We start from the raw sequence: 71,137 nt of genomic DNA on the forward strand, positions 1-71,137 counted from the left end.
TTAACAATTGCAAATAGGCACCCTTTCAACATTTGCTTAGATGTTATATCTAGAATCGCATCTGTGATCAAAGGTATTAGTTGTCCAGTGATGTCACTTTCCTCTGCTTTTTTCTCATCTCCAAACTTCTTGCTTGGTTATTACTCTGGAAAATGCAATAATTTTGCCACAGATGGGAAAGCAAGTCAAAGGATATTACCATTCTGCTGCACAAAGTCCACATGTTATCACTGTCAACTATTTCCGGAAAGGTGTATATCAAGGTTATAGAATATGTTACTTTGAGAGTTACAGATGTCAATAAACCATTAGTAGTATTTTAATATAAGATCAATCTCTCAATCTAACCCTAACCTTGTTCTTAAATATTAAATATACTCATCCCCTCAAAAAAGTGAACACTCTTGCGATTTCTTAAAATCTCAGGCATCTACGGTGTATCTGAAATTCTGAAAATCACAAACAATTGTGATGCAAGTATTTTTTCAGAAAAACATGCAATGCAACTAGATTCCTGGCATCTTAGCTTACACAGGTAGCATGTTACACCTAAAACCCTGACAACAGCAATGACTATCTTGGCAGAAGTTGATGCAGCAGTAACTGATGACCGATTGAGATTTGAGAGTTGCATATGTTAGTTTAGAAATGAATGCATAGGCCGTGCCACCAAGTAGCTTTACCAGTTCAAAGACACAATTAAACAGGTAGATTCTCACATTAATAAGCCTTTTTGGTTCTGCCAAAAAGATTAAAAGGCATTCTTGTTTTTCTTTTCTCTGGATTATTAATGCATCACATTCTAAATTTGCTTTGTGGGTTAAGCTCAGTTCTGAATTCTTGCGGGCTTGTTCAGAATGAATACCAGCTATACTCGAAGGCCATAAATGCAATAATCAGCTCCAGTCATTGTCTCATTATCCAAACACCAGTGGCTGGAAAGCCTGGAGTAGCAATTCCATGTGAAAAATCCTGAATGATGGTCCAGTGCCTTAATTGTACTTCAGGCTCCATTGTAGGATTTGAGCATGTGAATGAACATGGCAGGAGTTTAAGCATATCCAAGCCGCTTGGTACAGCAGACAGGTAGGACACTAGGACTCAGATGCTCCCCTTAATTCCAAGTCTTGAAGCCATCTTTCCCCAGCATAACTGTGGCGTATGCAACGTTAGTTTGTGGACCATGTTTCCTTCAAGTGGAGTACTCGCTTTTCCTCTTCAACTGTTCTTAAGAGCATCATACCGTTAACAATCCTATCCAAATAAATTCAAAATGGTGCTAAGGTGGACTTAAGTCTCTAATTAACAATTAACTCCCACAACTGTCCCCTACGCAGACATACACGCACGCGCTCACACACACATATATATTGAAATGATTATTTCAGTGCCAAGATATAAATAGGGATACTTACATCTATTGGTCCATAATATATAAAGAAAAAGATAGAGAGAGAGAGAGAGAGAGAGAGAGAGAGATCATAGATATAGGCAAATACAGAAAATTTGTGAACTAGTATCCATTTTTATTAGATAACTTCATTATATTTAAAACCTTCATTTATATCATGATGAGTAAAGAGCCTAACTGAACATGACTAATATTTTTCCCTTTTTTCTTTATTTAAAAAATCGATTTATGTTCTAGAATAGGCCTTAAAATTTCTACTATGTCAAAATCCACAGAGAATTACTTATTTTATCGTTTAGAGGAGGAAAATAAGAATTATCTTTTCCTGCACCTTTGGTACAACATATCCTTGAAGAAATTTCTATACGGAAAATGGCACAAAGGAAAGAAAAAAAAAAAACAGAAAAAGGAGAGAAAACGAAAAGAGTTGAAACAAAGCCCTGAAAGTTGGGCCATCAGCTGACATTATCTGCCCATAATAGACCATATATATTCACTGCCGGCCCGCAACTTTTAAAACACCGCTGTGGGAAATTTCAGAGACGAGAGTTGTTTATTTAGGCTTGGAACGCTCCAATTGAAAAAGAAAAAAAAAAAGTCCTCAATAGGGCAATTTCAAAATCCCTATTCAGAAATGGGCTTAGCTATATTACTCTCATAAACTCCATAGTCATCCCATGAATTTTCGACCATTAGTTTTGGTTAAGCCGTAAAGTTTACGAATTTTAATCTTGTTTAGACTTCTCAATTTTTGCACCAAATTTCAAGTTTTTACATAATCATATTTTGTACAGATTTAATTTTTCAAGACATTTATACAGAATCAAAATAAATTTAGATGAAATGTTTATTGCAGAAAGGATCTACGCGATCAAGACAAAACCCAAATAACAAACTGCGGCCGCGCAACAGAAGTAAAACTTGTTACGTTCAATCTTTTCGGGGCTCAGGTGTTCAATGTTTTAGAAGCCCCATTTGTGTCAAGGAAGGTTGATCCGATTGACCCATTTGAGAAAAGGAATTAGGTGGGAATATTTTTTGAAACTAACAGAAAAATTACAAAATATATACTTAAAATTTTTTGAATGAAATTAAAGGTTGTGATTGTAGAATTAAAAAAAAAATGATTGTGATTCTAGAAGTCATAGTTCCGTTTGATAAAACTAAATCTAAATTTTGAAATCTGAATTCTGAAACAGTTAATTTGCTGAATCTTAAATATTAAAAAAATATATTACTATCTGAATCGAGCATGCCAGTGGGTATGTAGTAAAATTCTAGAGAGAGATATGATGAATAAAAGCAAATGTGGCAATTTGTTCCAAGTTCTAAGGGGCTTTGGGCGGAATGGGTATTGTAATTTTGGTATTGGAGTTGAAATGGGATAAATCCCAATTATACCTATTAATTGATGGGTCATTTTGGGAAATACAGATACTTCGATACCCATTAGGTCCAAATATCTTACCAAAAAATTTAATTTATCCAAAAATTTAGGGAGAAGATATGTTCATTCTTACCAAAATGTTATGTCTTTTTAAGCATCTGTTGATCATTCTAGAGTATAAATCAATGCTATTCAGGCTCAGTGGACTAATCTGATTACCCAATGCTACTACTTGCTGAGTCAAAAATCATTTTTTATGGTGGTTTATTTTATTCACCATGCAGATCTAGAGATGAACAGAAACTATTCACACTAATTTGATTATCAGCCACTGGTGTGTTCTATTCAGCTCTGTTCATTGTTATCTGTTTGATTGGTTGCATATGTGGAGTCATCAAAACATTTTGTTGAATTCTAATAGAGATTTTTTTTTTTCAAAAAATACCAGGATTTAATGTGGAAACCCTGGAGTACAAGAACATGAGGTTTACTATCTCGGAATTTGGTGGTCAAAACATTGCAGGTGATATGGTTTTGCCGGAAATTGAATTATATTCCGCAAAAATGAATTCAGGAAAATATAAATTCACAATAAGATCAAAAGAAATTTAATAAATCAAATATATTAAAGTTATATATATATATATATATATATATAAAAGAATTAAAGGAAAAAATATAAAAAAAATAGATTTGGGTATTGGGCAGGATCAGTATAAATTCATTTCAAAGTGATCCCATCCAACTTAATCCCAAAATACATATGGATAAGAATAGACTCAAATCCATTGATTCGATTTCATCTCAAATCCAAGTAAATCTCACACATTCTGTCCATTTTGCCACCTCTAAATAAAAGGGACTGCCTATGACAAAAAGAGGTCTCCTATTGCTAAGTCGTTTGTAGCAAGTAGTAACAACCACTATCATGTCTTCTTTTTGAAAGGAAACGCACCATCATTTCTTGTGGTGCAAAAGTTTCACGGGAAGTGTTATTATCTGGTCTCTAGATAAATCAAATTTTTGCAAGCAAAAGGGACATGCAAAACCCAATTTAAATTGAGAACCATCACTTGAGAAAACAGAATTACAAGTTTAGAGAGGTGGTGCGCATCTCAACCAATTTGAATTTACTAAGCACAATCATTGGATGTTGGAGAGAGTGACAGACAGATTCGTCGTAGCTAAATGTTTGTGGAAAGGAGGAGAGGATCGTTGTTAGCTAGGAAAATGCGGTTCACAGCCCATAGCATAAAAAAAAATATTTACATAATGAATGTTTTGAAAGAAAATATATATCTAACTTATACTTGATTGAAACTTGCCGTCTAAAGGTAGTATGTATCATCACCATATTCATCCAACAGTCAGACTTGCAGGGTACTGCGATACACACTTTTCTGCTAAACTACCAAATCCTATGAGGCTATGATTTAAGTTAAAATTCATAGATAATTGCATAAGCTAAAACTTGAATCTATAATGACTTCTCAAACTACGAATTGAAACTATATAATCATGCTGAAGTTTTAAGAAGTTATTTGCATAGAAATTAGTAATCTATAGAGTATATATTCATCATCTTGATATTTATCCATCTTAGGCAAGTGATGACAACCACTATATGGCTTTTATTTTGATTCAACATATTAAACGGCCTTCCAGAGAGAGAGAGAGAGAGAGAGAGAGAGAGAGGATGGAGCTCAAAAGAGAAGCCGTACAGAAGTTCTTCGTCTAAAGTTATAAAGGCTATCCGACACAAGTACCACTAGAAGATCTCACACCCTAAGCTAAGTGTGCGAGTGAGACCTCAAGTACTCAGTCTCCTTCTAGCCAAGACCACCAGTTTGGAAAAACATTTAGATAGACTCAGTTTAAAGGTCTACTTGTAAATCGTGTGGTATAGTCAAGAATCACATGATCATGGCGATGATGTACGAGAATGTGGAAAAAGTATGTATGGAGAGTCTCTTGAATATACCACATGAATCGCAAGTAAGGCCGTAAACCCAATCTATCTAGGTGTTTACCAATAGTTTCTGTGAGTATACTGTGTACATCATCTCCTTTGCTAGTGTCTGTGCATTTTACAAGCTAGATTGCACTGAGGGATCAAGGTTTCAGAGAGAAAGAGAAAGCCTTGTGTTGACATCCGATTCACCCTTATTTTGCGCCATGTCCTTGTAGCTCCCAAGACTTCGGCTTAAACTGAGTTGTAAATCAGGCGACCACTCTTTGCCATCCAGGATCTTATGCTCATTCATCATCTGAACAGAAGGAAGGAAAAATTCAGTAAGATTAAAGAATGCATATTCAAATAATTGAACCAATGGTGAAAGAATGTTTATAGCAGAAAATGGGGCATTACCTGATGCCTGTACGGGGACTCAATTTTCAAGATGTTGGCAGGATTATTTCCGTTCGTTTCAACCCTTTCAGCTGTCAAGCTATCCCTACGATTCCAGTTAGCTCGCTGCATGAAGTAGGTTGCCCCGGCTGAATTTTCCGGTTGATGAAATTGATTATAGAGTGGTTGAAAAGGAGCATTGGCCCATTTGCTAGCTGTAGGGTCGACCCTTTTCTCTTTCAAGTGATGTGAACTGAATTCACGTGGTGGCCATCTTTTTTCTTCAAGAAAACTGCTAGGTCTAATGGGACCATTTCTTGTGGCTCCATGCATGGCATGAAATATGCTTGAATTGCAAGACTTGCCTTGACTTTTCATCATACTATCTTGATAGTAAGACCACTGCTGGAATCTGGAAACAGGAGAATGAAGAAAGAGAAGTTAATTAGTAACTTGGACCAAGTTTCATTGCCTTTGATCACCACTATTTAGGTTTATCAACTGATTACCTCGAAGAGAGAGATTTAGTCTCATAAGGAGATTGGAGTGATGCATTACTAAGAATATTAACAATGTTGTTTCCCCCATTGGGGTTGGAGGCTACAACAATTGCACCATTCTGGTATCTGAACTGCTCAACAGGGCTACACATTTGGTCCATTCGCCCTGAAAAGGGACCTTTTCCTTGCATCCCTCTTTTAGCTAGACCTATTACTGTCAATACAAAACAAACTAGTCAATCTAACTATCAAGACTTTTATGCGGCTAGTGGTTGAAAGCATGAACAGTGAAGAAAGTTAGAGTTACCTTGTCCAGATTCATCGAGTTTCTTGCTACGATACATCTGAAATCAAGGGGAAGTGATCAGGGAAATGAAGGATGCAGAAGTAGCAAAAGACACTAGTAGAACTAGTTGTAGCAAAAAGGAGCACTTTCTATACCTGCAAGTGACTTTTTACATGAGCAATGCTTAGTCCTCGAACGTTCATTAATTGAAGCACCAGTTTTGGAGTTGCTCCTGGCCAAGAAAAGTTAATTTAATTCCATGAGTGGCCATTGCTATATGTTTAGGAATCTTAACTAGGACAAAACTTCATGACAAATAATGGACTTGGAAAAAGCAAAACAGTAGCGAAGTTCTTTTTCTTACTTTCTTGACCACCTAATCTTTCAATTGCATGCACAAAAGAGAGATGGAGATCAGGTGTCCATCTGAGCCTCGGCAGTTTAGATCGATTATATTGACGAACCTTTTTCTCATTTCGTTCGACAGATGTACAATAATTTTCTGAGTTTCCTTCGCTTGATTTCTCGCAATCCACAAGACTCAAGTCAGGAACCTCACTACTGGTTTCCTCATCTACATTGCTGCTTGCTTCTTCATTCAAATCAATGGATGAGATATTCAGTGAAGAGTCTGGTGATGTCTGTGCTGTATCATCCTCATTTCTATCGCTCTTTAATTTTGCATTGACATCAGAATCTTCAACCATCGCTTCACAATTGAACTCTTCAGCTAAAGTAGTTGCACTTTTAGTTGACATTTATGGCTACACATGTTCAAGAAGTGAAAAGTAATTAATTATCCAGATCTAAAATTGGAAGAAGCAATTGGGAAATTAATAAATTAAAAGATTAATGGATACACATTGGGTACGCGTTAATTAAACATCTAAATCATATTTAACCTAGCATGTTAATACACATCATCCATCATAATTAATGGACTCCCCACATACGAAATTTTTTTTCAAATTAACTATACTTTTCCAAAAAAAAAATAATAGATTAATCTTATATACACTGACAGTGTATATACTTTCATCATTAGATGTTTGTCACATAATCTAAATTTGAATTTGAAACTCACATTTTGCATATGTGTCATACATTCAACCATGATAATATATATAATGTCAGCATATATAGGATTAACTCAAAACTAATACACGAAACGCCTTGTAACGAGTACCCAATGAGCACTCATTAATCGTAAATTTAGTTTTTCTTCTACATAAAGGAAGATACACCAAGGTGAGGTTATTAGCTGAATTTTGTGTTTTTTTGGATGTACATCCTTTCATTGTATGGTCATCAGTCTTTTCCCTATTCAATACTAATAACTTTCAACGCAGAGCACCCAACAAGATAATAACGGCATTGTTGCCGGTGTTACCCAGAGAAATTAAGTGCCATCTATGCAATAAGTTAGTTTTGGGGGAAAATGAAGTGTTGATCATGTAAGAAAATATTAAGTCTCTCTGAGTATGTTGTTCCAATGTGAAGCATGCATGGATCATTAGGGTTAAGATTTTCAACTACTCTATTTACACTTTTACAAAATAACACCTGTCTGTGACGTCATCGAACACCTATCCAAAATAATCTTTGTGACTACACCGATACCTAATCTTTTAATCTCATAGTAAGATTAAGAAGGATGAATATGTATATAGGTGTTAATGGTCCGATTACTAGTTCGTAGTGCAGGAGGGCAATCATTCGAATTTCTAATCATCCTATCTCCTCCCATGGGAACAAGAAGAAGGTCAAGAAAAAACAAAACAATTTTTTGTCAAGTAGCAAGCAACTAAAATATCCTTCATTCATGGGCTCATCTACCTACTACCTTGCCGAGAATTCACAGGCCACGAATAGATTATTGCACTATGGTGCAAGTTCATTCGTAAACTTTAATAACAAGAAAAAAAAACATTGAAATTTCAACTGAACAGAAAGTAGAATACGGATGACCACGTAAGCTTCAATTACTATATAAGCAAAGGGTATTAACCTAGAAATAGTACTTTTACCTGATTAGATGAGTGCAAAAGAAGGCATGAAACCTTAAAAATGAGAAGGAACTTCTTTATTCTTGAGAGAAACTCAAACAAGAAGAGAAAAATGGAGAAGAGAAGGGAGATAGCCTTTCAGTTTTGGGTCAGCATAATGTGATGTAGAAGAAAAGTTCAGAAGGTTATAAATGAGTACATACGTTGATATGGAACCTCTTTCATGAAGCAATCAATTTCCAACACCTACTGTGATATATTTCCTCAAGTTTCCTAGTCATGATTAATTTTCAATCACGCAAAAGCTCATACTTGTCTAACAGCTTGACCGTGTAAGAATATTACCAATCTCTCATCTTTTATTTGCCTTTCATGTTTTTTTTCTGATGTATGAATTCTAAATCATGATCAAGTAGTGAACTAGTTACAAATATTTGACCTGTACCTAAGATTAAAAGTCATACAAGAAAGGAAGAAACACAGAAAGGAACAAGCAAGCAGGAGGAAATGAAACCCTTCACTTGCAAGGTGAAACCCTCTAGAGGTGGGCTTTTAGACCGCAAAACTGAGATATAGAAGCAGTAAATATCTTCAAATTTTATGTGTTCATTTTCCTTGTAATTTGTGGGATGTCTGGATCATCCCCCCCCCCCCCCCCCCCCCACAACACACAAAAATAATAAAATAAATAAAAGACCAACCTAATCAGAAGGTAACTATTATGGCTCAAACGAAAAGTAATTAGCAGAAACCCGTGATTCATGCAACCCCTAAATCAATCAAAATTTCTATAGAAGAGGGAAAACAGTTTAAAGAAGGCAAGTATAACCAAAAGAATTCATCGGATCCGTAGATACAAACCATTCAGCGAATTAATTTCTTGATTCCTGAGCTTCCAACACCAGCACTTGCTTGAGATGATTATCAACTATGCCACAGCTTCCAAAACTTTTCTCAGATGATTAATAGAATTGATGTCGATGACGAGTTATATACTCTATCAATCGGGCTTCACTCGAACTTCCAAAATTCTGAGCTTAAGCAAGATTTAAGTTCTATTGTCAAAGTGAAGAAAAGATGTAGGAAAGAGAAGAGGGAGGGATATAGTTGGCTGATGGGAGGACAAGCAAGGAGAACTAAAACTTGTATTATTTTCTGGTCGTTTGTGATCGAAGTTCAACTCAAAGAAAAGGGGATCAAGTTTTCAGATGTTTCAAAAGAGTTAAATAGGTAATCCAAAGATTGAAATTCAACGTTGGACGGACAGTCCACTTGTGCTCATAATAAAGCAATAATTCTTCCATTATGAAATATGGATACAGACGAGACTGGTCCCTTTGGCTGGTTGAGAGAGTATCATGTGACTTTCTAAAGGGGTTATATTTTTTCTTGTGTTAGTCCTCTCTTTGACAGTTGTTCAAGGTAGGAATTAGGAATTAGGATCTTTCTATCTCTCTCTCTTGGTGGTGGCCTCTGATTAAATTAGTTTGTTTGACCTTTGTTGCAGACTCCTTCAATTAATTTATATGTGTATGGTGTTTGTTGAAATTTGAAAAATGTTGTATATTTAAATGTTGCTTATAATTAAATTGTGATTCTAATGTAGGGACAGAAATGGTTGCATTTTTCTTCTTTGACAGATCAAAAATGGTGTTGGAGATCAATCCACATAACTACAGAAGAATTTGCAGTCTTATCATGTAAAATGATTCAATTAATACACTTTTTCATCAAAAGTTTTGTTTGACAATCGTGTTGCATGCACAATCATATGAAAAAAATAAATGTATAATTAGATTGGGTCATCAAATGAAATGACTTAATTGATTAAAAAGCTTTTCACTCGCATATTTAAATATTTTTGGCACTCATATTTCATGACTAATCCAAGTAAACTTCAAAGATTTTCAGGACAAAGTTGATATAATTTTGAAATTATCTCTTCCAGTCCCATCAACTGGATGTGAATCTAAAGCATATCTCGTCATGGTTTTCTCTCTTTTTCATTTTTATATTTTTTCATGGACATGATGAAAATGAACTTAATTAAAGGTGAGAGGGAATCTGAAATCTAAATTATTAAGTACTAAAATTTTAACATTTGAGAGTATTCTATATTGATAAATAAATAACTTATCACTTATTGTTTTGAATACGTTTTGCCTAAACACTTTAGAATTACTAAATTAATTAAGACATTCTTTTTTTTTTTTGTTATCAAATACGTTTAAATATATTAAGGTATGAACCTATTAAATTTAAGTTCTAAATTGGATTATCAAATATGGCCATAGTCTCAAACTGGCTGAGGGTAGCTAGTATTGATTCTGGTTTAAGGAAACCTTAAACTCAATCCCAAGTTAATGGGGACGATAATGAGACACTAAACTGTGATTCTAAGGGGTGAATGCCATACTAGTGCATTCAATAGTCACTTGAGCCTCATCACTTATCTCACAGCAGTTTTCAATCCTAATACTGGAAACCACCGCTTTAATTGAGCCTCATTAGATACTAATGCAGCAATACTATAGAATTTCAGTATCTAAAGGTAACATCCTTTTCCGTTTGGGTCAAAAAAACAAAAAAGAATACTACTAGTTTAATATGGGACTGAATGTTAACAAGTTTGCTCAAACTAGTTGATTAGATTCAAAGAATTGAATTCTGAGTATGTATTTCTCGAAATTTTTGGGGTAACAAATGGAAGCTAAAAGTCCAAAATTAAGTCAATTTTGGTAGGACTTCCATATTCAAACTGGTAGAATTGACCCATTTGTCATAAGCAACTATTCAACAGTAAATGAAGCATGTTACCCTTCTACCTGCACTTTTGACAAACATCCGCACTGCCATAGAAGCAAGCGTAATTTGGACGTATGATCCAATAAAAAAAATCATATATAGAATTTTCCTCGTCATAGGAGTAATGGAAGATTGAAATCCCTTTCCTTCCCTGCTTTCAGGAAAAACGAGAAATTGAAATTTCAGTCTTAGGACTTTTGCTCCAATGAATGTAAAGAAAATAATGACTCCGGCAATGAAAAGTCATAAGCTTAATATACCAGTCTCGAAGCCATGAAGAGTCTTCTTTTGGTGCCATATTGACTTGGCTTGGACGGTGATTCACCTATTATAAACAGGCTAGATTTACGAAATACATTATTGACAACTTGATTTCAACAAATATATATATATATATTTATATATATATAATGGGAACCATGATTGCATTTCACCAAACAATTCTCATGAATTTGCCATTTTCTTCTAATTTTGATACTTTAAAGTGGAAAATTTGATTACATCGTATGCTGAAAGTAATTATTGTTACCTCTAACCCTATCTTTAAACTTAGAAGTGTCCCTTCTCAAACATGTTTCATTTGTTCAATGTGCACGGTCTGCATTCTTTGTGTAAATAGACCAGATTTTCTTTTTGGAAAGATAAATACAGTCCAGCTGATAATGATATGATTATAAACAAAAAATAAAAAAAAAAAAGATGAAGATAGATGGGTTGACGGAGAAAAAATGCATGCAGTACCAAATTTCTTCTCTACAGGGTCACCGAATTGCTTGAATTATAGAGCCAAATTTCCGTGCAAATAGGGAAATCCTGATATGAGTTGCCGAAGTTTTAATGCATTGTTAGTCAAGGAATTCTTTCCATAGTTGCATTTCAATGATTGACTCTATTTAACATATTTCATACATCCCTTGAGCCTTTACCGTGCTAATATGGTCTTCTAAACCAAATTGTAACCACAATTAATCTTTGAAAGGTCCGATTTGTTTCTTCTAACAAAAGTAGCTAGGTCAAACACCAACAAGCAAAAATGTCATAATGTGTATGTTGTCCACTTTCAAGCATGTGTACGCATGGAAATTGTCTACAAATTATATCCACAGAAATTCCAAGTTTTTGTCATAGGAACTGTTCTAGAATTGGACTAGGCGTCATGGGGGTTTTAAAAAATTAAGCATTAGAGGTACCTACATGCCTTAGAAAATTCTTGATTTCTTGTCTTCTCGTGCGCATGGGGATTGGAGAGAGTTGACCTCAAGTATTTTAAGACAATGGAATCTTTCAAAGAATCGTTTCATCATTTTTCCCATTAGTTATTTGTCATGGAAACAGACGTCCAACCTAAAAAAAAAAAAGAAGCATATGCATGCATATAATGATACGTCATGGTCCATAAAAATGGACCAAAATTTGCATGGGAGCATAAAGTAAATGAGAGCACCAGAATGATTGCTTTCAAATGAGGAATATATTATTCATAAGGGGAATTTTTGGTTTATTCTCGCTACTTTTCAGCATTCTATCTTCTGCATGGCTGCATCCAATAGTCCACCTCGATTTGGAATTTTGAGCATTTTGTATAGGGGTCAAATTGCAGTCTTTAATTAATCTTGGGCTGTTTTCTTAAATGTAAAATTCTAAAAAGGTGACCATGCACTTTGTCAAAACCTTTCAGAGAGGACACTGCTTTCCCTAGATTAATTCTTCTTGAGGGCCCCTCTCTTTCTTTGCATTTTAATTTGACCAAAAGCACTCATGGAGCAGCCAGCTCTTACCGGCCTAAATCAATAGGTCATGCTGATCACAAATCTAGATTGTGCATATAATTTTTGAACTTTGTCCCATTCAACACAACTTGTACCATGTGTATGAGCTGGATCATATAGTTTCTAATCAAACAATTACGTCAAGGTTTTTGCTTAATTTCAATATACAGATGAACCCAAATCCAGTTAAACTCTGTTTTTGCTTCTAGTTTTTGTTTCTTGCAATATATCCTTTATTTCTGCATTGCCCGCAACAACTTTAATTTATAGGTCAATCCTTTCTCCTATGCATGTCAATGTACGTAGGTCCAATTTCACTAGATAAAATTTGTCACGCAAGAGAATGAAAGATACAGAAAAAGGAAAAAAAAAAATGGAGACCTTAGAACATTGCAATTTGTCATGCGAGGAGCCGCAAATGCAGCAAGTTGAGCTCTTTGTTGCGTCATAGAGTTTAATAAATTAAATCTTGGGGAAAGTACCTTAACCCCCTTATATATGAACATCACCACTAACAATTCTTCAAAAGAAAGAAAAAAAAAAAAAGAAGATCACCACTAACAACTGTTTCAAGGGAACAACGTTCATAGCTTTCGGTTCAATTCAGGTTCAGCCGCAAAATGTCAAAGATGTTGGGGATTTTTCTGCCGACAGGGGGGAAAAAGGATGCTGTGATTAAGTAATTAATGTGCTCATGACTTTCGAATGTTTGCTTGCCATAAAATCAATTATGCATCTCATCTATATTACTATTAACAAATGCCCTTTTGTCCTGGGATTGGACTTTTTCTTGAACCATCAAATTCGAGATTTTGATTTAATCAACAAGATAAACGATACCAATGGTCATTGAACTTTTGGCCGTCTTTCTATCTAGTCTTCCAACTTTTAAAAGTGCCGATCACGACTCTTGACTTATGAATTTGGTTCTAAATATTCTTTCCAGTCCAGACCGTATAACAATTTTCACCTTGCCTCTAAGATTTGATTGAATGTCAATTCTCCTTTTCTAAGTTACGTAAATAGTAAGGCATAACTAGTTCTTTATACTAGCTTTTGTTAACTATTAATGGTTGACAAATTTGAGATAAAAGAAAATGACAACGCTATCTTTCTAACAATTGACATCCATAAATTTGTCAAATTTGGGCGGATCGATTTCATGGCTTCCGCTATCCTCTTCTAGCTTCCTCCTAGTATAAAATAAATTGTAAAAAAATAAAATTTATGATAGTCCTTTTTTCTAATTGATGTTAGTCTATTGCACTAAAACCTTCTTCTTCTTCTTTTTTTTTTTTTTTGGATTTAACTCTCCTATCCCTCCCCAAACCCTTCTTACTCCCAAGAGTTTCAACCAGGATTCTAACCCTGAATCTTTAAAAAAAAAAAAAAGGATTTTAAGACCCTCTTTTGACTACTGAGCCGATCCTAGTGGTTGTCCTAAAACTTCTTTGACAATGCGTTGACAGCTAATGTAAAACAATTTATAAAAATATACATCCATCACAAAACCTATTTGGTAAATTCAAGGATATTGGTGGTGATGTTTAGTTCTTTCTAAATATGGGGCTCAAAGAAACCACAAACGAAATAGTGTGTTGGATATTTTAATAAAAGATATCACATATTTATTTTGAATTCAAATAAAATAAATTACAAATTCTTTAAATAAATTTTCAGTTACAAATTGAAACATTTAAATGTGTAACTTATGAGATTTATGTCTTGCTTTTGTAACTTATGTAATGATTAGGTTTTATGAAATCATTTAGTAATTTTCTTTTTTTTTTACCGCTATACAATGAGTCTAGACTTTTCAATTTGTAACTGAAATATGAGGTGTTAATTCCTATTAATGTTGGTATTTTAATATACCTAATTTCTTAGCCTATATATATAAGGCATCTATCAATCAAACCAAATACATACTTTGCTATCTCTATACTACGTTCTATTTTTCCTCCACTACTATAAGAGTTTATAAGGCAAAGAGCAGTGTTAGTGTGAGGTTTCTGTCTTGCTCCAATAGTGTAGATTGGAGTAGACTATGGGTTCGTTTGGATTCCTTGTTTTTGCCTCTGTTTTTGAAAAACTGTTTTTCACATTCCAAATGCTACAGTAAATGTGTATTTTCAAAATAACTCTAAAAACACCATATCCAAACATTATATCAAAAACAACTCCATATGCATATTTCAATTTGTATATTTCAATTATGTATATTATATATATTATATTAATATAAATTGAAAATTATATGTTTATATATTATATATTATATAAATATTTATATACATTAATATTATACATAATATAATATAATATACATAACATAATATACATAATATGTAATATTGTATACATAAATGTATAAATATTTATACATAATATATTATGTACATTATATTATAATAAATACATTATTAATGTATAATATTATTATGTACATTATTGTGTATAATAATGTATAATAATGTTATGTATATAATATATAATATACATAATATGTATAAATGTATATTATGTATAATATATTATATTATATATATACAATATTATGTATACTATACAAATTGAAAATTATATATTATATAAATATTTATATAATGAAATATACAATAAATATTACAAATTGAAATATTATATAAACACCATATTTATAATATTATAATATTTATAATTAATATTAATGTATATTATGTATATTATGTATATTAAATATTTATATATTATATATTTATTTATACATATTCTAAATATGTTATTTTATTTAAAAAATATTTTTATATATTTATGATATTTGTATATAAATATTATATATTATTATATTATACATTTATATAAATGTACATTTATACATAATATATATATATATTTATGTATATTTATAATATACATTTATATTATGTATTATATATAATATAATAGATTTATACATTTATATTAATATACATAATATTAATTTTACATTTATACATAATATTAATACATTAATACATTTATATTAACATATTAATACATTTATACATAATATTAATATATATTTATAATATATTAATTTATACATTTATATAACATTCATTTATAATTTATACATTTATAATAATATACACTTATATTGTGTATTATATATAATATAATACATTTATAATGCATTTATATATTTTTATATAAATATATAAATATATTTATTTATAAATATTTATAAATGTATTATAAATGCATAAATGTATATTTATATAAAAATATAAAATTATAAATTATAAATTATATTTTATAATTTATACATTTATATAATATTCATTTATAATAATATACATTTATGAATATATTTATATTATGTATTATATATAATATAATACATTTATATATTTTTATATAAATATATTTATTTATGAATATTTATAAATATATTATAAATGTATATTTATATAAAAGTATAAAAATTATAATCCATAATTTATACATTTATACATTAATATAATATTCATTTATAATTTATTCATTTATAATAATATAAGTTTATAAATATATTTATATTATGTATTATATATAATATAATACATGTATATATTTTTATATAAATATATAAATATATTTATTTATAAATATTTATAAATGTATTATAAATGCATAAATGTATATAAATATAAAAATTATAAATTATAAAAATACTCAAAAACATGTTTTAAAAATACCTCTAAAAATAATCCAAAAAACATCTACACTAAGTTTTTCATATAGTTTTTGAAAAACAACCTCACAAACAACTAATCAAAACGGACTTGTATTTCAAAAACGAAATGCTACAGTGCTGTTTTTGAAAAACAATCCCAAAAACAGCTAATCCAAACGCAAGTTTACAGTATGCAAAAGGCTAGGCTGTTGTATCCTGGAGGCGACGTGCTGAGACCTACTACACTGGCGCGTGAATCGTCTTAAAGAGAGCGACCTAGTCCGCACCTCAATCCATGCCAAATCAACATTTTTATGGTACAAATTATTTGCATTTTTAATGCAAGATTAAGGTATGAATTTTTGTTAAATTTTATTAGAGAAATTATTGTGACTTATATGATTTATTTTGGTCTAGAACCAACAATTTTAAGACGAGTTAGCCTCTTCACATAAGATAAGGTTATCATTGCATGTTTTGCTTCTAAATAATCTAATCATAAAACTAACATAATCCCGACGATAAGAATCTTACATGGTGTATAACATAATCCGGACAAACTTTAATAAACAAGATGTTTCATGTGAATGGTCACAATTATAGACTGAGACTAGAAAGGGTAATATCCATTGGTTTTATGTGCTTTAGAGTCTGGTATCAATATTATGTAAGAGCATATAAATAATTCACAATATATACCTTTGAATCCAAGTTGCCTATTATTAACAGAATATCATGTATTTGTTTGTTCAAGGGAAACATGGTACTTGCATGATGTCTTTGTATATTAGTAGACTAAATATAATAATTTTTTGCCGTTTTTGAGTTTTTAATATATGTTGGATGAAGCAACTATTTTCACATGAGTTTGTCATGTTACATAGTGAACTTTCAATGTTTCTTATATTAACGGATTTATTCCGATTGAAAATTTTGGCATTGACATATAAATGATTAATTTGGTGATAAAGATATATACTCCATGAAATGCATGTATAACGTGACCAATTATTGTCTTAAGAATAGTGGTATCAAGGTACATCAAAAAAAAAATTGCAATTATGAGGGTTCAAGTTATATTTAAATAGCGGTGGTTTAAAATTCTCTAGTTTTATCTTCAATTCATATAATCTTAGTCCGGCTTGAGGTTTGCATTTTCACAAGCAATAAACGGTATTGATAATACATGAAGAAAATATTACACTGTCACCAAGGAAAAATTATATACATGGATAATAGCTTTAGTGGCTTGAAGTTGTGAAATATAAAGTTATTAGCCATATAATTCTCAACAATTCTATTCTCTTGACTTGTATTTTGTTAAAATTGTGAATGTGAACTTTTGAGTTGAAAATGTGATATTGTACATTGAAAAATATGTATTCGAGTCAAAGGCCATCAATTTGCAGGCAACCAACAACTTTTGGATTTGTATTAAATTATTTCATATTGTTTGCTATGTGGCTGTCTTTGCATTTAATGAAAACTGGAATACTTAATTTCCTTGCCAAGCATGACTATAGTAAGACTATGCTTTGATGGAATCGCGAACAACGGATGCTAACTAAGCTGGTAGCTATGAATTTTGAAACTCTTTGAGATTTTTCATTATAAGGCTTGCATTACTTGCAAGTTGAATTTTGAAAGTAGAAGCGCGGAATATGAATATTGGGTGCTGAAACTTATAACTTGCCTTTAAAGTCATACTTGTTTGTGGAGGAAATTATACACTTTCAAAGTGATGCGAATTTGTTTTTTGCAAATACAAAATGCAGCATTTTGGTCCTAAGAAGATATCAGGTCACTTTTTGGCCTTAAAAAGTAACGTGTCTACCATGGGATGATAGTTTCAATGGCAATTAGGTTTTCTTTTCCTTTTTGTTTTCCCTATTCAAACTACGTAAGATATTCCTTTTTGGTTTCGCCGCCGCTGCTCATGACTTGTATTCTAGTCAGCTTGGAATGCTTGTATCAAGGCTTGCAAGACTAATTCCTTGCTTTCCATCCAATCGAGCTTACTTTGATGCAGCGGTGTCAATCATAATCCAATTGTATTAACTTGCTCAAACTCATTAACTAATAAGTGGAATTAGATATGTAATGAATTTTGAATGAGTCTAAATGGATATGCAATTAAATTCATTTAATTGATGGATAGTGCGTTGATTGGACTTACTCTTTTATATTCATTTAAAAATAATTATACATCTAAACTCAATTTTTAGTGGGTATTAAGCTGACAAATTTGAATTTCTTACCAATCTAATAATAATAATAATAATAATATCAATATTTCTTGTCAAACAGCATGCAAAAAAATTAAAAAAATAAGTAAATTTCAAATGAGTTATAAATAAGTAATTGAGTATGGCCATATCCATTTATTAAATATCTATAAATAAGTTGACTCATTTGACCAATTTATTAAATAAATATAAATTAATTAATTCAATTATACCCATTATTTAATTATAATCCACTCAAATCCGTTTGAATCAATCATTTTGACACTTTTACTTCAATGGCAGACCAGTAGCTTTTGTCTATTTACAGCCAAAACAAACGGTCCATTTGATGATGGGCGAATGATGAGGATTGGCTCATTTATCAAAAAGCCTGTATACCCCTTTTTTCGTCGTAACGATAAAATTTTTATAACCTAATATAATCTAATATAGGAAAAGAAAAAGAGGAACTCAACCAATTAAGGTCGGCACATATTGTGATAAATTTTGGTCTCACCAAGTTGGCGGTTACCACCAAGCCAAAGGCCTAGTGGCTACTTCTTCACCTACTACTCAAGATTGGGGGTAGAGTTAGAATTAATTAACTGTTTATCTATTTTTGTCCATGTGTCGAGATTCTGTGAAGCTGAGCTAACCCCAAAAGCCGTACTTACTTTGAATTACAGGCTGCAACTCTGGTCTATTTGTTTGCCATCTAGTTAGTATTTATTATGTTTACACGTACTTCTTATTATTTTCCCTGTACTTTCAATCATCATTTTCCCCTTCTCATAATATATTCTTGCATTTTTCTGAAATCTTTTTTGTATGACATTTTAGATTGGATTAATTTTTTATATACTGACAGTGTATATACTATCACCAATAGATGCATGATAACTCATCTGAATTTAAATATAAAATTCAAATTTTACTCATGTGTCATGCATCCAACCGTGATAATGTGTACATTGTCAATATATATATATATATAATTTACTCTTTTAGATTTCCCATTTTAGAAGTTATCTTGGTTATTTTTCCTCTTGCCTTTTTTTTCCTGAAACGTTTGTTAACCCTTTTTCTGATTAATAATTCAAGAAAGAGGAGGCGTATATGGTTCGTAATTTACAAGTGATGTCATTTTTCCCCCTGAAATTATGTGTCATGGCAGGCACATGAATTTTAAAGGTTTAAAAATTGGCTTTAGAATGCTATTAGGACTAAAATTGGCTCCTTAATAAACCTCAATATCTAGTTTTTTTCTTTTAATTTTTCCTATTCATTATCCACTAGAAATCATTTGACCTTTCTCTAAATTCATATTAAGTATATTGATACATCAAGAAGACTCAAATCGCTATATAGAAATACTTTGGTTACAACAGAATCATTCAGGCTTATTTACTTGCCCTCACAGAATCAAAATGTAGGTGTCTGACCTTATTTAGGGATCAAGTAGCATTGAAATTTCTAATTGTACTACCATAGATGTGTCTGCAATGCGTCAAGCATCATAATAATTAGTTCTTAACATCTTCAGCACTTGACAAGACAAGAAGATGACCAAATTTGAGTGTATAGAAAGAAAAGGAAAATTTTGAGAACTTAAGAACGGAATATCACTTACTATATATATAATTTCAAGAGCTTGACATATAATGAAGCTTTTTGGATTAGCTTATTTCCTTGGCCATTTTAGGGGAGCAACATCTATGCATCTATCTATACAACTTTTAATTTTATCCTTATAATAGAAGCTAGCTAGTTTTTAGTTTTTACCTTAATTACCTGATCACATTTTGTTAACATAACTACTCAGAACCACCTTAAGTAATGTAACTATCAAATTACTATAGCCTAGCTATAAATCAAAGTTCTTTAATTAATTTATATAAATTGTACTTTTGTGCAAAAAAAAATTTGATATTCAATAATGTGATACAACCTCCATATTCATAGGCGAGATTGCAGTAAATGATCTTTTAATAGGGCCACCAAATGGACTTTCATTCTTTTTATCTGCTCCTGGTCCCCAAAAGCAAAAAGTTGAAGCCTACTGATAAAGGTTATTAATGTGATGAAAACATTCTTCAAGTCATAGACCTTTCAAGCCCGCGGGCTTGATTAAAAGTAGAGATGAGATATCTCTATTGTAAAAGAAAAGAAAAACAAACAAAGTCAATAAAATTATTTCATTCATTTTTTTTAAGGAAAAAGAGTAAAAAAAGATTAGCAATTACAAAATACATCGAGCGTGTCACAGAGAAATAGTGCAGCGTTACGATGCCAGTAACGCCGGACACATTTTGACTGGACTATGCCTCACACTTTGCCAAGAAAGAGTGGGCTGGGCTGGGCTGTGCATCACACGAACTCATTTTGACTGGACTATGACTCACGGAAACTTGTAGGGATGGCTTGCTTGCTTCGGTTAAAATTTGAAGACACCAATTTATTTGCATGCAAAAGGATCTTGATTGGATAATACATTATTTACAAAAAAAAATTATTTGATTACATCACAATCACATATTTTAATCATATTTTATAGTATATATATATATATATATATATATATATATATATATATCAACAAAAAGCATTATAGCGCTATTGAAAAAAAAAATCCTCCCAATTTCATAATCCAAGTTAGTCTGTTTTGTTAGTATTATAGTATATTTTTTATGCAGTTCGGGGGTAATTATAGTAACCTAGCACCTCTAGTTTAATTTCTTCAAAATATTTAATTCTAAACTTGATTTCTTATAGTAACTTTTGGATTGAGATATACTTTCAAAATTCCAAATGGTATACTAAAAAATACTTGATTAAATAGTTCTGAAAGAAAAGTGAGAAGTAAGGAAATAATATGTCATTTGTTGAGATCATTTGAATTCCCTTTTATAAGCAACTTGAAATAATTAATTTAGAAGAGTATACACCATACTCATATTTTACGTACATCACAAACACAATTTTCGACTAAATTTTGTCTTTTCAACTAATTTTTTATCTCATAAATACTATATAACAAAAAGTGTTACAGTGATTATTCAAATAATCTCCTATCCAAATACATCCTCATCGGACCTCTTGCATGTGAAAAGTAAGCTTAAAACTGATAGTCTCATAAATATGTAGGAAAAAGTCTTCCTTCTTCTTTTAAGCACAGATCAATAGTACAGATTTTGTTCTAGAAGAAGTCCATGCAGCAATTGGATTGTAAGTTTATACAATTGGTTTATTTTGTTGTCATACGATTTCAGTTGAACAGGGTGAAAAGGTGTAATTTTACTAGTCTTTAGCATCAACCTCAAGCACAATTAGAACAAAAAAAAAAAAGCCTCAAGCGCAATTTTTTTTTGTCTTGGCATTAAATAGCAAATGCTCTCCTGGTATAGAATAGAAATTCAAAATTTCGAAGATTACTCAGTTTTTTATTTGTATTATTTTCTTTTGTTGTGAGTACTCGAGAAACTGTGTATTTTACTAGGATGAAGCAGATAAAAAAGGATTTGAACCGAATAAAAATCTCTTGGTTGCTTAACTAGTATTCTTACCAATTTAACTAGATTGTGACAACAGTTTTTACTACCTTTTTGAATCTATATGTTTTTCGGAACATTGTGAAGTGCCAGGGTTCCACTGAGCCCATACCAATATTAGGTGTCCTAAAGTGTCATTAAATAGTGACATAAATGTAAATTTAGTGCGAATTTAACACATACACATGCGAAGTTGGCAGTCCAAATTGAACAAAAAGTTGGACAATTGTTAGGTGGGGTCCCAAAAAATTGACAAAAGAGCTCTTGGTAATCCCAATAGACAATATCAAAGTAAAATTAAATCAAATAAAGAGATGTTAGAATTTACATGATTCAATCAAAATTTACTTCAATTTTCTAGGGTCAAACTTAGTAAACTGGTATCATAGTTTCTTCGGAGGTTCTAGATTTCTATGATAACATTAATAATAACAAATAATGTTGTTGAAAATTTCAATAGAATGTCAATTTCAATATGCAACAACTCAAGATGGTGGTCATTTTGATTTAGAATGGAATTGACATAACAATATAGAGAGTGGAAAAATAATTCGAGGATGTGAGATGTCAATTGAGGTTTTTTGCGATTTTGGTCCATTAGGTCCCATTGAAGTTTTCGTGAAATTGGCTTGTCGAGGTCTGCCAGGACTTTCTATAAAGAAGGTGAAGCAAATTTGTTGCTATTTGTCGACGTTGGATACGCATTAAGGTAAAAATTTATTGAATTTATTTTTGTATCTTATATCAAAAATTTTATCAAAAGAAGCCTCTTCTCTTGGAGATCATAAATATGATATGTTTTAGGTGAATTCAAGTACGTCAAGACATGAGAACGAGGAATGAGAGATTTAAACTTGAAACTTCTAAATTATATCTATTCTTACTTATTTATCTTGCATGCTTTTATATCTAATTTTGGGCTAAAGAAAAACATCTATGGTAGTTAAATATGTGGATTCTCAAAAGAAAAACAGCCTGAAGATTTTATGCTTTAGCCAAAAGAATTTTCAATGAGTGTTGTATTGCGCAAATAATAAATCAATAGTAGAAAATGGAAGCCCAATCGGGGCTAAGAGCAAAAGGGACGCACGCCATTTGCTCTCCATATCAAATGACCTGTGGGGTGGGACCCGACCAACGGTTGTAAAACCGCGTCCGAGTACTTCGGATGTGGGGGCCCTCACCACCACCCATCACTACGGCCGGGCGAATCAATAGTCACACCAACTCCCCACCGGTTTACCGTTTACCGGTTGTGACCCACATCATCAAGTCAAGTCGGGTCCTCTGCAAAGATTATTTTGAGCAGGCAAATTGTCCGGAAACAAGCATTTCAAAGGTTATTGTTAATATGCTCCCTCAAAGTTCAATAGGATCCCTTTTTAGACCCTCACCTATTCAATTAGTGGCATATTTTTACAATATTTCATTTTTGCCAGTTTTTGGTCGAGCAATGCTTGCATAAATTGGTTAAAAAAAAAGAAAGGCCTTTCAAGTTTGTTGAACCATATTTACTTGTTTTACTGGAGCAAGAGGGAGAATTTACTTTTACAATTTATTTATTCAAATCTTACATTTATCTTTTGTTGAGAAAGTTTTGGTTCAGCAATTAAATTTGAAGTTTCAAGAATTATAGGTCTTGGATTCAGCTTTCCCCTTCTCCCTCCGTACATCTTATATCCAAATCTTCACCTATTTAAAAAAAATTTTTTAAAAATTACATTTGCCTTTTAACTTTTTTGCATTTAACTTGAATATTGCATTTTGTGTGAGAAAGAAAAATTAGACTTAAAATTTGAGATGAATATGAGATTCTATGGCCACAATTGATGGTTCTTGTTTCTAATTTGAGCATATGATGATTAGAGTTTCGACATATTTATTCCCTCTCCCTTCCCTTTTTGTGAATTATTCCACCCAACTTTTCTTGTTTATTTATTTTAGTAAACAAAAAGATTTGAGACAACTAGGCAAGGATCACACTGTAATTTCATTATAAATACAGCTAATAGGAAATAAAAAGTATATAGCTTGGGAAATAAAAAGTATATTCTGGAAATAAGAGGACCATTACAGCAATTTTCCCTATTTGAAGAAAGAAAAAAAAAACCACAGTGACTCCTCGGGGGTGGTGTTGGAGAGAGAGAGAAAGTGCGAGCAAACAAACATTTTCTCTAGAGAGAGAAAGCTTCTCGTCTTTTCTTCCTCCATTTTTGTCCCTTGTTTCAGAGAAGTTGATCGCAGAAGGGACAATGTTCCTCCTCTGAGATCATTCCTGAAAAGGGCAGTCAAGAAATTACCCAAATTAAAAAAAAGAAGAAGAATCCATCATTTTCATTCAAATATAAGAAATATATATATATTTCCTCGACATCGTTTTTTTCTATATCCATCATCATCAGTTCCATCGACCCTTTAAATTTCACGACAAGATTCTTTGAAAAACAACTCAAAGAATTTTGTACAGATATATCCTAGCATCAGATTGACTGCCCTTTTTGCCCATCCGTTTTGGTAAGTTTAACCACTTTGCATGCCTTTACATCTCCATGCATGACTTTCGCTTTTTTCTTTAGATACATTGCTTGATCATACGGTTATTCCATTTTGATCTTTTGACCCTTTATTCCTTTTTGTTATGGATGTTGTTTTGTCTCGTCAAAGAATCTTGCTGTCTAGATACATTACTTGAATGCTAATTCTGTTTTTCCTTTTTCAGCTAAACGTTTAATCGTGGAGAAATTTCGCGTAAAGGGATTTTATGCAATTGTAGCGAAAACGGAGTTCTTATAGTCTGAATTTAGGAAACATCAAAATGAGGGACCATGATTTTGTGAAGAGGTTCAAGAAGGGTGGTACATTTTGCATTCTTGATTGTAATTTACTTCTTTGTCTAGATTTTTATCTTTTGTGAGTGTTTTTTTTTGTGTTCGTGGTAGTTAGTATTTTCGTTTGTGTGGTTAATTAGTTCGGCTTAACTTTAATCCGAGTAATAATATTACTCGGGGGGGCATTTAGTAGAAGAAAGCTGGCGTATTTGTGTAGTATCCTGTATATCTGGCTGTTGGCAGAAAGAAGATCTGCCTCCACCACCACCACCTCCACCACCACCACCACAACAACATATGGTTCGAGGAGCAATGGGTGGTAGTTGGACTACTAATTATGAAATCAAGTTATCACGTTATTTGCTTTTGATTCTTGTTTTGAAAATTCAGGGATGCTTCACACTTAATTCTGAAGGTAATCATCGAGTTTTTGAGTTCAAGCCCTGCTGCTCATTTCAGTGTTCGCTAACTTTTTTTTTTTTGAAGGAAGTGTTCGCTAACTCTGAAGCTAAATGTAAATGTGTGACTTTTCAGGACTCACATTGTTGGAATTTCGAGGAAGAGTAACTTCTGATCCATTTCAAACTTTTTCAAATTGGAATCCTAGTGACAAGGATCCGTGCACTTGGTCTGGTGTTCATTGTGTAGATGGCAAAGTACAGATGCTGTAAGTCCCTTGTATGATTTATCACAATAGTTGCCCTTAGTCCTAAACGTGATTGTTCAGAGTTCAGTTCTTGTCTTAGTTTGTAAAACACCAAAAAGTAGACAAAGTACCCAAAGGGTATCATAGACGAGTAGCTTTTTAGCATATTTGAAATTTTGACCTTGTTTGCCATTCTGACGGAACAACTTGTTGTTTGACAAATTGATGTCTGATATCTTGTACAGGGATCTAAATGGACGTTCTTTAGAAGGTGTACTGGCACCAGAACTTGGAAACCTCACCCACTTAAGATCTCTGTAAGTATTCCATCTCTGTGTAACTAGCTGATATCACAAGCTTAAAAGAAATTCTTTTTTTTCTCCTTTTACTGCCCTTGATGCCTCTTAGATAACATCTGTGCAATTGATCATTGGATAAGTTTATAAAGTTTGTAATAGATGCCATTTTTATAATTTTTCTTTGAATGGAATCAAGTCATGATTGCAAATGCTTCTTTGAAGTCAATTGTCAGAGTAGAAGAATTTAGCTGTTATAGTTTCTATCTTCAGAAGTAAGATCAGCCACGTCTATGGTATTCTTACATCTTCAGGATGCACATTCTTGCTAAACGTTATTTTGAGCCACCCACCTAATAAAGCAGAACTTAAATTACTTACATTCCGTTCACTTTGGGCGCTGTGTGACACTTGTGTCTTCATATTAGACTCGTTTTGCAGACACCTAATTCAGTTTGTACTTGTTTGTAGCCCTTAAAGCTCGAGAGATTAAGGGCTAGGCTACTAACTTGCTGCAATTAACAAACTTACTCAGGCAATCGGAGTCACCCTGAATTAGCTATGGCTTAGAGTTATTGCAGAATTAGCAGTTGACAATTGAAATTATGCATATGAAGGGAATCAGACAGACAGAACTAGATAGAAAGAGACAGAAATGGGGAAGATAGTTGCTGAATGTGACTACTTTGAAGCTGAATATGATACATTAATACTTAACTAGGGAACTGTTAATATCTCCTTATCATTTTGCCTGTAATTAGCATGTCAACTTGACCCTAGTTTTTTGATACATTTTGATGAAATCAATGATCCGTGTGCACTCAATTTTTATCATGCATGTATCACTAGTAGATGTTGTCTGCTGAAAGGAGTACTACGAATTACTCTATTTTTATTCTTATCTCCCTGCTATACCTCAAATTTCCAGAGCAGAAGCCACTCATTTCACTATCATGTTCGCATATAAAGATATCAAAAGATTGGCATAATAAAATTAAATGGTACCTTTTCGTGTCCTAATGCTTGATTACTAGCTTTTCTTAACAACCCTATCAAGTCGTGGCAATATGTTCTTGCACCAATAGGTGCTATTGGATGTACTTAAACCAAGCATAGTCATTTTCATCTTTCCTAGATTATTTGCTCACCTGATGTTTAAAATGATTTTTTCCATCAGTTATGGTGTTTGTGTTTCTGCCACAATCTTCTTCAATTGTGTTTATTCATAAGGCTTAATTATCATGCTTATATTAGTTTCCTTGAAATTTTACCTTCTGTAGTTGGATCTTTTCCTTCTTTCTGCATCCCACTTTATGTTCCTTAAAAAGTTTCATTTCTTTCTTTCTGTATTTCATTTTTATGTGTTGATTAAGAAGTTTTTATTTTCCCAAGAAACTGGGGTGAAATTTAACTTAATCAACAAAGAAGCTGTGGTAGAGATTTGACTTAAACAATGATCACAACTATGAAGATCTTAGCAATAGCATTGCACCAGTCCCACTATTTTGTAGTACACTAGGCTAATTAAACTTATGTTTACTGTGTTGTACTTGTTTAACAAGAAGTCTAATTTGCATAATATATAATGGACTTTGCTATTCATGTAACCATATTTCAGCAGTTCATAACATGTGCAGGGCACCAGAATAAGGCTGTCACAGAATCATTTTGCTGTTTACAAACTCAGAGCTGTCATATGAACTATTGAACTGTATAGCTGTCTTTTACATGGTATCTAGGATGGATTCATAATTTGGATGATAGTACTGGAATCCAAAGCATTGAAATTATAACACCACAATAAAGGCCTCAATGACGTGAATTATTGATGCTCTATTAGATTTACCTTAACCAGCATATGCTATCTTGTGAAAACATACTTATGCTATTATCTATTTTGAAGCAATACGTAGCCCTTAACACTCAGAAGAAAATGTATACTGTATATTTCTTAAACTAGATAACCAGATAGCATCATCATTCATGAATTGTATTTCAAATGATTATGCACATTGGTCTTGGGCTTAAGCTATAGTAGTTAATGCACTTTGTTGATTATCTAAATAATTTCTAGACATTACATGCTACATAAATTTCTGGCCTCAAGAGAGATTTATGCTTCGGATATTAATTGTGCAGTGTCATTCAAAAGTCCTCTCTCATACTATGAAACAGTTTGAATGTTTCCGGTTGATTTCCTCTGACCTTTTTATCAGTGTACTCTGCGAGAACCATTTTTCTGGAGTCATCCCTAAGCAATTTGGGTGGCTCGCAGCCCTGGAAGTGTTGGATTTGAGGAACAATAATTTGAGTGGGACTATTCCTGCAGAAATAGCATGGCTGCATTCCCTAAAACGACTGTGAGTTTAGAACTTTATCTTCCCTAAAACAATTTGGAATTATTTGCTTATAACTAAAATGTGCTTCTTTTATTTATTTATTAATTTATTTTGTATTTTAGGTTGCTTAGCAACAATAAATTTGTAGGAAGTATTCCTTTGGCGGTTGGGAAGCTTGATCAGCTCAAGGAAATGCAGTTTGATGTGAACCTTATCCCTGCTGCAGTAGAAGTTGGTTGTTTCAGCAGAAAAGTTGGGCACTGGTAAGACGAAAATAATTTCCCACTGAATGAAACTAGTATGGTGTTTCTTGGAGTTTTGTGTCCTCCCTCAGTGGACATGTTAGTCGCTCATAAAGAAATCAAGGTTGATCTGCTTCTAGGACCATCTGCGAGTAATTAGCCACTACTATCCTATTCAGATCTGTGGAATCAGGAATCGAACTAATACACTGAATTGAAGTAGGTCTGTGCAAATGATTTGCAAAATATTTGCTTCAATCTTCTGATCAGCACTTAAACTCTTATGAAGGAGTGAGCTTAGTCTGCCCAAATAGAAGGCCTTGATCTTAAGAGCTCGTTATATGAAACCTTTAGGTGTGGATTAACACAGCATCTTTTTGATTCCTGTTTAGGAAAATTTTAATAAACAACCAAAAGAAAGATCAACAAAAATGATGGTAAGTACAAGTTAGATTGTGTTAGTTAGACCCAAATGTTTAACAATAATATCATGGGAATGCAGGAACTCCTGCACACTCCTTGGCTACTGGATATAGCTAGCAAGCTTCCTATAAACCTAATCCATCTCCCTCGTCTAAATAAGGTTTTCTGGCTCTCCTGTATGTGAATTGGTGCTAGATCCCTAGATCTGTACAATACTTGCATTTAATTATTCTCTTAACTGGAAAACGAAAGTAACTATCCCTGTGAAATCTAGATTTTTCTGTTATATCTGATTCATAAGGTCAGGTTTTTTCATACTTTTCATTCTTGATTCAGCCAACTGTAATAATTGTACTTTTTTTTTGTACCCGTGCCTGTAATCTTTATCAACCAAAACATGTTTAGATTAGTTGATGAAAATCTTACTCCTGTTTTTGCACCATACCCAGAATGTCAAATCAGATTTAGGAAAATACTTCTATCTCTGGACCAGTTATTCTCCTTTAGCTACAGATGATTGAATCCAAACTTTATGTACTTAAAATCACGATCATCATTTAGTCGCACTTTATGGTTATCTTGTGATTCCCATTGGTTCCTTTTTTTTTTTTTTTTTATGTTTTTCTTCTAAGGAGAAGTGATTCAGCTGTCTATTCATTGGTGTGATATACAATTCAAAAATCAAGCATCTCACCGAAGCATGTTCTCTTCTTCATTGTATTTGAGCTTTTCATTTCTTTTTTTGGCAGTGAGTGGTCAAGCAATCTCAAATCCTTGAGAAAAGAATATTCCTTGCTGACACCAATCAAAGAAACGTTAAATCGCTACTTTGATCTGTTCCCCATGTAAGTGATGAAAATATTTATTCAATCTGAGACGATACACAACTAATAATTTAGTACATCAAAATTTTATTCATGATATGTTTTTATAAAGGAAAGTGGACCATCTTTTGTTAAGGTACAGATTTGGGAAGGGCTCCTTCAGAAATGATGCCAGTGATTCCTATGACAATGTACCAAGTAATGCAATACTATCTTGGCTTGACTTATATTTAGAGTTATATGATTTTTGGATATGATGCTGATTTGGCTTTTAACAGGTGCATCTGAGCTAGATGTCAAACAAAATCTGCTGAACATGGCTGATGTTAGACGGCGAAAGCTGGTTGAGCAGCCTAATAATATTGCTGCGTACCCTTTTAATAATGGGAATCCAGTTGGAAATTTTAATTCTTATCCAAGCAGTACAAGTAGTGGGTCATTCCCTGCTGTTCCAAGCAAGAACAGTTCCTCTTCCATTCCTGCAGGTCCTTTGCAGCCTCCATCACCTAACACATCAAATCCAACCTCTGCCTCTGTCAACCAACCTGCTGACAAACAGCCTCCTGCAGCGGGGAACTCTGAGCACACATGGAAGTATATAATTGGAATTTCAAGCGGAGGTTTCCTGCTCTTTTTTGCAGCAGCCGTTCTTGTTGTCATCAGAGGTAGAACAGCAAAAAACATTGGCCCTTGGAAGACTGGATTAAGTGGACAGTTGCAGAAAGCATTTGTCACAGGTAATCTTTTGTTAATACTGAAGTGGTAGCATGCAGAATGTTGCATAGTTTTTGGCCATGGCCTCACCATATGTTTCCTGTCCCCAAAGACTGCTGATTGATTCAACTCCTGAACTGGATAACTTCGCCAGTGAAAACTTGGTTGGTTATTAGAAGCTTATTGGTGCCTTTGTGTACCCTCTACTCACCTGCAACTGTATGTTCAAATAGTCATTCAACTTTCCATATTTCTATATTTTGGAAATAATTTGACTGACAAGTGTCTTATCAGAACAACTTTTGTGAAGCTGAGTATCATGAACAGGTAGGAAAAGAAACATGATAATTAGAGTAGAAAGGTAGGTACAAAAGCAATTCAAATGGAGACATCTGTTAGCAATACTATAGAACGTAAGTTCCTTCGTTCCACATGGTTGCATAATACCCTTCACTGATCTCTTATATCAAGTGATCACTTAGACTATGTAAAACAACCAATGAGCTCAGCAAAAATAACCTACCTGAAACAGATATTACATGTCAATTGTATAAGAATGAGGCAAAAGCTTCTATAGATGGTTCAAGGAGTTGAAACAAAAGCATGTCTGTGATACATCAAACTATAAAATGACACTTTCAGAAGTCATGAAAATGGCTGTGAAATCCATTTATCCTGCAAGACCCTGAAGAGCACAGACAAATAGCTGAATATGTAATCAACTTGGTCTAGGATTTGTTAAAACATGCACTACTGTATTATGTTGTCTCTTTGTGTATTTAAATGAAAATTCCTGCTTGATCCTTTATCTTTTCTGAGTGGCTATTGTTTCTTTCTGATACTTGCTCTTATCACTTCCTTGACTTATCTTTTTGAAGGAACTATTGCTGTACTCATTGGATATTGCAAATTCATACTCTTCATAGTGATTGGGTCATGTCAAAATTTATACCCTTCCATATGGTCTTAAAGATCTTGCTTTATGTTAGGATGATGAATCTTATCTTTTCCTCGTCTGTGCCCCAAATTCATACCATGCAACAGTTGCAGCATTCGTTGGTGACTCGTATAGAATGAGTACATCCTTAAAATAGTTCTCTTAATAAAATGATCACCTTATATAGATTACAGCTGCAATAGTGTATCAAGTAAACATTTTCTTGAAATTTATAAACTGCATCTCAAGTTGCAGCTAACATGCATAAACCATCTATCTGAAATAGCAGGGGTCCCTAAGCTCAACAGTGCGGAACTAGAGACTGCATGCGAGGATTTCAGCAATATTGTTCAGGCACATGATACGGTGACTGTGTACAAGGGAACTTTATCAAGCGGTGTAGAAATTGCTGTTGCCTCAACTGTTGTTAATTCACTGAACGATTGGTCAAAGCGCGCAGAAATTGCTTTCAGGAAGAAGGTCAGTTTTCGTGGGTAGTTCTGGCAGGGTTGTAAATGATGAAAATCACTATGATCCCTATCCTCAAAAATGTTTATTGTGCGAAGTTATCTTCAGTTTTTCTTGAATGTAATACCTTATATGTAACTTTTTTGGTGCACTTTACTAGATCGATTCATTGTCCCGAGTGAACCACAAGAATTTTATGAATCTTATTGGGTACTGCGAGGAGGATGATCCTTTTGTGAGAATGATGGTGTTTGAGTATGCACCAAACGGAAGTTTATCTGAGCACCTGCATGGTGAGTCGGTAACTATAATGGCAACAAGATGTCTAATGGTTAAAAAGTTAAGTCTTCTGTTTATGAAGTTGCATTAACCTGTTTTCTTTTGATTCTCAGTGAAAGAGCTTGAACATCTGGACTGGAGTACAAGGATGAGGATTATCATAGGAACAGCTTACTGTCTCCAGCACATGCATGGTCTCAATCCTCCACTTCCACATGGCCATTTGAACTCCAAAGCGATACTTCTGACGGATGATTATGCTGCCAAGGTAGGGATGCATATCTTCGTACTGATTCTAGGGGTTTATTTAGATTGACCAGACTGTGTTTGTATCCTTCATAATGACTTGTGGAAACTTAACCAACTGAATTTGTGGCGGTCTCAGATTGCAGACATAGCCTTTTGGGATGAATTTGTTAAAAAATCTGCAGAGCATGAAGGGCAGCAGTTGGAATATCCACTGCTTGAGGATGAAGAAAGTGATGTATACAATTTTGGATTACTGTTGCTCGAAGTAATCTCTGGGAAGCTTCCTTACTCAGAAGAACACGGGTCTCTCTTAAATTGGGTAAATTTCCTACCAGATTCTCTTGCTTCCCTACCTTTTAACTCTTCGAATCCATTTTACATCTTTTGCTTCAACATGACTTTTATCACACTGTTCAGGCTGCGGAATACCTGAATGATAAGAGAAGCATCAGCTATCTGATTGATCCAACGCTGAAGTCTTTCAAGAATAACGAGCTTGACATCATCTGTGAGGTTATTGCAGAATGTATTCAAGAAAATTCAAGAAAGAGACCAACCATGAAGGAAGTAGCTACGAAATTGAGAGATGCCCTTGACATATCACCTGATTCAGCAACCCCACGGCTTTCTCCGCTCTGGTGGGCTGAACTTGAGATTTTATCTTCTGAGGCAGCTTAAATATTCAGCTCAGTGTCTACATGGTGCCTCAAGTTTGCATATTAGTCTTATCGTGCCTTCAACAAAATCGAAAATTCCAATATACATCTTTTTTTTTTTTCCAGTTTCTTTGGTATGCCATTTTTTTATTCTTATTCTTCAATTGTTTACTTCAAGCGGGACAAAACTTCGTCCCACGCACCTAAGCTATGTATATAGAGATTATGAACTGGCATGTAAGAGTTGTTTAACCTGCTGTTGAGTCAGAAAGAGATTTTTTATATGTATTTATCCTGTGTGTGTCATAGGAAACCCTGTGTAGGATTATCATTTACTCATGGTTTCAACATGACCAAATTTTGAAGTTTTGATGAGACTATAAATGGATAAGCTTTCATTGATCATATAGCAGGAAATTTGCTGCTGGCAAAAAGTTGTACACAACAGCTCAAATGTCTTGGTCTTAAATTCCTCCAGTCCTCCGAACCTCTGCAATGCAAGAAATCAACACTTCCGAATTTAGGTTGAAAAAGTCTCCAAGTTGCAACAAAAAGTCTCAAGGATGGATAAGACTATTTGGAAAAAAATAATTCTAATATATTTGTCTGCAACAAAAGGGAATTTTTATTTCCAGCTCTTCGCATTGGATGATGCAGACAAAACTTTGGATTTTAGGGTGGGTACATGAATTTTCAAATTCTTTGAAAACAATAGAAGAATAATCATCCTGATTTAAGGAACTGCCAATGACTTGCTGATTTAAGCTGCCAGATGATCTTTAATATTTGTAATGAAGAATTTGAAAACTACCAATACTTCAATCCGACTACTGTCAATCTAATGCTGGAGGGAGGCGTGACAATGTTACATGTTAAACCCCCGGCCGGCAACTCTTTTTTTTTTTTTTTTTTTTTTTTTTTTTAGGTGTGTCCCGCAGGGAGTGGACCCCGCAGACTATTCACCACCCTCAGCAACTTGCTGGCAGCAAGGTTCGAACCAGGGACCTGAGGCTCCATTTTCAGCAATCTCAACCACTAGACCAAACCCCTGAGGGCGGCCGGCAACTCGTTTTGGGTGAATAGTTCAATTGGTAAGTAAATTGGTTGAATTGGTAGGTTCTATAAAATAATTCTTTAAAGTTACATAATCTAAGTTTTTAACCAAATCCTAGTTGTCCCGAACATAATTATGCTATTGTCAGTCATCTTTTTGTGCTTTCTATTAATTTGGAGAAGTAGAAATTATAAAATTATACGAAGTATACTTGTAAATGATAAGTTGACTGAAAAGTTTGAAAGAATTCGTAAAAGATGATCAAGGTCATAGTTTTTTCTCTTTGGAAGATAAAGATTCATAGTAATACAATCATTTTGGATTCCCGATCTCTCCATTCAACTATCGGTTTCACTCGGTCCAAATAATTGTGTTTCTGTTTTTGGTCAGACCGGTAAACTAGCATGATTCTATAGTCAATTTACCAACTCGATCGATTCAATTGCTGTTTTGGACCGTGTTTAATGACAATATTTTAAAGCTTCTTTTTTTTTTTTTTCCAATACAACATTTTTACAACTAGTCCTATACTAGAGGAGGGGGAGAGGAATAGTGGTGAAGTCAACTAAACTATTGAAAATTCGAAGGAAATTAAATTTTCTGTAAATTACATTTTCTCTAAAAATATTACAGAAAATTCTGGTCATGAAATGTATGTAAGGACTTTCAAATCCCTTAACTTTCTTAAGTGGAACTTTTGTCTTTCTTTAGTGGCCAACTAATCTAGATCGGTTGACAATGGGTACGTCAAATTGTTTGGTGTGTCGCATATAAGCTCTGAGCAGAGATTTTTTTTTTTTTTTTCAATTATAAACAGGTTATCCTAATCCTACATTATAGGAGGGGAGGTGTCCAATTGTGCTATGTATGAGGACCGGAGAAAAAAGAGACACCTGCAAACCACCAACAAGTGCATTACTGCCCCTTCTCTGAACTTGTCGAAGAACAGGAAGCCAACCTTCCCTAGATAACGCAGCTAGCGGGAGTCAAACTCTCCACCTGCTCCCCAGAGGGACTCAAATTTGCCTCCTCGACCACTAGACCGAAACCACTGGGCCAGCTAATGGCTCAGCAGCCATCAGGGAGGGTTTGAGTTATAGATGAGGGTTCAAATCTTCTGCAGTGAAAAAAAATCTAAGAATTGTATCATAATATTCCTTTAGTTTAGTTGGACCTGAATACCCATTAGCCCCTTGTCACAGTCTCCTTAGGCTCCCTCTCCCATTAGATTAGGATCGAGTAAATTATACACATGTATTGTTGCTAACAAAAAAAAAAGACCACTAGACCGAAGTCTTAGAGACTTAGACCAAAGATTTTACTTTGGCTAAAATTTACATTAATGCTTTGTCCTTGCTATAACAACTTCTACAAGGAAACCAGTTGAACTTTTCCAGAAAAGCTTACAAGGGATTTCATGTACACATAATTCAACATAAAGCCATCCCCTCTCTCTATATGTATCATGGTTCGCCAGAAAAAACATATATGGCTCACGAGACATGAAACATTGGGATGAACTCATCAATTGAGAGCGCAGCCAGGTTGAATAAGAATGACATAGTATCCAGTTATGGTATCTTTGAAACAAAATTAAATCAATTCTTTGGTGATCGAGACATCATATATTTTGCACATAATAGCATGCATATAAATAGCCATTTTCAATTCTAACCTTTTGAGTTCTGTACTCATGGTATCTTCTTATTATGATATGACCTTGGGCTCTTTAATAGAATTATTTTCTGGTTTTTTAACATTACATTTTTTGTAAAAATAAAAAAGACAAGCCACACCACATCATTACAGGTGCATATATTACACATATATTATGCACCAACTAGATTCTACTAAACATAATTACTAGCTACTTGTGATTTTCACATTCATTAACGGACCTTTTTTCTCTTTTCTTCCCCTATTTTCTCATCTGAATTTGCAGCACTGATGAAGAAGCCAAGAAGTCCGCACTCTGCATTGGATTCAACACATCCAACACTCCTTTCAGAGTCTTAAGCCTCACACAATCAGCCATTTTCATCACTTTTTCCAAGCCAGCCAGCAGCTCTTTTATCGCCATCTCCACAAGCCCATTGATCTGACTACTCGAGGCCGCCGCCAGGTGCTCGCCATTCTTGGTTAAACTCACCAGCCTCGCCAGCTCCACCATCTTCCTATCCGCCATGGCCACTTGCTGCCTTTCCATCTCCCTCTCCACCTTCTCCTCATCCACCCTAATCCTGCTCCTCAAACCTTCAATCTTTTTCACTTGCTCTTCACTCAAATCAGCCAGACTTGTTGCACCGGGTACTTGGCCTTTCCTTAGCGAATCAACAAGCCTGAAAATCATTGACGGCTTCCAACCAGTGATCCATAGATATGCATTCTCCAAAGGGCTCAACCAAACAGGTGTAAAAAAGGCCAAAACATCCTCACTGGCGCAAGCCCATTTGGCAGTGTAGTAATCTTTGTGATGTTGTGTTAATTTGTTCACTAATGGCACAAAATGTACCTCCTCATCAGCAGATTTGTTCTCTTTTTTGAGAGTGAGATGATGCTGTACATATTCTTCTAGTTTAGACATCCATATTTCAAAGAAGTTGGAGAACTTCTCCTCAATTTTGGTTCTCATTTTTTCTCCAAGTTAAAGATGTGAAATGAGACCGATGGGAGCCAAACGAGAACAAGGTTCATTGAAGCAAAGATAGGCTATATATAGATGTTGTGGCCTAAGGGTGGACGTGAAAAATGAGGAGACCAGATGGAAGATGTAGCCAGGGACACGCTGCAAGTGAGGGGGCTTAGTTTAGGAAATGCGTGGCTCCTGCATGGCTTACGCGCAAGCAATTAGCCAACAGTCGATCTCTAGGGTTGGCCAACCCTTTGCAGCAGCTTGGGGACGGCAATATGGCATAACATAAATCTCTCTCCCACTCTCAGGCGTTGTTTGGATGGAAGTAATTTGGAAGAAATGGAAGAGAAATATGTCTTTTCGATCTTTTCCTATTTGGGAATTTGATTTTGAAGGGAAAAAAGGAAAATGACATGGCCGTGGTAATGATAAGTATAGAAGTAAAGGTGTATATATTTGTCCAGAATGTTAAGATAATGAAAGAATTTTTAGGGCAACAGATATAAGTTTGTCAAATTAAGCAATGGACTTGTTTATTGAGAAAAGTTGCAAGATGTATTCTTTGAGAAAGTAATTACCAATTCTAAAAAGTCAAAGATAGATAAAAAAATAACATTATATGTTTGATTTATTAAACTGAAACAAATAAGAGAAAATTTCTACACTTAAGCCACATGCATTGTAGTCTTTGAAAACTTTTGGAGAGATTTTGTAAGAAAATAACACTGCAATATTTTGATATATATGTGAAATAAGAAGTGATTACTAAATCTGTTAATGAGAATAATATTCTTAATATTCTCAAAAAATAATTGCTAAACTATGAAACAAACAAGGCCTTACCCCCCAAGTCTCTCAACCTTTGACCGTCCTGAAGAGGCATGCATACGACCACCTGGTGCCTGCTTGCTTCTACGGGAGAACGTGGCAGAGCCAGAAGCAGAAGGCCCACGTGGACGATGCTGAGATTAATGCGTGCTTCTTCGTCATCCTGCTTTATGCAGCAGCAATCACCCTGAGGTGGACTCAGCTTCAGGTGCCTGCAATCCTTGTCTGTCCCTGTCAGCATTGATGATGATGATCCAATCTTTCTGAACCAGCGTGTCTCTCTGATTGTGACAAGCCCTGCACGTTGCACTTGCACAGTAAGTATGTTGTGGCAAGTCATGATCAGTGCAAAGGTTCGTCAGTTGTGGCAGTCTTATCATTTCAAAAGAAAAGAAAAGAAAAGAAAAGAAGCGTTTTTTATGTCATTTAATTACACTTCAGGATGTTGAGGATCTTAGTGATCAAGATTTGAGTCAAGGCTTTAGGTTGCTTAGGTCGAAAAAGGGGGATTTGAAGGAAAAAAAAAAAAAAAGCGACGAAGAATTAGTAGTTTTTTTCCGATTAGTTTTGAGGGAGGGGAATGAAGCCAAAAAAAAATGAAGGGAAAAAAATCAACAAAAAGAAAAAAAGTAATTAAGTAATGATTATACGAAAGGGATACATACGATTGAGCTATTCGTATTATTCGAACGATGTAATAATTTTTTAATACGTTACAATTCATAATCAACAACTTATATATTTCTACTATAAACACATATGCTATATTTAACTGCTAGTTATATATGTTAGTTGTTTTAGAATTACGTGACATTTTCTCGTTCTTACAATTTGAGTTTTAACATTATTGTTGGTCGATTTGAAGTCATACATATATCATTTAAATGGCTGAATATGACAAACGCTCCTACCCCTTACCCAATGACTATGCCACTAATACGTAAACAAATAAAATGAGAAATTGGCCCCAAAATGGTTGTGCAGGACTCTCTTTGGATAATTTATTCCTTATCCCACCCAAAGAAATAAAATGAGAAAATGGCCCCACTATTTGTCTTTAACTTTTTCTTCACTCCCTATATTTGATAAATTTCACAATGTTAGGGGTGTGCATCAAATTCAAAATTGGTAATTCAGAAGTTTAAATTTGAAAATTTTGATAAATTGAACACTGTAAATTTTGACCTATATCATTTTCAATTCAAAACTTTTGAATTCAATTTCGCTCCAAATTCACCAAAATTGTATAAAAAAACTGGTTTGGAATTTATTTAAAAAAAATAACCTAGATTAGTTAGTTAGAGGAGTTATACTATTGTTATTAGTATGTAATATAACAACTTACATATATTATAACAATCTAGATTAGTTAGTTTGAGGTATTATATTATTATTATTATTATCTAATATAATGACTTACATATATTATATATTATTAGATATACGAAATCGAAATTGAATTAGGTAATTGAATCCCAATTTCGATTTGTGAATTTGAAATCGGAATTTCCATTTTTAGAAATCATGGCCTCGAATTCGATTCAACTTCACCACTTTTGAATACGAAAACTCCAATTTCCTTTCTATTTTCTAAATTCTCGATTCAAATTTTCGAATTCAAATCGAATTCTATTCTGTCGCAAAATCGAAATTTTTTGGATTTGCACACACCTACACACACTGTTAGTTTGTCAAAAAAAAAAAATCGTAATCTTCACTTGTATTGTATAGCAATACTGAATCAACAAATAGAATGATTAACAAAAATTTTGCTCACAGGGTAGAGCTAAAAAGAAGTAAAATGCATTTAAATGCTTACTAATAAGACGAATGTCAATATTACAAAAATTATAGTCAAAATACAAAATATAGCAAAAAAAACTTTATTAGCTACTAAGCTATTTAAAAATCGTGCACTTTTGTCCACTCAATTATTTTTTATTTTAAATATTCCACTAAACTTTGAAAAATGTATATTAGTGGTCAATTCATAAGTTTTCACCTATTATTTTATGCTTTTCCTTTAATTTTAGCATTGTTTATATCAATTCATTCGTATTATTTGTTTATATTTTTTTTCCTCTTTCCTCTCCCTCTCTCTCTTTTCTTCTTCTCTCTTCCCTACCGTTGCTTTCTTTATTGCAGAACCATTCCATTAAAGAACCACTAAGCTACTCCATTAAAGATGTAGCTAAATGTAGGTTTCCGACAAAATTGGCATCAAAGTAGTCGATCCTGAACCGCTTTTCGATCCAGTCATGGTAGAAAGTACTTGTTTAAAAAGGCTGGAAGAGCGACTCAAGAAACAAGAATTGAACTTGCAAGAAACAATAATGGATTCCACGCACAAATTGCAACAACAACTTTGCAATGAATTGCGTTATGAATTGTAATACAATTACAAAAAATATAATCAAAACAAATGCAAATTGACCAAAAAAAACAAAGATAATCGTCTGAGAATTGCTTTGCATGAACGCTGTGTTCTGTTCTTGTTAGTGGGTTCTCTGCATGGAGAATGGACTACCGCATTTTGACATATAAGGATCGATCAGGGTGGACATCCACTTTCGATCTTCATGGTGATCATTGACTTGGACCAACCCAATTGGACATTCAAAAGTCAATCCGACAAGGTTCCAGACTTTTGCCTCTGATGCAAGTGCAACTTCATAGTGATCATTGATTTGGACCAACCCAATTTGACATTCAAAAGTCAATCCGACAAAGGTTCCACACTTTTGCCTCTGATGCAAGTCTTGCACAGTGTTTTTCACATGCATGCTTCAAAGCAATCTCGAAAGGCTTTTGTGTCTAGTTCAATCGTCACCAACAGAAAGTTATATGGAACCGGGGGCTTTGCATCTACGGTAAAAGTTTAGCAAATGTTTTCAGCCAGTGGGTTTTATTTCTTTCCTCCGCAAGCCTGTTCTGGTAACAAAATTTTGCCTACCTTTCTTTCTTGACGGGCACAACATGAAAAGGAAAAACGATAAAAAAGTGAAGTGGAATTCATCACCCCAGCATCCTGCGACATTAACTAAACTGAAAGTGGAATTCATCATTAGTCAGTAGAATGAACTGATGAGGTTTGTCAGAATATATGCACAGAATCTAAATTGTAAATCAAGATTAACGAACACAAACAGCGAACATATAGCAGGCCCACAACATAACTTATATATTGGGCACAAATAAAAGCAAAGATGATTCTTGAGGAGTATGCCTGAATCTTTGCTACCCTTAGGCCAAATTCGGGTTAGAACCAACCAACAAGGAACGGACTACTTTTGGGTTAAAGGAGTGCTAAATTATAAAATGACCATCATTTTTTTTTATTCAAAACATACCCGACTCGAGCCATTTAGGACTCGAGTCGACACATCAAATCGAGTGATGTGCCACGACCCCTTACGACACTCACAGGTTAGATAAGAGATTCAAATCTAAAAAAAAAAAAAAATTCAAACCTAATACCACATTCAGTTCAAAAGTCTGTTTTACCGTTAGACTACCCAGGAGGCATAAAATGACCATCATGTCTTTCAATATTTGCGCATATATATATATATATATATATATATATATCTCTCTCTCTCTAGAAAGTGCGCCTTGCTTAATGCAAAGTGCAAAGAGAGAAATACGAAAAGAGCAATAAGCCATCCACAAAGTAAATTGAGGGAGAGTTTTTGGATGTATAAGGGCAAATTTGAGAGAAGTCACGAGGGAGAATACAAAACGCAAGAAATACTGTCGTTTAAACTGAGGTGAAAAATGGCAAAAAACTCACCCACATAAACCTCCTTCAATGCCTCATCCAGCGGTAAAATAGACTGGCAAGGGCAAAACCATCAAAAGATGCTGCCCCATCACATACATAAGAGCCAATATTTTAGAAACTTCAAGAGAGGATAGTGAGATTGTCAAAAATTTCAAAGGAAGGTTTTTAAAATTATCCCTACATAAAACGAACCAAAATTGAAAAAGCTTGGCCATATAAAGGAAAAGCAAATCACCAATAATTAACTAAGTCCTTTTTTTTCAATACAATTATCAAGCAAGTTAGTCTTAGACTTATCACTTGATTCCAATTTTTTAATTTGTTTAAGTATTCTCAATTTAAAGGTCTTGTCAAATGGATGAATACGCATAAGAAATCAAGAAGCAGACGAAGAAGATGAAGAAGAGGATACAGGCAAACTTTCTCAAATCGGGACGTATGTAATTTATGTATAATCTAATATTTCTTTTTTTTTTCTTGGTAGTTATTAGTGAAAACTTACACGTAAAATAACTTAAACATTGAAGCTCTTCTTGAAGTAGATCAATAAGACGTGGACGTTTTATCATGGCTTCATGAGTTTGTCACTCAAAATATTTGCTTTCCTTCTTTCTCGGGGGGGAAAAATCTTCATTATCTCCTAAAAGATGAAGATGGTATCCACATTAGACACAGATTAAAATGTGAAATACTATTTTACATTTATCGGATGTGTACTTTTGACGGAACGTGGTCGGACCACTCTTATGTCACAAGTCATCCCATAAATTTGGAAATCTATTTTGTTCAATCTTCTTTATGGAGACAAAGAAGACTAAAACTATAAAAACACTAATAATACAACCTATATATACCTATATATTTTATGGCTAATATAGAATAACTAGTATGTCATATTTGGTAGTATAGTACCTACCTAAATACTACTACATGTCCAATATCTACTGAACAAAATACTTTCTTGGTTCAAACTTGGAAATAATCATGCTTGATATCCCTCTTTTGGCCCCAATCATGGATGCAAAGATGAAGTTTCTTGCCAGCAACAAGAAAATCCACAGCTTGAACTGGGCTAAGTATATTCATCATCTCCTTAAGGGTCTTAATCCTCAGCTTATCAGCCTCCTCCAAAATTCTCACCATACTTGTTGAATGTTCATCAAGTGCCTCATCAGCTTGCACATTTTGGCTAGCAACATGACTTGATTCCTTTGCAATTAACGCAAATGGCTGATCAGCAATCTTCTCTTGCAAACAAGCCAGTTGTTGAGACAATTCCTCTTCTTGCTTTATGGTTCTTCGCTGCAATTGATTGATCATCGAAAGCTGCGGAGCCGCAAGGGATAGCTCGCTTAGCTCACTAGTCCTGGTACCTTGCAGAAACTCTGGTATATGAGACTCAATTTCAATCCCAGAAAGTGCATAAATCAGCGTGATGAAAAGGGATGGCCTGCAGCCGGCTAGCCAGAGGAGAGAATTCTCCAGCGAAGAACACCAAGAAGGTGCAAAAAAAGGTGACACGTGGTCTTGCGCTAGACGGGTTCTTTCATCGGCATATGCTTGGAAGTGCTTGACGTTTTTCTGAACGAGTTGTCTTAGCAACACATCTCTGTCGCCAAAGTTGTCTTCCACAGTTAGAGCTTGTAGCATCTCTGATAGATCAGCCTCTTGAAGGATCATCCATTCGTGGAAACAACATTTTTGTTGGCCTCGGTGTGTGCTAGGACTAGGACTAGAACTAGCCATTCTGATCAACAAATTGGTGTTCTTCACAAGTACTAGCAGCATTGTCTATAAATAATAAGAGTAAGTCTTATATACACTGTCAGTATACATACTATTATCATTAGATTCATGATACATTTATAAAAGTTAGATTTTAAATTTAAATTTTTTATAGTTATTATTCATCTCAAAATGATAATATATACATTGTCAGTATATAAAAAAAATTAATTCAATTAATAAATGTTGAGAGAAAGGGTGAAACTAGTTTTGGATAGTCTGTTACACTATTAGTGTTATACTCTTTGTTTTTTCATGTGTTAAAATGAGAAATGCCTCCTTATTTATTTAACAATAGATCATGGAGGATGTGTTGTCTTATAAATGGTGTAATTAACAGAAAGAATAACACAACAACGTAAATATTAAAGCAATAATATGGTATAATGTAGACAAGGTTTTTTTTTTATTATTATTTTCATGGTCACTTGAATGGGAGATTTCAGATTTGGAACTTCTCTAATTACCAGTATCAATTGTATGATATATAACCAGCTTACTTTAGTTAAGTTGGCCAAGAAAGGAAGCATAATTTGTTTGTCCGTCTAATTATAGGTTAGATGCTCAAACCTCTATTCCTATGATAACATTTCCTTTCATCTACAGGTGGGATTTTCTCACTCTGACCCTCTCATAACCCTTTTTCCTTAGTTTAGATTAGAGTAGCAGTTGACACCAATATAAATATTCAAACAATAATATACACAAACATAACAAATAGGTATTAATACTTTATGAAATTGTGTTCCATAGTCAATTTCGTCCAATCCAATTCTAAAATAAACCAATTGAAACCATTGACTGCTATATGCTCTCGAAATTGTGAATTTGTGATCGTAGAGAATATACAGAGTGGGTGAGGCCCTGAGAGCAGTTTTTCAAAACTGTTGGATAAAGTTGCCTGCCGCGGATGATGATAATCTTGAGAGTGAGCCCGTAATTTTTGATGCGGGGAAGAGGACACGTAGTTCATGCAAAAGAAGACAACTTAGGAGAGTAGGGATCTCTGGGGTGACTTACACAACCCCTTTTCTTTGTAGAATTAACTTTGCCCCTTAAATTTTATCAGCACTTAGCCCTCACTTTGTTTGGAATTGAAGGACTATTGGACAGAATATGCCCGGCCCGAGACTTGTACCATGTGAAGAGTCTTATCGTCGGATTCGAAAATATTGAGAATGATTCACCATTTACCATGTGAACATTTGTCGGAGCAAATTAAGCAAGTGGTTATAAGTTTCTCTTTTTATAAGCTAAAGGCAAAGAGGGAAATTTTATATTATCCTCCGTTATTATTCCTTCCATGCAGATCATCTCTTCTTCTACCCCATTCATGAATGCAAAGGTGAAGTTTCTTGCTTGCAGCAAGCAAGAATCTCCACTGCTTGCAAGGGGGTCAATATGCCAAGGAGATCCTTAAGGCTATTCGACCTCAACTTATCAGCCTCCTCCATCACACTCACTGTAGCTCTTGCGTGTTCATTCATCAGCATCCCTAGTCAGAAGCATTGCCATCCGATTGCCCAACTGTCCGTCAGATATCAAAATTGTGTTGCTCTCGTGCCTCGCCCTCTTCCCCAACTATATATAGCAAAATGGCCACTCAAATACTGTCAGAAAGCATCCCCCTTTCAGGTGAGAAGCAGAAGCAGTTCTTTCAGTTTTCACTCGAGAATCGATGCAAGGACTTCATTGAATCAAAAAAGTTAAGGGCTTCAGCTGAATTTCTTGGAGTGTCTTTTTGGCCTACTAATGGTATTATTGATTGCATGGTAGGTTTACTCGTTGCTATGTTTATTACACGAATCATACAAAACAAGTTTCAGGACTGTAACATTTTATTCCCTGAACTCTCTGGTAGCAAAAATTTACAACTTCCTTTGAACCAAAATAGTAGTATACACTTTCCTCCCTCATTTGATGGTGCGCTCCCTTCCGGTTTGGTGATTTATGAATCACAAAACTCCAATTTTAATCTCAAAATTATTAAAATTTTACTCCCGTTGAACTTCATAGCAACGCTTTATACACGCTTCCGGCTATGGAATGAATACTTCTCATTTCAACGGAAGATTTCAAATCTTACAAGGAGAATTGAAAATTGGAAAAAATTTGAGAGTTTCCACGATCACCTTGAATCCTTGATTGATGTTCTTACCAGTTCAGTTGGATCTAAGAGCTAACGGGTAGATTAAAAGCTAGCCCAAGTTGAAAAGGGATAGCAGAGACGGAAATAATTGGGCCTCCTCTGAGCATCTTAGAATATATGGGCCAACTGCCACACAAATTCTGTCAGCGGGCACCCACCTTCAGGTGAGAAGTTTCAGAAGTTCATTCGATTTTCCTTCAAGAATCAATTTTCTTTGAAAAAAAAAAATTAAGGGCCTTGTTGAACATTGATCTTAGAATGTCTCTGTCTCGTGCATGATATCCTCCATTTTTTTTTTTTTTACCTCTCACCCCTCCTCATAACCCTTTTCACTTCCAATTATCAGATTCATGATTCAAGACTTGAACTTAACAGTAGAGAAAATTTAAAAACCCTCTTTTAACTATTGAACCAATCCTAGTGGTTAAATTTTATCACCCTTAACTCTAGCAGTTGAGATCCTCTATACCACTACTCGGTGTCAAATCCAGTGCCAATCTCACTTATCACGTGATAGTAGAAGAAATTTAAATAAACGGCACATGACAAATTAAATAAACAGGATATTTGGCATAAATATAGAAGTGGCACTAAATTGCTACTGAAAAAATGATACTGAGAGTCTCGTGTGTAACTCTAGGGTTAGTAAAACTACACCTCCCTACAACCAAAAGAATTAATAGGGATACATCTTTTTGACGGCATGGTAAAATGCGAATAATAAAATCTAAATTTTGCCCCCAGAATAATAAGACATAACCTCCCATTAATTTTATGCATAGTAACCACTTAGCCTCATATTCAAAAACATTTATTCACTTTGACCTCGAAAATGGATTGTTCATGTTTTTGCTTTTCTTCTTCATATTTGAAGTGACAAACAGTCAATAACAACTTGGGAGAGGAATGGGTTAAATAGTACTGCAGAAGGATGTGAGCAACGTATCACGAGTTCGAAACTTTCCATTTATACTAAAAATTTAAAAAAAAACAACAACAACTTGATTTAAAGAATTCAAGATAATACACCTAAACTTTGATATGATTTTTGTCATGTGTAAAAGAAATGCCTAACATTTTCTCGTTGCACAACTGTAATATGTAAACTCATTTATCTTTCGTTTCAAAATTTTGGGAACCATAGCATCCTTGATTATGGATTTGCAGCTGTTATTTTACACATAAGTGTGACAACTTGATGCTTAAGAAGTGATTCAGAACCATATTCTACGCCATTGCATTTGAATCCTACTTTTTTTAAAAACAGAACATTTTCAGGGAATTGAAATTACTCTTAAATGAATACTCGAAAAGTGTGGCGTGATACTATGGTTTTCTTATGATGGCTTCTAAGCGATGACGATTTGTTTTTCTCCCTCAACTGAAATGCAAAAAAGACAAGACGGAACTTGTCTATCCCTTAAAAAGGCCATTTTTTCACTGGCTTCTCTTTTTTGACAGTGTTCGGATATCTAATGCATTCAATTCTATAGGAAGAACTAAACAGTATATTGATTAAGTTCAGTGAGAAAACAAATGTTATTATCCTCAGAATTTAGCTGGTTAAATTGTCATTAACCCAAAAACTTGTACACATCAACAAAACACGACATGGCAACGCTATCCTTATCTTTTATAAGCTCCGTATAATTATGGAAAACTTACCACAGACAGAATAAAAGTATTTATCACGTGCCATACCTAAATGCTATTAATTCTATTTTATTGGTTGTTTTGACAAGAACTGAAATCTTTATTTCATTAAGAGAAACTAATGTTACTGAGAAACCAATTAATTTAGAAGCACGATAAATTCTATTATGGGCCTATTTTTCTTTTTCTTTTTTGGTGTGTTAATATATCTTTCATATTATCATTTAGGGTGATTAAAGAAAACTCTATTATACATGAATACATCCTAAACATTTTTAGGGAAAATTTTCTAACGATAAAAACAAATGTGTTTCTGTCTGATAGTAGACGCCATTCAAAGGATTAATTCTACTTTAACATCCCTAAAGTTTTTCTCAATTCTCAGTTTTGATCTTTAAGAATGTTTTTGCAACAAGCATGGCAATTTTATGAAACATGGATTCAAAATCCCCTCCAAACAAGTATTTAGCAAGTTTAACTATCTTATCTTTGCCTAGTTCTTTTGAACGGATCTTTTGTCTTACTCTCAAATTCACTCTCTATCTCGCTTTTGATTATATTACCATTTCTCTTTCACAGATATCATATTTTAATTCTTTTTTTTTTGTTTCCTTCAAGTTCTAATAGCTATTAACAAGGTAATACACGGAACTCAACAAACTAGGAAAATAAAAATTCATTGTTTAATGATATTTTTGTAAATTTTCTAGTGTAATTTTACTTTTCTATTATGTAATATCTTTTTAGACTATTGTACTTTATTAAGAGTTATTTGAACTTAAGAAAATAAAAAAGAATTAAAATGTAGTATTTATAAAAAAAAATGACAATATAATAAAAAGTAGCTAGGATAAAGAATGCAATAGAAAATGAAACAGAAGATCTCGGTTACGCTATTTCTTTTTCTGTATCTATCAAGGCCGGCTCGTACCAAACATGCATGTTTCCATCTAGTTGTCAATGCAAAAATTGAAAACCCCATTAAAGGAAAATTTTCAAAGGCCCGAAGCTCGTGGCGAGTAGCTGGTGTTGCCAAACTCCAGCAAACCATAGATATGTTTGCGTTGGAATTTGCTCATGACACTATGAAATCAGTACGAGAATCCCTTGGGACACGTTGGGTAGATCAAATCGTGTCATTCATTCATTATGCTATGGCCTGGCAAAGATCCCTTTTTTCTTCTCTTAATCTTAAGTACTACCAATTGTCATTAGAACTAAATTCACAAGAGAAAACTTGAGAAAAATGGGGAAGGGGATTATTCTTTTCTTCTTCTTCTTCTTTTCAGTGGCACTAATTGTTGATAATTTTGGTTTCGATATGTCAAAAACCCTTTGTTTTGTTCTTTTGTCTTTCTCTTTTGCAGTTTTTCGTTCAATAAGATTTGCTTATCCAAACCTTTCCATCCGTAAAATCGTATATTTTTAAAGAAAAAACATTATTATTTGCATTCTTATTTTTATCATTCACACTGCCGCCATCATTTTAATTATATAGTTTTTATTTATTAGATGATACGATGAAACAAATGATAGAAATACAAATAAGAAAAAATGGAATGTAAATAAAATGATATTTCCATTTGCAAATATTGATTGGATTCTCATTTTCCGGCCGCTATCAAATTGTCTGGACTCGTATGAATGATCCCACGTGCCGCATGGTATAATTTTAGGCACTTGCAAAAACCAAAGTCGGCATGCGGGTGTAGGACAAGCGTGTACGATAACGGCATAATCATAACACTTGGCAACAATTAATTGACAAATTAAAAAATGATCCCACAAAATGTTAAATCAAATTGGACATGAATGAATGAATGGTTTCACGTACAATTGTAGAAATTTTGGCATAGTGCTCTGAATTTTTGCCAAACCACACATTTTCCTCCGAGAATTGGAATTTTTGTGCTCAATCAAAACTCTCGACCATTGGAACACGTGTAGTCCATCTTTCTCCGGTTTGAGCGGAGAAAGCAATATCATACATTGGACTAATTTAGGTGTGTTAACATAATGCGCGCTTAGCGGGATATGGATCAGAAAAACCCAAAGAAAAAGAAAAAGAAAACAAACGTATGCATGAGTTGAACTTGAAAGCTAAAACTGATGAATTAACAAAATTGCAGTAATTTTATAAGCGTAGCATAAGTTGACCAAGCTCTTTTTCCGCCAATAATTTCTCAATGGACAATTCAAAATGACGTGGAGGCATTTAAGTATATTCCTCAATCTTCTCATATTCTTCAATCAAAACTTTGCAGGACTACGTAAGTTCGAATTTGGGATCTGAAACCTTACCAATTCAAATTCCTCATAACTATACATAACGAAAATGAATAGTTGTGGCTGGAAATTGTCCCTGGCTGTGTAGATAGCAAGCATTTGACCAAACTCGTAATATATTTGCCTACCACTCAATATTAAAGCTCGGCGTTGGTTGGCTGGAAAACCAAGAATATTCTTTTGCTACCACAAACTTTGTTCAGTGAAATGGGCTTGCTGAGCAAAGGAATTCTTTAAGCCTGCCTTCAGGGCAAGGTTGTCAACCTCTAGCCCTCCTCTCCTCCATCTTTCTACACTGTAGAATTTTGCATTCTGAAATGTACGGAGTGCAAAATGGATTCCTCACATTTTGAGCAAAAGATAGAAGAAGGTAGTTTGATCTCATTTGAATTCTTCTCCTTCTTCTTCTTCTATCTTTTGCTGTGAAAGGAAAGGAGGGGAAAATGGAGAAAAAGGGGACCATCTTGATGCAAAAATATGAGCTTGGGAGGTTGCTTGGTCAAGGGACCTTTGCAAAGGTATATCATGCAAGAAACATCAAGACAGGGCTCAGCGTCGCTGTCAAAATCATCGATAAAGAGAAGGTGATGAAGGTTGGTTTGATTGATCAAATCAAACGCGAAATTTCTGTCATGAGCCTGGTTAAACACTCCAATGTTGTCCAACTCCACGAGGTCATGGCTAGCAAGACTAAAATATATTTTGCCATGGAATTTGTCAAAGGTGGGGAGCTTTTCAATAAGGTGGCAAAAGGGAGACTCAAAGAAGATGCTGCAAGAAAATATTTCCAACAATTGATTGCTGCAGTTGATTTTTGCCACAGCAGAGGGGCGTACCACCGCGATCTCAAGCCAGAAAATCTCCTTCTTGACGAGAATGGAAATCTCAAAGTTTCAGACTTTGGATTGAGTGCGTTGCATGAATCAAGAAGGCAAGATGGTCTTCTCCACACAACCTGTGGAACACCAGCCTATGTTGCCCCAGAGGTGATCAATAAAAAAGGGTATGACGGGGAAAAGGCCGATATTTGGTCGTGTGGAGTCATTCTTTTTGTTTTGCTCGCTGGTTATCTTCCGTTTCATGATACAAATTTGATGGAAATGTATAAGAAGATAAGCAGAGGAGAGTTCAAGTGCCCGCAATGGTTTCCCCCCGAGGTCAAGAAGCTCATGTCGCGAATTCTTGATCCAAATCCATGTACCAGAATGCCATTGTCTAAAATCATGGAAAATTCTTGGTTCAAAAAGGGATTCAAACAGATTGCAATTCCAATTCCTGATCTTGATGGCGCTGATTGGGAGGAGTTTGAATCACCACGTGGTGTTCTGGATATTCATGACTTATGTAATTCAGATTCAGAGGGAATTCATCAGCACAAGGAAGAAGTCATAACTAGGACAATGAAACCAACTTGTTTGAATGCATTCGACATCATATCTCTCTCACCAGGCTTCGATTTATCTGGCCTATTTATTAAAGATGTAAATTGCAAATCAGAAGCTCGATTCACCACGCAAATGCCACCGTCAATGGTCGTGGCAAAGTTGGAGGAAATTGCAGCTATAGATAGTTTTAAGGTGAAGAAGAAAGATGGCATGGTGAAATTGCAAGGCAACAAAGGCGGTCGAAAAGGGCTGCTTGCAATAGATGCAGAGATTTTTGAAGTCACTCCTTCATTTCACATGGTGGAGGTGAAGAAGAGGGCAGGAGACACAATGGAATACAAGAAATTCTGTGATCAAGAATTGAGGCCTTCACTCAAGGGCATTGTATGGGATTGGCAAGACATTACCAACAAAGAACTACCTCGGAATTAACAATCCAGAGGATCAGTTATGAGTGCAATTACCCTCTTGGATATATGGTTGTTTGTGGGATTTGATTTTTTTTCTTTTTCTTTTTCGATAAGTACGAGGTTTCGAGTCCAAGACCTTCTACCTACAATCTCTTTCACGTTACCACTTAATGGAACACTCCCCCGTGGGACTTGATCTTAATCATCCTAGTTGCTCCAGGTTTCATGAATATCCAACTGGAATTTTCTTTTTTATTTTTGTTCTTTTTTTTGCTGGCCCTCTTGATTTAGTGAACTTTCAAAAGGCTCAGTTCTATATTACTCCAGATTTTTAAGCAGTCGATGTAGGAGAACAATGTACTCGATCATTAAAAGACAACCATTTCTCCAAGAAAATGATGAACTTCTTATTTTCTCTTTTAGTTATTCTCAACATGGTAAAAAGCAAATATACCTCTCGATTTGGTTTTGTCGAAGCTGCGGTATATTTTGTTTTTCAGTGATGCAGATACCATTCTGGTGTGTCTAATTGTTATATTTATTGCGTGATTTGGTATACACTCATGTAATTTTATTAAACACATGAATGTTGTTATTGTTTGCCAAATCAATTTATGAAAATAATTTCTAATATAAGTGTATACTAGAACCACAAACATAGCAATCAAACGTAATTAATTAAACTGAAAACTTTAAGTAACAAAGGAGTATATTACTTGCATGGTAGGAGGAGGGATTTCAAAGATTTAGGAAATTTTTTGAAGGGGAAGGCAACTATTAATGTTAGTAAAATCTGTTTGAAAATTTCTATACTGGAGGATACAAACAACATTCAAAAGCCTATAGGTGGCTGCAGTCTGCGCCTCTCAAACCTAGCCATCGTCCCCTGTCTGTCATTGACATATCACGATACAACAACAAAACAAAATTCCCTTTTCCCTAAGAAAAAGAACAAAAGAATTTGTAGCTATATGGTTATATATAGAGTTTTAACCTATAAGGAGATTATATGATAAAGTATCAAATCACAAGTGGGTTAAAAAAATACTTTACCTTCATATATATTATTATCAGAAGCATATGCACATTTGAAGTGCCTATATTTAAACATTTCTTCGTTACGTTTAATTTTTTTTTTTTTTTTTGTAAAATACAAGATCGCGATTGAAACCCACAATAGTCGGTGTTCGTCATCCTTAATTGGTTAATAGAATGGTTTTTTTTTTACACAAAAAAAAGTCAATTTATTTGCTTAAGTTAATAAAAGGTTAAGGTGGAGCACAAGTTTTCCATTTAGTCGAGTTAAAGTTTGTATCGTTCAAATTTTAGCAAAACACCAATTTAAACCCTAAACTACTTTACTAAAGTCAAAAGTCAAAATTATCTTTAAACTTTATTATGAGCTAATTTAGTCTCTCAACTATTTTACTTAAAGCCAAATTAGTCCCTCAACTATATTTTATGCAGTCAGTTTGGTTCTTTTTTTTTTTTTTAAGCCAGTTTGGTTCTTATTTGGCTTTCCACTCAATTTATCAACTTTTTACACCTACAATCAGAAGGAAAATAGAAAATTCAGTCATTACTCTTATTAAAATAATAAAAAACAAATATTTGTCTAGAAATGGACAATGAAGTTGAATCATATAGAGAGCAAAATAATTAGAGCTTCTTTTGGAGAAAAAACTGCAACTTCAAATTAAAAACTTGAAAGGGGAAGGTAAATACCCCTTAAGCCCTGGTCTAGAATACTACAAAGCTTTAAACTAAAGAAAAAGAGAGTGGGCAACTATCCCATCTATTTCCACCACATCAAGCAACAGAAATTATATACATGTAGCTTAGGGAAATTTAGGGGATTTCGACTAGCCCCTTTTCAGGCAATTGCTTGATGGTGTAGACAAGGGCTGCAAACGAGCCGAGCCAAGTTGAACTTTGAGCTAATCGAGCCGATTCTCGACTAAATTTTACCAAGTTCGAGCTCGACCTCGACGAGCCGGCAATTTTCGAGCTCGAGCTCGAGTCGAATCAAGTCGAGCTGAGCTCAAGCTCGAAAAAAAATAAAAAATAAATATTTTATTTTAAAAAAATAAATAAAATAATATTTTTTTATGAATAAATAATAAAATATTAAGGATATATACGTAATTTTACTATAAAAATAAAAAATATATATATAATATACGTAATTTTATTATTAAATAAAAATAAAATATATATATATATATATATATATATATATATATATATATATATATATACTCAAGCTCGCGAGCCGGCTCGCGAACTAACGAGTTTAATATTCTTAGCTTGAGTTCGAGCTCGCTCGCGAGCGGCTCGATTCGTTTGCAGCCCAAGACAAACCTTACCCTAGCATTGACCATCATGACAATGTTTAAATTACCAAAGCATTATGGAGAAAGAAAATCTGAACATCGCACCAGATTTTCCTTTAGGTGATGAAGCCTCTCAACTTTTACGGGCAGAAACAAGAAGCTAAAATAAAAAGAACCCAAAAAGAAAAAAAGATTGACATGATCAAGATGAAAACCTCAAATTTCTGTGTTAGGCCGGATATTATGATGAGAAAAAGGTCCAAATGAAAATTTGTCATCCGTCTTTAACATACTAGACGAGAACAGGAGCATGAATGTCCAATCCAACAAATTAGTGTTTGGATTGCATTTTTCTGAATTTTTTTTGTAGAAAAATTGCTGTGACGATTTCATAAATGTGAATTTAAAAGATGATTGGAAAATGTGTTCATAAAAAACGCAGAAAAAATTGCAATCCAAACAAAACTTGCAGTTCTCACCATGAATGTCCTGCATTGGCGAATTAAAGAACATGAAATAATGCATGTTTTTTTTTTCGGTTAATGTCAGTGATAAAAGATGCACATTTTTATTAGTTGAGTGACAAAAAAATGAATATGTTAGTTGAATGACAATTCTGAATAAAGAATAAGTTTACTGATCGAAAGACGTAATCTTAAATAATCTAAAGCCATTTCCTCATATGTAAAAGAAATAATCCCCAGTCATGGATCTTGCTAGTCAAAAGAAGTTAGATTCCAGTTCCAATCAAGTTGTAAGAGCAGTAGACTATCGTCCAAAAAGCATCATTGACCCTACGTTTTTCAGTTGCTTTTGAGCCATAATCAAAGTTGCAGACAACAGAATACTGATAACATTGACATCTCACAGAAGGCAGATAGCTGCTCAGTGACAATAATAGCATCCACATCTCTCCATTTGAAAATTTAGTTATGATCACATCACCAGAAAAGAAACCCATGTTTTCTTTCCAAATTTCCAAGTAAAAAACCTACTTGAAAGAAGCAGGCACCAGGACAGACTTACATCTGACCATACAATAATATACCCTAATGTTGTGTGGTCCGAAAAGATTTGTGCAGCTGAAAAAGAAATGTAACACTTGTCGCAGTTGAATATTATGCATGAAGCAGACCAATGGCCCCAGATGCATGAGAGCCCAGAAGGACCCAAAATTGACAGTGAAAGAAGTCACATGACTACACTGCTCTTCTCGAAAATGACCACATTTCAGATCTCAGGGAACCGGGGGCGTGTGTGTGTGTGTGTGTGTGTAGGGTTTTTTTTTTTTTTTTTACAGCTATTGTGAAATAAAATTTACAGCTACCCAATACCAACTATATTTAAAAGGATTGCATATAAAACAGGAAAAAGTCCAAAGGAACCAACTGTCATTTGCAAATTAAGTAATAAGGTGTGTACATATGAAGGCATCCCTCTGGTTCCGCTCATTGCTGATTAAGATTTCGACAAGCCCAGTCTAGAATATGACTACTTCTTACTCTTATAGAACTGGAAAGCAAAGATGCAATGAACAACTTAATACTCCTGATTCCAGGACGCCAGAAATGAGAAGCCTCAGGTCCACAACTGCTGGAGACGAAATTGCCAGCACATTCATCTGGAGCTTTTGCACTGGGGCATTGCTATTTGCATAAAGAAATTCAACTTCACAATTTTGAGGAGCCAAGATGCAGTTAAAATAAAAGGACAGACAAGTGGGCAAGCAAAAATCCAATTATATGTTCTTGTAAATTTAGTTCGCCTATCTAATGTAGAGGTACCAGCTTTTCACTCAATAATTCTAATACATAGCAGCACTAAGAGTCTCAGTCCACTTGGATCTTCACACGATGGAAAGATCAATACAGCTTAGAACCCAAATTGCTATTGGCCATTGCAGCAACAAGAACAACTTCATGATTTTCATCCTATACACAACTCAAGCCCTCCCTGTCAAATTTGTCCTGGCCTTAGTCACAAAGAGAATTTGCAGATGTCCAAATACGAGTGGTTACTTGTCCTGATCTAGCGTCATAATTTACAGGAACGTCCATCCTAATTCAACTATTTAAAGAACCAGTTTTAACTGAAACTAATTCAACTATTTAAAGAACCAGTTTTAACTGAGATGGTGAGTTATCGACCGACAAATATGTCAACTCATTTCTTGTTCTTGTAACTGACCAACAAATACAGACCACAATTTCATTTCTTGTATTCACCGAGACACAAACAAGGCGAGCTATAGGGTGACTATTAACAAAATCCCCGATAGAGCTCCTATTCAACCCAAGTCCATGCTTACTGCCATCTTTGCTTATAGGAAGGATTAGCAGACACATGAAAATAACACGACGAAAGCACCATGCGTTAAATCAGAAATGCCAACTCCCTTGACAATTGTACGCGTCAATGAGGGTTCCCAAGCTATCCACTTGCAGTATAACCATAGCCAATTAGAAAAAATCGGCCCACTGTTTGGTCCCTAACACATGCTAGATTTATTGATCTTCGGTTCCTTGTGGTCCTGGAATATCCCCACCAAATCTATAGTTCAGATTTCATGGTGTGACCTTGAATTCTAAATGGGACCTAAATACATCTTAAATCACAACTTAAAGTCTAACTATGTCCATGGAAAGTACAAACGTGCTCCTATTTTCGTAAGGACCAAAAAAATAATTATAACAAATAAGAAGGCCACACTAATTAAACATATTGGGATGTATTGTTATTTCTATACATTTAGAGGCAACATAGAAGTGACAATCAAATTTACCTAGCAAGCAAGTGATCAAATAAATCTAATTGTGAACAGACAGAAAGGACGATACAAGAGTGTGCACTCAATTTGGACAGCATTTCAATCAGGTGCCAATTTTGACAGCATGAGCACTAAGAAGTTTAAATTGTGCAGACGGTTAGAAACAACTCTCTAGTCGATCACTGGAACATGATACCAATTTTACCACAGGAAGATAAGAAATCTTCAAAACTTGAACACATCTTCTTCTGAAAATCAGTAAAAAGGAACCATAAACCAGATGTTCAATATTCTATACATGCAACTTTTTCTTTTTTATGTTTTCTGCAGTATAGATGAACATATATACTAACAACTTTATGAAAAAATGTGTAGATAATTCAACACAGGAAGTTGACTGTTAGATTACACCAATTGAGTCTCATGAGTCACAACCACATCCTGTGCTCCACCTCTCCGACCAAAAAAACAAAAAAGCAACAAGAAAGCAAATTCTTAGAACAACTTCCATATCATTATGTCTTACTAACAAAGCACATTAAAAACATTACTGACCCCTAATCCTTCAGACGCCCACAATTTTTCATCATTCTGAAGAAGATTACAGAATTATGTCCAGACTATAGTGTTATAAAAAGAAGTTTCTTTGATCTCTCATGCAAATATAGGAACTAATGATGTACTGAATTAAATTTACTATTTCTGTTTAAGGTGTTGCTCAGATTAGATAAGTTTAATTTCCATCATTCAGAAGTTGTACTGGATTTTGCAGGACGTAAGGTCCATTCCTCACTTCATTTCCTGTGTCCGTTTCTTAAAATAGTACAATAGATGGTTAATGGTCCTAGCCAAACCTCCCATCATCAAAATGTGGCTTTCACTTTCAGCGGAAGGGACCAAATGATTCCCATGAAAACAGTACATAGATCAATAAAAGTGAATTATGCTCACCAAGCTAAAACCTTAGAGACAGTATGCCAACAGTTAACTGCTTTGCATTGGATTAAAAAAGATCAAGAAATAGAGCTCACTGAACAAAAGCAACAAAACACTTTAGTTGCTTCTTCAGTAAATGTGGTTTGAATAATCAGAATACTGAGTAACACATTATATCAAGAAGTATAGTTATGATACATTCAGTTGATAATAACTAACAACCTGAGCAAGACACTACCAAACCAAAAGGCTGAGCCAAAAATACACAACCAAACCAAAGCAGAATACTAGAACAAGTACCAACTCAGTAGAGCAAGAAAGAGGAGCATAAACTTAAAAATACAAAAATAAATGCAGGTACTATTTTTTATTCCCTAAAAACCCAGACAATGAAAGTCATGTCAAGTAAAGAACAAAGAATATTTTGTTCGGAGTAACCTTAGAACCATCCACAGTATCTTCCTATTGAGGAACAATTGCTAAGCCTAGAATTCTTAATTCCACCATCCATTGTTCTTCTCCATCTTATATAGTGTTGTTAAACATGAAAAATGAAAACAGTGCTCTAACTAGAACTAAACAGTTCATATCAAAAGCTGAAAATTCTTAACATTGGACACGGAATAGCAATGATTGCACCCGCAATATCTTCCTTTTGAGGAACAATTGCTGACCCTAGACGTCTTAATTCCACCACTCATTGTTCTTTACCATCTTACATAGTGTTGTTAAACATGAAAATACAAGACAGTGCTCTAAATAGAACTAAACAGTTCATACCGAAAGCTAAAAATTCTCAACATTGGATACAGAACAGAAATGATTGCATCATGTTCTCCAAAACCTAAAGAGCACAGTCAAGAAAAACCCTTCTTGAATGTTTTCACTAAATGTCTACTCCTTATGTTAGTCAATAATTTTCTTTTTCCTAGATGCATTAGCAGCATTTTTTCCCATCTACTTAATCATCTTCTACCTCTGGTTATCCAGCAATTATTTCTATTGATCAAGCAATCAAAATCAGCTTCACCGTACCAATCACCAATATGGAATTTGATCTTTGTAAATGCAAATTGACATCTTCAATAGCAAATGGTTCGCAATAGTTGTGATCATTATACAATGCATAAGAAGCAAATTTAGGACTAACTCATTATTTAATGAACGATGACACGTTTAATTCTGATTTAGCAATAGTGCAACCAATAGATATTTCTAAATGTCCACACAGACATATCCAATATTCATTTTCTTTTTTTCTCTTTTGTTCCCCCGTCAGGTTACCCAGAATCAGTTAAAATAAAAAGGAAATATAATTTTTTTTATTTAATAAATTCGATTATCAGATCAAGATACATCAGAAATTCATGTCGCCTCCGTGTACAGCTGCGTATCTCATTTTCTAGATACTTCATCTACACTAACCGGACAAGAAAAGCACATGCAAGGTCAGAAAACAGAAGAGCTTCCCCTAGACCACAACCAAAGAGAAAAAAGCAACTATGATACAAAAGCTACACTGATAGAAGTAGCCAAAGAGAAATACCCTTTTCTCTTCTTTCTCTGCCTATTCAGTGTCTGAAGGCAAAGCGTAAGGGGCACCTTCGAGCACTAGATTCTGCAAACCAGGTTTTAATTCCCGATTACAGAAGTCCTCGTACTCTACTCTGTCTCCTCCTTTCTTCTTCACCTCAACAACTCTCAAAGATGGTGTCAATTCAAATATCTCAGCTGCAATCGTCAATGGACCCTTTACACCCTCTCTTGACCCCTCCAAATTTACTCTACAATCCTTCTTCCTTACTGTAAAACTCACAACCTTGGCAATCTCTTCCAACTTGGATATAATCTTTGGTACCGGAGCCCCCGAAACGAACCTTGCTCCATCAGTTCCTTCCTCAAATAAACCAGACAAATCAAAACCACGCGAAAACGAAATAATATCAAATGCATTCAAACTAGCTGGCCTAGGCAAAGTAGCCAATCTCCTCCTGCTCTCAACTTCAGGTTCAGGCTCAGAGAAAGACTGATCAGACTCAAACCCATCACCCTCACCCAGTGTCTCACCCCGACCACCCTCCCAAACTTCATCGTTTACACTGCATAATTTATCATCCTCAATATAAAACTTGATATGCTTAAACCCCTTCTTAAACCACCTATTCTCCATTATCTCTGCAATCGTAATCCGAGTCTCGGGATTTGTATCAAGGATTCGAGTTAAAAACCGAGTCAATTCGGGAGAAAACCATCTAGGACACCTGAATTCACCCTTATAAATCTTCTTATACATAGCCATAACATTTTGATCATGAAATGGTAAATACCCTGCCATTAACACAAACAAAATCACCCCACATGACCAAATATCAACTTTAGCAGCATCATACCCTTTTCTTGCCAAAACTTCAGGTGCAACATAAGCTGGAGTACCACAAAAGGTATGAAAAAGACCGTCTTGCTTAATCTGCTCGGAAATAGCACTAAGCCCAAAATCAGAAACCTTAAGATTACCATCTTCATCCAACAATATATTCTCAGGTTTAAGATCTCTATGATAAACACCTCTAGCATGACAAAAACCAACTGCAGAAATCAATTGCTGAAAATATTTTCTAGCTACCTCTTCTTTAAGCCTCCCTTTTGCAACCTTATTGAATAGCTCCCCACCCTTAACATACTCCATCACAAAATAGATCTTGGACTTTGTAGCCATCACCTCAAACAATTGAACAATATTGGGATGCCTTACTCTTCTCAAGATAGAGATCTCCCTTTTAATATGAGCAATCAGCCCAATTTTCAGCACCCTTTCTTTATCAATAATCTTGATTGCTACATTTTCATTCGTCTTCACATTTCTAGCATGATAAACCTTAGCAAAGGTCCCATGGCCTAACAATTTCCCGATTTCGTACCGGCCTAATATCAAGCCTTGCAATTCCTTCTTCCTGGAGCTGGTACTTGTTGCTGCTGTTGGTGCTGCCGGAGCTGCTGCAGCCATGGTGCAAAATCTCGAGATAAACTCAAAAGGGTCGGTCCAAATCCCAAAAGGGTCAATCAATTTCACAAAATTGAATTCTAGTTTGATCGTCTAGACAAGAATGGGATTTGAAAAATTCAGGTGTTCGGAGGCGGCGTTATTTCCATAACAGGGGGAGGATGGAGAAGGGAGGCAGCCAAGAAAGGAGGGTGTCTTTCCTGTGTTGCTTGACGTCCGCCGTTTGGACTTTTTTTTTTGGAGGTTTCTGAGGTGTAGAAATAAAAGAGTTCTGCAATGATTGTGGAAAAATGGTATTTATAGGCTGGTTAATAAAGGTCAATTCAATGGAGAGAGAAAGAGAGAAGGAGAGAGTTAGAGGAGTTGTAGGAGTAATTTAGTACTGTTATGTGTGAAGCAGATTCTGCGTCTCATGTTTTACAGCTGGAGGCAGATTTATCATTTGACTGTAACGGCTATTCATTTATTTTCAGAAATAATTTTGGGTATAATTACGTAAACCACTCTTGAGATTTCTGATAATTGCCACCACTTTCATTAGAGTTTGAAAAACTATACTTACCTCCTTTTAGTGTTATGAAATAATTATAATAACCTTGACAACTCTGCAAATCGTAAGTGAAAAATGGATACAAAGAAAAAAAATCATATTTTACAAATTTTTTTTATCCAAAAATGCTAACCTCATTTCACCTAATACATTATATTCAATTCGTAAGTTAGTTGAATGGATTTCTTATTTGATCTTATAAATAGCTAACTAGTAAGGATGCATTTTTTAAAATTAGTTTCTTCACAACCTATTTAAAAAAGAAAAAAAAAGTTCAAACATTAAAAAATGATGCTTTGAAGCATGACCTAAATTTTACTGCAAAGAACCCTCTTAAAATTTTTTCTACTTAGCAAGTAATGTTGATATTTTATTTCTTTTGTCATTTAATTTATTTTGTAAATCAAATAGGAGCAATATAGGATGATATTCATTGGCCTCTCTGTGCTTACATCATCATTTGTTACCAAAATATGCTTTTTGGGGGAGGTCTCCATAATTTTTCAGACCTCAAGGGAGGTGGCTGCAATTGTTCCAAAACTCAAGAGAAGTTTTTGAAATTATCCCACAACTTTGGACGCAATTTGGCAAATGATTGAGAAATTATTTTGGTTAAATGTAAAATGGGAATTGTTGATGGATATGCTTGATCTTGATGACACTCTTTTTTTTTTTTTTTTTTTTAACGGTTCTACTCATGTGAAATGGTTAAAAAACAAATGTCATACTCTTCATGTTAATTATAACTTCATGAAAGTGGTGGTAGTAAATTTAATGAAGGTTGTGGATATTTTTGTCTAATCAAAATGTTGAAAAGGTTAAATGAATTTAACGAAGGATGTGGATATTTGGAGGCTACATCAAGATGTTTCCATTTTGACAAAAAAAAAAAAAATCAAGATGTTCCCTGATGAAAGATCATGATGATGTGTGAAACTGTGAATTGTGATAAATGGTTGGTAATATGACCCACACTTAGAGAAGTGCCGACGTAAAAATTGCAGATTCGAATATTCCATCATCCATTTCTTTTTATTCTCACCGGTCACTGCTATTTGAACACCAATCTTTGTCGTTTCGAATCCGTCAACTGCCAAGCAACTGATGTTGGTCCAAATGAAAGAGATTTGCATCTCTTAATCATAAGAATCGTACAATGAATGTGGTTCATATTAAAAAAATATATATATCTGTCCAATGTCAAGAAGAGGCATGCCAAAATTTTATACTTTTTGGTTTGTAAGACAAAATTACAAAACTAGAATCAAAATTTTATACAAAATTTTGTCATAATTTTGTTTGGATTCTAGTGCTGTAAGACAAAATTTTATGAGTATTTTTTTTAACATATTTTTCAATCAATTTTTTATGTTAAATTATTATACCATACTTTTTTTGATCGGGTCAATTGCTTGTTCGGTCAAACTAGAGATCCGACCTGATATAATGCTCAGATCATTGGGTTGACCAGTTCAACTATCGAAGAACTGGGCTGGATTTAATAACTATGATCCAAACTAGCCTCAATTTTGAGGCGCACCACAATTTTGCACATAATGCAAGAGGGATAATTTCAGAAACCTCCCCTGAGGTTTCTGACAGTTTCACTCCCCTCCCCTGTGGTTTCTAAAATTGCACAAACCTCCCCTAAAACTTGATAGGCAATGCCAAAATAGACCCAATTTAAAAATACAAACAATAAAAAATTAGTATCTGGAGAGAGAAACAAGTGTATACCACAAATGCCCTCATTATCTTGGGTTAGAGAGCTAATTTGATGTGAAGAATTGGAAGGGGAATTTAAGAAGAATGAAACTTGAGGGGGTGTAAGTGAGACCAATCAACAGACAAACACACAACGTCAGGGGAGGTTTTAGTGAAGGGTTCTTACTTCTGGTTATTAGATTAGTGGAGCAATGCACTTTCCAAAGTGTTCATAGTGTACAAAACAAGATTTAGAGCAGTTCATTCATGTAGAAAGCTATGATGAACATTGAGTGTCAGGAATTAAAACAACTGAGCAGAAAATCTCTCTTGTTTTCTTTACTTCAGCCATTCAGCAATGCTGTCAATCCACTGGTCACTGAAGCCTTAAGAGTAGGAGAAACTGAATCACTTCCCAGAAATACATCAAAAAGAGCTGATATCACATTTGTTGACTCAGTAGTTGCATCAACACCAGAAGGCAACCCATCACTCGATACAGAAACCTACAGATTTTTTAAGAGAGTCAAGCTGATATGTTTACAAGAAAGAAAATAGCACAGTAGAAGCTTAAGACTAAGAAGAAAAGAGGAAACACATCTTTAGCAAAAAGCCATCAGCATATAAAGAAATGCAGGAAAATTGAATTTTACTACATGCAACTTACAAGCATTTTGGTAGAGTCCGGCCAAGTCAAGAAGATAATGGTACCCTTATTAAGAGGCCTTCCTTGAAACAGAGTACTAAATGTAGAAAGAGCAGAGGTATCAACTGGAGTAGGCAATTTAATTCTTGGAGAGATGGCTTCATCTAAGGCATCCCAAAACGTTTTACCATCCACATCTCTCACCAGAACAATTTGCAGAGACTTTTCCAAAGGAGCTGCAGTTTCCAATCAATATTAGCTTCTTAATTTACTTTTCCCTCTTCTCTCTTTCTTGTTCAATCAGATTTGATAAATGCAAACAGTTTTATCCTAGTGAAATTGACTGATTCACATATAGCCCAGCAGCATACACCTTGACACCAATGATTGCAAAAACTCTCTCCCTGTATCCTGACATTATTGCAACAAATTTAATATTTGCAGAAGATAATTTTTTCAATTAGCAGCTACAATCCCAAATTGAATGGAATCATTTCAAAGTTCAAGCAGCAAGCTCCTTAATTTACACTAAAAGGATGTTTGAGAAACTGACCAGTTCCAGTTAATGACATTGAGGTGGAGCAGCCTAGAATGCTTAATGACGTTCGGAACTTTACTTTTGTTGCGGGCTCTTCTGTATATTCTTTACTTTCAACTAAAGCATAACTCAATGGTAAAAGTGTCAGATTTCAGGCAGGATGATACATTATGATGCTATGACCTATTTTCATCGTTTGTATTTGATTTATAGCCCATCTTCTGCAATAAGCAAACTTGCTGCTGCATTCTCTAATAAAGGATGTCTAATGTATTTTAGGGATCTACCTTAGCCACTCTTACTTTTCTTCCCATACAATGGAGCACAATATCATGAACATCAGTGTTAACCATCCTACAATAGACAGTCATAGCCTACTGAAGTTACAATATTAGTTATTGGAGTTACAGAAAATATTAGTTACAATATTAACCATCTTGCAACATTGGTTGCTGAAGTTACAGAGAAAGAATGAGCTCTCAAGGTACTGAGGTTTGGCATCTAACTATATCAAACAACCCAAGTAAGACAAGAAATATAGAATCAAGCAAGCATAATCTGGTAGAGGCTTAGCAAACCAAGTCACATGACAAACCAGAAAATCATAAGCAAACATATATCAAGCTTATACAAACAACGCACAAATCATCATAAGCTGCCAAGGAATGTTGAAAGAGTCTCCGAAATCTTAAACACTTACCTGGTAAATTTTTCTGGTCGAGCTAAGAGACTCTTCAGCAAAGCTTAGAATCAACAAGTTTGTTTGCCAACCATTAAGCTCAATTGCTCTATCTCAACAATGGCGGGAGTCCAGTAAGTTTCTTGCTTCTATATGCACAGATTTTTTTCAAGCCGTTATGTCAATCAGATCAAGATCATGGCGCCTAAGTTTGGCTCCATTTCACTACGCTCCCTTTTCTATTTTGGTTGTTAGGACTCTAATTTATGATTAATTACATTAATTGTGTTAATAACTAACTTAACTAATAGCTTTCAGATAATCACGAAATATTAGCAAAATTGTAAGGGTCTTTAAGTCTTTTTGACACCAATGATGTAAGAAATGGGACCTCACCATCTGACAAGGGAGGTTTGTGGAATTTCAGAAACCACAGGGGAGGGGAGTGAAACTGTCAGAAACCTCAGGGGAGGTTTCTGAAATTATCCCAATGCAAGACGATAAACTCATTAACTTCAACAAAAAACAGTGGGCTTAAGGACAATTGACGAAGAGAGTTTGAATGATTATGTGAGCTGAGAACAATTGATACTGGCAGTAATTCTAGTACGAACCAGAAGTGGATAAATTTATGCTTGGAATGACTAGCAAAAGGGGAATGGATTGAAAATGGTGATAAACACAGTTAAAAATTCTACTCAAAGAAGTGTATTTACTCGTAATTAGTACTTTGGTTTGAGTCATTTAATAATCCAGAATGCGTTACTCTTCAAAATTATAGTAATTGACAGTTGTCTCCTTAAGATTGTAAAGTATCAAAATCTGAATTTATTAAATTACTGAATTGTAAAGTATCAAAATCTTAATTGAATGCATTAAATCTAAGTGCTGATGGGCACTCTATTGTTTCTTTAGTCCTACTTCAATTGTTAGCTTAATTTTCTCGTTTCTTTTTCTATCGGCTTGAGAAGTTCCTACATTTGACTTCCTGTCTATAAATGTCAAACTGCCATTACGTGCTAGAAACTTAGAAACTCAATGATTGTGTTCTAATCTGAATAGCTCCTGAAAACAATTACTTGACGGAATCACTAAGTAAAACATTACTTTAAAGACTAAGAAAACTAAACTTGTGCATGAAACTCTTTATGGATTTCTTTCCGTTCTTGAAAAGTCACATGCAAATTGTCTTAATTTGCAGCTGAATCCAGGGATTATCTTGTCTATTCATATATTCATAAGCGCATAGAACAGCCGACCAAAATCGAATTTAGCATCATTGCTAACTCTCTTTTTTTTTATAAAAAAAATTAAAAAGCAAAAGTAGAAAAGTTACTTCTTTTTTTTTTTTTTGAAGGAAAACATTAACCCAAAAATGAAAAAAGAAGGAAAAGATAAGAGCTTGGTCCACTTGCAAGTTAATAAATTGTAGTGTATACTAGATAGATTGTTACGGAAGCCCAAATCTTGATTAAAGATCATTGATATTACTTAGCCTTCACTCTGTTCTTAATGATAGCGTAACAAACTTAAAATTGGCCTTTTTAAAAAGCTTATCATACCATCATGTTCTATGCCACTCGTCCGCTTCTTCTTCTTCTTTTTATTTCTTCATTGGTTTTTCTTTATATTTTTTTACTTGATTTTTTTTGTTTTGTTTTGCTTAATCATGAGCTTCATTTATAAAATCTACTGTCACTTTCTTGAAAAGTATATATATATTTATCAAAAAGTAGTAAACGAATTCCCATCCGATCTTTGTCACTCCTTTGTTTTACTTCATTCATGGATTTGTAAACACTACTGTTTTTAGTTGTTCAAAAGTATTTTTCCTCTTCACCAATTTCCTTTTATTCTCTTTTTCTTATTTCATTTCAACGTAATTTAATTTAGCCTTTTTCTCTTTCAAGCAACAAAACACCATTATCATCTCAAACCATAAAAGAGTCGCAAATGAAGAAGATCCTATGTGACAATAATGATTGTAATGGTGTATCCTGAGGCCACTCAAATTTTGACTCGTAAATAATTTAATTGTGATAATAATAACAATATAGACGAATGACATTGCAATTAGTCATTAAAACTAAATTCCTATTGTAGAAATCTCTAATTTTGGGTCGTAAGAAATTTACTCAAAAACCTTCTGCTCGCATGATGCATTTTGGTTCATGGAGCGAGGGGCCGATACTGTTTGATCCAGTTATTATACTTTTTATATTACTTAGTATATAATTACATTACAATAATATGATTTGATCCTGTTATTGTACTTTTGTATTATTCAGTATATAATTACATTATATTGTCGTATTCGAAATAAAAGTGACGTGCATGAATAAAATATTTGATGTAATATTATGATGTATTTATATATTAAAAATTTGAACATATACAATGATTGAAGGAAGGAGGCCGCGTAAAATACATTTGAGCTGAACTGAGCTATTGTCCCGTTTTGATTCTGCTCGACTAATCGTCATTCTCTAGGTCGGTGTTAGAGAGCACTGACCAGACAAGTTCGGTTCTAAATTCCATCTTTATCCTTATTGGAAAGGGTTGAGTCACCATGACTCGGATGTGCTGTAGCTCACAAGTACTTATTGGCTTTTGACTCCGTCGCTGTTGGAAAGCGATAATCAATAAATCCTCTTGCCGCTCTTGTGAGTTGTGACCTTTCTAGGTTATCAACGTGTCACACAACAATTTATGACATGCGTAAAATATTTGGATTACTCCTTTTAGTCTTTGCTAATGAAATTTCTCAACTTTTTTTTCTTTTTGTTTGGGGAAAATTGTCAGCCTAAACCAATCATACTCACGAGAACAGTGTAGTATACGGGGGAAAAGGCTGTTTTAAGGATGCAAAACGAGTCGGTTGTCATGATCAATATGTCATCATTGTCTATAGTAGTTTTTTCTTTTTCTTTTTTTTTTCTGAGTAGATTACATCGAGCGATATCCCTTTTCTCTTTTTTTTTCTCGTACCATTCAATTCATCTCTTTTTTATTTTTCTGTCTAGATGAGTTTATTAAGTCGGAGAATTTATAATTAATTAAGGCATCGCGGTTGTGTTTGCCTAGATTACTTCATTACTAATCATTAAGCGTTCTCGTAACTTCACAAATTTGATTAAACCAAAGCTTTTCTTTTAAAAACTCTTTGTTTTCATCAGGTCTTCAATGTTTATCCTTTGGGACAATATTAAATATGAGATTTCATGAAATCGCTTACATGTACAAGGACTTTCTGGATGAACATGGAAATTTTACATCGGTTTTTTGAAAAACATTTTTTAAAAATTTTTTGGTGTTGTTGGGTCAAAGAAAAGCATCTCCTCCTAACTCAAGAATACAAAATGCACTGATAGATGACATTTCAATTTTTCTTACCCACTCCTGTTCCATTTCAATGAGGACTTGTGACCACTAGTTAGACGTGATTTATTAGCTAAGCCACCTACCCTCTAGGAATCCCAAATTTTATTTAGCTTAGCCTTCATAATATTGATTGGGGGGAGTTTCTTTCTTACTATGGTCTCATTTGACAAATGAGTTTTTTGAATGTTTGTCTAAAACTTTTACTGTAATTTACTGTAAAAGTTGTAGGAAAAATTTTCGAAATATATAATTTTTTGGATATTTTGATGTGTATAATTTAAAATTTTTGAAAAATTTTTTGAGGTTACTGTAGTTAAAATTGTTAAAAAACTTGTAGTAGACAAACTTGACAAAAAACTTATTTGCCAAACAAGCCTGTTATAGAGTTAGGTTTGACAATTCATTGGTTGCAATGACTAATTAATTTGCTAAGCCCCTCACGACGAATGCCTGCCTTAAAACAGTCAAGAATCAATTGAAACTTAAAATTAGTGGATCCAGAAACAAAAGTTAGTATATCTAAAAATTAATACGGTCGTCTATCTTTTTTTTTTTCCTCTCAATTTGACAGAAACCACACATATAAAACAAAAATTACAAGTTTTTGTAAGTAATAATTGCATGAAGTCACGAACTAGTAAATAAAAAGAAAAGAAAATATATTATTTACAAATGAAGATGAATTATTTTCTTTGCATTTTATTTACTAGTCATCACAAATGAAGATGAATCACAATTCATGTTTTAGTCAAGTCCAATCTTATTCATCTTCATTTGTGTTGAATTGTCATTTTCAACAGCTAGTTTTCGAGGTTTTTAGAGGACAAATGGTACGCCAAACTACTTTTACCATTATATCACAATTATTATTAGTATTAGCAGTGGTAATAGACAAGCAAAGTTGCCTTTAAGAAGAAAAAAAAAAAAAAAAAGAGGCAAAGGAAAAGACCACTTCTACCGCCTTATAACAATAATGACTTTGCCAACTCTAGCAAGTGCCAACAAGAAAATAGAGCTTTTAACGAATCCAGCTAGTCGCCAGCCAACGTGTTTGTATTCAATTCGTTCAAGTTCAAAAAAAAAAAAAAAATTCGATCGTTTAATAAATTAATCGAGTTCAAAAATGTTATTAGCCTCATTTAATAATCGAGCCGAATATGAACCTATTCACGAACTATTCAAATAATTGATAAATACATATATAATTATAAACATAAATAATACAAATATAAATACGTTTAATATTATTAAATATATATTATATTTTACTTTAAAAAGTAATTATACAAAAAATAGTAGTATTATTTATTTTTTAACAAAAAATACAATTAAACTTATTCTAAACATGTAGGTCTGCATTTTGACAAGCTTATGCATTTATCTGCTAAACATATGCAGGAAATTTTGGAGCACTATTTGCATCAATACCTTTCACCATATTTGCAGCTGTACATTGTGTTATGTTTGGGCTTGCTTGCTGGTACAATTCTACACTTGTCTCCACATTGTCCTGGTGTCAATTTCTCCTCAGCTGTTGATGGTCTATTTTGCCACGTCCGGCTTCGGTGGGGTTGTCCTCCTTGCAATTTACAAACATGAGTCCAACGAGGAGCCTCTTTATCAATTATCACCGGTGCTTCCCTTTTCCTTGGTTTGTCTAAACTTATTCTAAATAATGTATTATTTATTAAAAATATAGTTAAATCATTTCCAAACTTAAATTTGAGCTCGAGTTTGAGCCCAAACTCGAACCCGAATATTTCCACACAAATAAACAGATCAAATTCAAGCAACACTTCTAATTGATTTAACATTTGAGTTGAACTCAGGAATAATCCTGTTCATATAGTATATGAATAGATAATGGACACCGAGTACTCGTTAAAAGCTCTACAAGAACGGAAGAAAACGCTATAGTTTTAGATGATGGGCCAATCTTAAGGCAACTAGACTCTCCATTTCATGGAATACTAACTTCAGTTACAGGCTAACAGGCTTTTCGGCAGCAATGGAAATTTGGGATTAAGTATTTGGAAGCTGAGACAGATTTATCATTGGGTGTGCATGCAGCCCATGACTCAAATATTGTGAAGAAACTCCAAATTCGTGGACCATTTTTTTTATGCACAATTACCACTTAGCAGATATTTGGGCCATGATATGGGCCAGTCAAAATAGAACAATAGCCAGCAGCTTTCCAATTCGAGCACAATATTTCCAAACCTTCACGAGATGAACTTGGCCTTGGGCCTTTTCGTTGGGCCAGTGAAATTGTGCAACTGCACTAAATATCTCTTCATGGCCAGAAATGAATCTCAAGTTTTTCTTTTTTTTTTTTTTAAATTCATGTATGTAAATTTTTTGAAGAAACCAAATCGCCTGATTTTGCTTTTCTACAATAGTAGTTACACATACGTTCCTATCTTAATTAGGGATGAGAGGGTGTTAAATATCTCTAAAGTATATCAAAATTAATTAAGAATTGCTTACTAACTTTTTTTAAACTTTTTTTTCACAAGGAAAGTGAGTAACACAGTAAATGTTTGGCTCGTTTAATAGTTTACCAACTGAAAATTGGCTCAATTTAAAGTGCAAATCTTTGGCGAAAAATTGTCCGTCTAAACCTATTTATATGCAACACAAACCTTCTAGCAACTAAGTGCAGAATTTAGTAATTAGCGCACTGGGATCTTTGAGAGCTAACCAACACACAGACACACACTCTTTGGTTTGATGAAAAAAAGTTTGAATACATAAGAGAATAACATATATGTGGTACCCAAATGCCCACAACTTAATGAATTCATTTGGAGTGCAGAATTTAGCACATTAGGATCTTTGAGAACTAAGAGCCTCACTTGGTTTGACAAGAAAATTTTGAAGGTATGACATATATATATATGTGTATGTATGTATGTATGGTACATAAATGCCCATCAGACGGTATTGACGTATAAAATTTTAACTCCTTCTGTCAACAGGATCTATACTATTCTAGAGAAGCTGGTCTCACCTTGGATGTTTGAAACTACCCGGCTAACAGTCAGTGTACTTGAACTTTTATGTGGTTTTTTCTCAACCATTGATTCAATAGTTTTCCTCAAGTGATGGAGGTTAAATCTCAAGCTCTAGACGTCAGCTACATTCTTAGGAAACTACAAAGAATTTTTGTTCGTCACACAATGAAGGGCTGATTGCGGTGGCCTTTGAAGTTTAGGGCACTTTCCTGCCCCTGCTCCTACTCTTGCAGACCACGATAGGCAAGGCAACCTAGAACACATTGCCCCAAATAACATTGACAGAGAACTCCAAAGTCGAACCTAAACCATAATCTATCTAGAAATATGACTACTACAAGACTCATAGCCCTAATTTTGTTTTTCATTATCGAAGGACCCTAATATGTTGAATACATGATTCGAGTGTACTAATGGCCATTGTCATGGATTTGTTGATCAATTCAATTGTAGTATTGGAATTTCCGAGACTTCCAAATTCTTTGTTTACTCTCAATCTACAAAGGAGGGTTGAAATTCTTTTCTAATAAGAATAAATAATTAAGTTAAGTTAGAATTTTAATCTTCGGAAATATCCCGATTCTTATTCCAAGAAAAAAAAAAAAGAAAATGCATGCACTTGCTACCCGAAAAAAGAAATTTATAGCATACCAAATATTCTTCAATAGCTGAAACAAGAAAACAATTGCATTAAGAGTTCAATAAGATTTTTTAAATTTAACCTCTGTTATCATGGAATATTATTGAGAAATAGGAATCCG

General features: G+C 34.1%; 6 protein-coding genes and 1 long non-coding RNA gene across 11 annotated transcripts; 2 read left to right on the top strand and 5 right to left on the bottom strand.

The window, feature by feature from the left end:
• Nucleotides 1–4,495: 4,495 nt before the first annotated feature.
• On the bottom strand, nucleotides 4,496–9,254 carry LOC113726173 (uncharacterized). Its single transcript, XM_027249736.2, has 7 exons — nucleotides 8,799–9,254; nucleotides 6,296–6,695; nucleotides 6,087–6,163; nucleotides 5,953–5,989; nucleotides 5,655–5,859; nucleotides 5,167–5,557; nucleotides 4,496–5,065 (listed from the first exon to the last, which is right to left on the bottom strand). Exons 2-7 carry the CDS (start codon nucleotides 6,687–6,689, stop codon nucleotides 4,919–4,921), a joined length of 1,251 nt encoding a protein of 416 aa, XP_027105537.1. The 5' UTR covers nucleotides 6,690–6,695; nucleotides 8,799–9,254; the 3' UTR covers nucleotides 4,496–4,918.
• Nucleotides 9,255–24,088: 14,834 nt separating this feature from the next.
• On the top strand, nucleotides 24,089–32,957 carry LOC113726174 (protein MALE DISCOVERER 2). Of its 4 annotated transcripts, none has more exons than XM_027249737.2 (14): nucleotides 24,089–24,474; nucleotides 24,680–25,203; nucleotides 25,323–25,455; nucleotides 25,680–25,751; nucleotides 27,947–28,090; nucleotides 28,192–28,332; nucleotides 29,484–29,579; nucleotides 29,671–29,756; nucleotides 29,837–30,295; nucleotides 31,496–31,689; nucleotides 31,838–31,970; nucleotides 32,070–32,224; nucleotides 32,342–32,524; nucleotides 32,623–32,957. In XM_027249737.2, the coding sequence occupies exons 2-14, from the start codon at nucleotides 25,086–25,088 to the stop codon at nucleotides 32,881–32,883; spliced, it is 2,175 nt and encodes a 724-aa protein (XP_027105538.1). In that variant the 5' UTR covers nucleotides 24,089–24,474; nucleotides 24,680–25,085; the 3' UTR covers nucleotides 32,884–32,957. The 4 variants fall into 4 exon arrangements, with proteins under 4 accessions (XP_027105538.1, XP_027105539.1, XP_027105541.1 ...); XM_027249738.2 differs by having other exon boundaries at nucleotides 31,499–31,689; XM_027249740.2 differs by having other exon boundaries at nucleotides 29,695–29,756.
• A 2,619-nt stretch (nucleotides 32,958–35,576) lies between these two features.
• LOC113722176 (protein DOG1-like 4) lies at nucleotides 35,577–36,799 on the bottom strand. Its single transcript, XM_027245663.2, has one exon. It carries the CDS (start codon nucleotides 36,545–36,547, stop codon nucleotides 35,834–35,836), a length of 714 nt encoding a protein of 237 aa, XP_027101464.1. The 5' UTR covers nucleotides 36,548–36,799; the 3' UTR covers nucleotides 35,577–35,833.
• Nucleotides 36,800–42,122: 5,323 nt separating this feature from the next.
• Nucleotides 42,123–42,944, bottom strand: LOC113723947 (protein DELAY OF GERMINATION 1-like). Its single transcript, XM_027246905.1, has one exon. It carries the CDS (start codon nucleotides 42,942–42,944, stop codon nucleotides 42,123–42,125), a length of 822 nt encoding a protein of 273 aa, XP_027102706.1.
• A 6,388-nt stretch (nucleotides 42,945–49,332) lies between these two features.
• LOC113726176 (CBL-interacting serine/threonine-protein kinase 20) lies at nucleotides 49,333–51,026 on the top strand. Its single transcript, XM_027249743.2, has one exon. It carries the CDS (start codon nucleotides 49,473–49,475, stop codon nucleotides 50,844–50,846), a length of 1,374 nt encoding a protein of 457 aa, XP_027105544.1. The 5' UTR covers nucleotides 49,333–49,472; the 3' UTR covers nucleotides 50,847–51,026.
• A 7,232-nt stretch (nucleotides 51,027–58,258) lies between these two features.
• Nucleotides 58,259–60,005, bottom strand: LOC113726175 (CBL-interacting serine/threonine-protein kinase 12-like). The gene has a single exon (XM_027249742.2). The coding sequence runs from the start codon at nucleotides 59,862–59,864 to the stop codon at nucleotides 58,428–58,430; it is 1,437 nt and encodes a 478-aa protein (XP_027105543.1). The 5' UTR covers nucleotides 59,865–60,005; the 3' UTR covers nucleotides 58,259–58,427.
• A 2,343-nt stretch (nucleotides 60,006–62,348) lies between these two features.
• Nucleotides 62,349–64,204, bottom strand: LOC113723948 (uncharacterized). Of its 2 annotated transcripts, none has more exons than XR_011839748.1 (3): nucleotides 64,000–64,204; nucleotides 62,783–63,172; nucleotides 62,349–62,621 (listed from the first exon to the last, which is right to left on the bottom strand). It is a non-coding gene; the product is annotated as an uncharacterized lncRNA (long non-coding RNA). The 2 variants fall into 2 exon arrangements; XR_011839749.1 differs by lacking the exon at nucleotides 64,000–64,204 and adding an exon at nucleotides 63,315–63,706.
• Between the last annotated feature and the right edge of the window lie 6,933 nt (nucleotides 64,205–71,137).

This window comes from Coffea arabica, chromosome 2c (assembly GCF_036785885.1).
Source record: "Coffea arabica cultivar ET-39 chromosome 2c, Coffea Arabica ET-39 HiFi, whole genome shotgun sequence".
In the NCBI taxonomy this organism is placed as follows: Eukaryota; Viridiplantae; Streptophyta; class Magnoliopsida; order Gentianales; family Rubiaceae; genus Coffea; species Coffea arabica.

Bases quoted from the DNA above. Each gene is read 5' to 3' on its own strand.
- LOC113726176 (XM_027249743.2), top strand. From the start codon at position 49,473: ATGGAGAAAAAGGGGACCATCTTGATGCAAAAATATGAGCTTGGGAGG.
- LOC113726175 (XM_027249742.2), bottom strand. From the start codon at position 59,864: ATGGCTGCAGCAGCTCCGGCAGCACCAACAGCAGCAACAAGTACCAGC.
- LOC113722176 (XM_027245663.2), bottom strand. From the start codon at position 36,547: ATGAGAACCAAAATTGAGGAGAAGTTCTCCAACTTCTTTGAAATATGG.
- LOC113723947 (XM_027246905.1), bottom strand. From the start codon at position 42,944: ATGCTGCTAGTACTTGTGAAGAACACCAATTTGTTGATCAGAATGGCT.
- LOC113726173 (XM_027249736.2), bottom strand. From the start codon at position 6,689: ATGTCAACTAAAAGTGCAACTACTTTAGCTGAAGAGTTCAATTGTGAA. The intron at 5,990-6,086 runs GTATAGAAAGTG...CCTTGATTTCAG, and splicing joins ATGTAAAAAGTCACTTGCAG to ATGTATCGTAGCAAGAAACT. The intron at 5,860-5,952 runs GTAACTCTAACT...TTGTATTGACAG, and splicing joins ACTCGATGAATCTGGACAAG to TAATAGGTCTAGCTAAAAGA.
- LOC113726174 (XM_027249737.2), top strand. From the start codon at position 25,086: ATGGTTCGAGGAGCAATGGGTGGTAGTTGGACTACTAATTATGAAATC. The intron at 25,456-25,679 runs GTAAGTCCCTTG...TATCTTGTACAG, and splicing joins GATGGCAAAGTACAGATGCT to GGATCTAAATGGACGTTCTT. The intron at 28,091-28,191 runs GTGAGTTTAGAA...TTTGTATTTTAG, and splicing joins CTGCATTCCCTAAAACGACT to GTTGCTTAGCAACAATAAAT.